Source organism: Leptodactylus fuscus, chromosome 2 (genome assembly GCF_031893055.1).
Source record: "Leptodactylus fuscus isolate aLepFus1 chromosome 2, aLepFus1.hap2, whole genome shotgun sequence".
Lineage (NCBI taxonomy): Eukaryota > Metazoa > Chordata > Amphibia > Anura > Leptodactylidae > Leptodactylus > Leptodactylus fuscus.
Window position 1 is genome coordinate 131,002,620 of NC_134266.1, and position 72,089 is coordinate 131,074,708.

Genomic DNA, 72,089 nt, shown 5'->3' on the forward strand with positions numbered 1-72,089 from the left:
TATATATATATATATATATATATATATCTCATTGCCAGGTTCAGGACTCATTTAGTGAGAGGGTTGTCCAGTAATCTCAGTAGTTTGGCAGGAGGTCAGGGAAGGTGAAATATAAAATAAAATCATACTCTCTTGTCCCTGACTGCTGCTTACTTGTCCACTACCATGGACCAGCGTGCACTGGGGATAGTGCCAGCGGAAGTCCTCACCACGCGTAACTACTGAGGACTTCTGCCATCACCTTAGCCCTAGTGGGATTTTTTTTTTTTTCATGTTTCACCTTTCCGGGCCTCCTGCCCAAGAATTGAGGTTCCTGGACAACCCTTTTCGGATCTATTAAATTTCAGCATTAAACTATTACATGTGACACAGAGCAAATGGCTTCAATTGGAGTTGAGCTGCAGCAACAGCAGCCAGCTATGAATGGCACAGAGCTTTTTGCTTACTGTTCTGAGCAGTGTACAGTACAGGGACCAGATTTACCCCCTGAACAGCTAACCCCTTTGGGGGCCAGCTTTTGCTTCCCTTCCATGTGGATCAGATATTTACGGCTTATCCTAAGGACGGGACTTAAAATAAATGGATAACCCCTTTAAAATTTGACTAGTGAACACAATGAACGTTGCTAATTTGTGTATACCATTCATGTATATACATACCAATTGAACAAAGGTTGCAACAATCGTTACACAAACAGGCCATGGTGCCTAAGGTTCCGTTCACATGGAGTAACGCGCCGCTCATTCTGACACATAAACAAGTGTCAGAGTGAGCACAGCAAAACAGAGTCCTATTGACTTCAATGGGTTCAGTCTTACGCGCGCTACCCATTGAACAACCCATTGATACGCGCACATGACATTCAAAGCAATAGGTAAAAAAGCCTCCCATTGAGTTCAATGTGAAGCGCACGTAAGTCCGAACCCATTGAAGTCAATGAGATTTGTTTTGAAGCGCCTCACTCTGACACGTGTTTACGTGTCAGAATGAGCAGCGCGTTACTCCGTGGGAATGGAGCCTAAGAGGACTCCAAGGCTCCTGCATTTGTATAATATAATTGTAGAGTTATAAATTCTGGGTGAAGGCACAAACTTCCCAACCGTCCTAGATTAAGTTTCAACTCATCTGCGTCCGGAGTTGAATACAATGGTGAAGCAGTCATCCACTCCCTGTTTCACCACTCTGCCCCCTGTGTGCTCCGGGAGCTGTAGGTGCGATTTGATTATGTTACTTACATTGTGCCTGCTGCTCCCTCAAGCTTCGAGGAGAAGGGACTTCACACAGAGTAGCAGCAGAGCAAGGAGAGGTGAGTATCAGGGGTTTTTTTTGTAAACTGTGGGGGTCACTGGATGGAGACATTAAATTTGGGGTAGCTGGAGGGGGACATTAAACTGGGGGCAACTGGAGAAAGACATTAAACTGTGGCAGATGGAGGGGAACATTAAAGCGTGGGATACAGGAGAGGAACATTAAACTGCGGGCAACTAGACAGAGACATTAAATTGTGGGTGCACTAGGAGAGGGTCTTTATACTGTGGGGGTAATTGGAGGGAAGCATTATACTGTGGGGGCATATAATGTAGTAGTTAATAACACATGAAGACTAGGGGGTAAACATGGGTACAGATTTTTTCCTGGGTTCAGAAGCTTCTCTTTTGTTTTTACATAATGATAGTGATCATCTGCTCAGTAAGATTCTCTTCTGAAGACACATCGGATGGCTCTTTAAAGACTCAAATTAACTTTAAAGAGGACTAGAGATGAGCGAACACTAAAATGTTCGAGGTTCGAAATTCGATTCGAACAGCCGCTCACTGTTCGAGTGTTCGAATGGGTTTCGAACCCCATTATAGTCTATGGGGAACATATACTCGTTAAGGGGGAAACCCAAATCCGTCTCTGGAGGGTCACCAAGTCCACTATGACACCCCAGGAAATGATGCCAACACCTCTGGAATACAACTGGGACAGCAGGGGAAGCATGTCTGGGGGCATCTAACACACCAAAGACCCTCTATTACCCCAACATCACAGCCTAACAACTACACACTTTACACATTCAAAAAAACCTCTATCAAAGTGGGAAAATACCTGGAAACCTTCTTTACTCCCCAAATGGATGGACACAAACCCCAATTTAAGCTCAACAAACAGTAACAACCACCCCTTTAAACCATGACAACCACAGATGGAATAGGCAATGGGAAATCCTTTAGTCCTCACCCACAACTGTCATTGTGTGTGTGTGTGTGTGTGTGTGTGTGTGTGTGTGTGTGTGTGTGTGTGTGTGTGTGATGTGGTAAGACCTTCCAAAATTGACTTTTCTAGCCCTTAACATGAGCCCTTCCAAACAAAGTTACAGGACCTTAAGCTGAGCTACCAGTAGAGATTGAGGCCCTTGGCATGAGTAGAGCCTTGCACCAGCAGTGTTTTTGGCCCTTAGGGTGAGTTGAGCCTTGTACCAGCATGTGTCCCTTAACATCAGGCGGGCCCTAAGTTCTGCGCTTTGCACAAAAGTTCAACATTAACTAGGCTGAATGGTACAAACCTTAGTAGGCCCGAGAACCAGGAACAGGTCTTGCAATGGCTGTCGGATAACGCTTAAAGCACATTGTCCACCAGCCAGTCAGCCTCTACCTCCTCTCCTCCTCTTACCCAACAGTCTTGTCCTCCTTCCACCCAAAATTCTCAATCTTCCCAGAACAATAACCCCAACTGTCCCTGCTCCCCAGAGCTGTTCTCCCTTCCTTTGACTGTACCGCAACCTGCCCCTCGATTTCGCGATTCCACGGACCTAACAGACGAGTATCTGTGTCCAGATGCTCAAACACTAGAGTCTCCTCCATCTCCGGTCGATTTGGTGCGGATGACCAGCAACCCACCCTCATCGACGACGATGCGGATGACCAGCAACCCACCCTCACCAGCAACCCACCCTCATCGACGACGATGAGATGCAGTTGCTGTCAGGGCAGCCAGTTGACATGCACATTGTGCAAGAGGAGGAGGCGAGACAGGAGTTGGAAGAGGAGGTGGTGGACGACGAGGACACCGACCCCACCTGGACAAGGCGGATGTCAAGCTGGGAAAGTAGTGTGGATGTTGAGGCAGGTGCAGCACCAAAAAGGGTAGCTAGAGGCAGAGGTCAGCAGCTTCGCCAAAGCCAGGCCAGACCCGGAATGTCTGAAGATGTTCCCTTTTGTACCCAGCCCAGAAAAACTCCCCCATCGAGGGCACGTTTCTCGAAGGTGTAGAGTTTTTTCAAGGAATGCGCCGAGGACAGATATAGTGTCGTCTACACAATTTGCCTCTCGAAATCGAGTAGGGGCCCTGAGAAGAGCAACCTGTCCACCACTTCAATGCACCGTCATTTGGAATCCAAGCACTGGAATCAGTGGCAGGCAGCAACGGCAGGACAAACGTCGCTCGCCGTTCATGCCACTGCCTCTGCTCACAGTGCTGGCGATGCACTCCAGAGGACGAGCCAGGACATCACTTCATCTGCCTCCGCCACTTTGTTGACTTCTCCCTCATCCTCCCCTGTTTCTGTCTTATCTCCTTCTCCGGCAGAAATACACCGCTAAGCACCCACCCACGCAAGCCTTGAATGCCAACATCGCTAAACTGCTGGCCCAGGAGATGTTGGCGTTCCGGCTTGTTGAAACTCCGGCCTTCCCGGACCTGATGGCAACTGTGGCACCTCGCTATGCCGCCCCTAGCCGTCACAACTTCTCCCGGTGTGGCATCCCCGCCTTGCACCAGCACGTGTCACTCAACATCAGGTGGGCCCTTAGTTCCGCGCTTTGCTGCAAGGTCCACTTGACCACCGACACTTGGACAAGCGCCTGTGGTCAGGGATGCTGCTTATCTTTAAGGACAGGCAGGGTGAATGTGGTGGAGTCTGGTCCCGGGGTGCAAACTGAGGTACCCTATCTCCTCTCCCAGGCCAAAATTCATGGCAGGAGTAGACTGAAACCCTACGACGCTGCAACCTCCACCACAGCTACTAGTGGCAAACGCTAAAACACTGGCGTGTTGAGACGTCAGCAGGTGGTGCTGAAGCTCATCAGCTTGGGGGACAGACAGCACAGTGCCTCAGAGGTCAGGGATGCCATCCTGGCTGAGATGGCATTTTTTTTCCCTGCTACACCTGGGGCCTGGCATTTTTACGCCTGTGATAATGGCTGGAACCTGGTAGCGGCTCTGGAGCTTGCCAGCCTCCAACACGTTCCATGTTTGGCCCACGTCTAACTTAGTGGTGCAACGTTTTTTGAAAACATACCCAAATGTACCGAAGCTACTGTTGAAAATGTGGCGCTTGTGCGCCCACTTTTGCAAGTGTACAAGAGTCGCTGCTAGCCTAAAAACACTCTATCCAAGGCCTACATGTATCCAAACACAGGCTGTTGTCCGTCATTCACACACGCTGAAACCCTACAATACCATATCTTGAGCAGGGTGTGTGAGCTGCACAGACCTTTGATGGAGTTCCATCTACAAAACCCAAGGGTTCCTCAAAGTCAGCTCCCAAAGTTTCTGCACCATGAGTTTCCAGGGGTGGCAGAGTTATGGCTAGGGGCAGAGGCATGGATAGGGTGATGTCTAGGGGCAAAAGCAGTGTGGATGTGGAGGCAAGCTAAGCAGAAAAAACTGGGGGTACAAGCAGAGGCATGGACTGGGGTGATATCTAGGGGCAAAAGCAGTGTGGATGTGGAGGCAAGCTAAGCAGCAAAAACTGGGGGTACAAGCTAAGGCATGGACTGGGGTGATGTCTAGGGGCAAAAGCAGTGTGGATGTGGAGGCAAGCTAAGCAGCAAAAACTGGGGGTACAAGCTAAGGCATGGACTGGGGTGATGTCTAGGGGCAAAAGCAGTGTGGATGTGGAGGCAAGCTAAGCAGGGAAAAAGGTGGCTAGAGGCAAAGGGATGTCCAGAGGCAGAAGACAGCTGCATGACAGAAGCTAGACCTGAGCCAGCAAGGCCCAAGATGCCCTCTTTTCTAGCTTCCTTAGAAAAATTCCCCCATCGAGGCCACGTTCCTCGCTGGGGGAGATAATTTCTAAATGTATAGGTCGAGGTGCAATGTGACTCCCCATCTCCCAGGCCTTTCATTCCAGGCTAAAGTACAGCACAACCCACCCACATGCCCAAGGCTTCAACGGCCTCATCTCAAAAATTCTGGCCCAGGAGATGTTGGGGTCCCGGCTTGTGGACACTCTGCCCTTTTTGGGCCTGCTGGCTACTGCGCCACCTCACTGTGCTGTCCACACCAGCACTTTTCCCCAAACATGAGGCGGTCCCTAAGTTCAGCGCTTTGCCCAAAAGTTCCACGTGACCAGCTACGAATGGACAAGTGCATGCGGACAGGGACGCTACCTTTCAATCTTGGCACAGTGGTTGAATGTACTTGAGGCATGGACCGGGTCGCAAAATGTGGTGGACTGACTTGTCTCCCCACACAACATTCCTGGGAGGAGGGCTGAAACACCACCCTCCTTCTCCGCTGTTAGATTGACCCCAGCTACGAGCTGGAAACGCTGCAACACTGGTGTGGGGAGACATCAGCAGGCTGGGCTGAAGCTCATCAGCTTGGGGGACGGACAGCACACTGCCTCTGAGGTCAGGGATGCCATCCTGGATGAGATGGCAATTTGTTTATCCCCGCTGCTCCTGGGGCCAGGCTTTTTTGTCTTGTTGGAGGGCTCTGGAGCTTTCCAGCCTCTAACACGTTCCATGCCTGGCCCACGTGTTCAATGTAGTGGTGCAACGATTTTTAAAAACATACCCCAAATTAGCTGAGCTAAGGGTGAAAGTGCAGCACTTGGACACCCACTTTCCCAAGTCTACAGTACCTGGAGCTAGCCGCAATACACTCCAGCAAGGCCTACATCTGCCTGAAGCACCTACTGTTGTGCGAGGTCACCACACGCTCTAACCCTAGATACCGTATGTTGAGCAGGGTGTGTGAGCAGCAGAGACCTTTGATGGAGTACCAGCTACAAAACCCAAGGGTTCCTCAGAGTCAGCTCCCTCACTTTCTGCACCATGAGTTTCCATGGGTGGCAGACTTATGGCTAGAGGCACAGGCATGGATAGGGGTGATGTGTAGGGGCAAAAGCAGTGTGGATGTGGAGGCAAGCTAAGCAGCAAAAACTGGGGCTACAAGCAGCCGGTGGCATCATCACTGACAAGCACAGCTGTCTGTCAGCTGACAGGCTGACTTTCACCAAAATGAACAGACAATGGATAGACTCATCATATACATGTCAGTTACATGACAAATTCAGTGCAATTTGCAAGTCCAAGATGGGTTGGAGATCTGCAGAGAGGAATCTCACCACCTCTTGCGGGTGCCATCATTTGGAAGGCAAGCCCTGGGCTCAGTGGGTGAGAGCAAGCGCAGGATAATCGTCGTTTGGCCTTGCGGCCACTGCCTCTCCCACTGTTGACAGGGCTGGCGCTGCAGTCCAGACCAGCAGCCAGGACACCTCCACATCTGCCTCTGACACTTTGGGGAGTTCACCCTCATCCTCCCCTTTTCCTGCCACTTCTCCTTTTGCCCGCGCCATCATGCGCCTCTTCCCAGCAACTCCTCATCTCCCAGGCCTTTCATTTCATGCTAAAGTACAGCGCAACCCACCCACATGCCCAAGGCTTCAACGGCCTCATCTCAAGAAATCTGGCCCAGGAGATGTTGGAGTCCCGGCTGGGGGACACTCTGCCCTTTTTGGGCAGAGTGTCTACTGCGCCACCGCACTGTGCCGTCCACACCAGCACTTTCCCCCAAACATGAGGCGGTCCCTAAATTCAGCGCTTAGCCCAAAAGTTCCACGTGACCAGATACGAAAGGACAAGTGCATGTGGACAGGGACGCTACCTTTCAATTTTGGCACAGTGGTTGAATGTAGTTGAGGAGTGGACCGGGTCGCAAAATGTGGTGGCCTGACTTGTCTCCCCACACAACATTCCTGGGAGGAGGGCTGAAACACCACCCTCCTCCGCTGTTAGATTGACCCCAGCTACGAGCTGGAAACGCTGCAACACTGGTGTGGGGAGACGTCAGCAGGCTGTGCTGAAGCTCATCAGCTTGGGGGACGGACAGCACGCTGCCTCTGAGGTCAGGGATGCCATCCTGGATGAGATGGCAATTTTTTTTATCCCCGCTGCCCCTGGGGCCAGGCTTTTTTTGTCTTGTTGGAGGGCTCTGGAGCTTGCCAGCCTCCAACACGTTCCATGCCTGGCCCACGTGTTCAATGTCGTGGTGCAACGATTTTTCAAATCATACCCCAAATTAGCTGAGCTAAGGGTGAAAGTGCGGCGCTTGGACACCCACTTTCACAAGTCTACACTAGCCGCTGCTAGCCTAAAAACACTCTAGCAAGGCCTACATCTGTCCAAACACAGGCTGTTGTCCATCATTCACACACGCTGAAACCCTACAATACCATATCTTGAGCAGGGTGTGTGAGCTGCACAGACCTTTGATGGAGTTCCATCTACAAAACCCAAGGGTTCCTCAAAGTCAGCTCCCAAAGTTTCTGCACCATGAGTTTCCATGGGTGGCAGAGTTATGGCTAGAGGCACAGGCATGGATAGGGGTAATGTGTAGGGGCAAAAGCAGTGTGGATGTGGAGGCAAGCTAAGCATAAAAAACTGGGGGTAAAAGCAGAGGCATGGACTGGGGTGATGTCTAGGGGCAAAAGCAGTGTGCATGTGGAGGGAAGCTAAATCAACAAAAAAAGCTGGGGAAAAGCACAGGCAGAAACTGGGGTGATGTTTAGGGGCGCAAGCATTGTTGATGTGGAGGGAAGCTAAGCATAAAAAACGGTGGGTAAAAGCAGAGGCATGGACTGGGGTGATATCTAGGGGCAAAAGCAGTGTGGATGTGGAGGCAAGCAAAGCAGGGAAAATGGTGGCTAGAGGCAAAGGGATGTCCATAGGCAGCAAGGGCAAAGATGCAAAACTCTCCCGTTTCAAGAATTTTCCTGACTTGTCTCCCCACACAACATTCCTGGGAGGAGGGCTGAAACACCAAACTCCTCCTCCTCCTCCACTGTTAGATTGACCCCAGCTACGAGCTGGAAACGCTGCAACACTGGTGTGGGGAGACGTCAGCGGGCCGTGCTGAAGCTCATCAGCTTGGAGGCCAGACAGCACACTGCCTACAAAGTGAGTCATGCCATCCTCGATGAGACGGCAATGTGGTTTTTGCCACTGCACCTGGGCCCAGGCATGTTGTCATGTGTGATAATGGCCGTAACCTGGGATCGGCTCTGTAGCTTGGCAGCCTGCAACATATTCCATGCCTGGGCCACCTTTTTAACTCATTGCTGCTAATCTTTTTAAAAAGGTACCCCAAAGTTCCTGAGCTACTGGTGAAAGTGTGGCGCTTGTGCGGATAGTTTTTAAAGTCTATAGTTGCTGCTGCTAGCCTCTATGCACTCCTACAACGCCTGTACCTGCTGGAACAACGGCTGTTGTGCGACGTCTCCACACTGCTGGCACTAAACATATCATGTGTTGAGCAGAGTGTGTGAGCAGCACAGACCTTTGATGTAGTTCCAACTCCAAAACCCTCGGGTTCGTCAAAGTCAACTCCCTCAGTTGCTCAACCATGAGTGGCCATGGGTGGCAGACTTATGTGAAATCCCATCCCATCCATTGCACTGGACACGAAACATTAGCATGCGCTCATCACAACTCCGGATATGGCAGCTGCGTAAAGCAGGGTGCAAGGTACAACACAGACCAGGCCCGAGCACCAGGAACAGGTGTTAGAAATACTGCAGCATCCGCCATTTCCTTCCAATTTTGGGGTTTTGGACCCGCCACCGACTTGTCTGGACCTCAGTGGGGATCATGAGACACAGTTGCCATCAGGGCAAGCTGTGGTCATGTGCGGTTTGCAGTAAGAGGGCAGTGCGCAATTGGAAGAGGAGTTGGTGGATGACGAGGCCACTGACCCCACATGGACAGGGGTGATGTCTAGGGGCTAAAGCAGTGTAGATGTAGAGGGAAGCTAAATCAACAAAAAACCTGGGTAGAAGCAAAGGCATAAACTGGGGTGATGTTTAGGGGCGAAAGCAGTGTAGATGTGGAGGGAAGCTAATTCAACAAAAAAACAGGGTAGAAGCAGATGCATAAACTGGGGTGATGTTTAGGGGCGAAAGCAGTGTAGATGTGGAGGGAAGCTAAGCAGCAAAAACAGTGGGTAGAAGCAAAGGCATGCAAAACTCTACCCTGTTGGAAGACTTATTCCTAGGTCTGGAACACGTTAATGGCCCCCCTGGACAAATTACTGCCACTCAGGGGCCTAGTGTCACCAGGAGGGACAAGTATAGGCGCATGTTGTGGGAATACCTAGCTGACACCAGCTCTGTCCTCTCCGATCCCTCTGTGCTCTACAGCCTACACTTATTTTCTCATCTTTTTTTCTGCACTGCACATCTCTTGCCTACTTCCTTTGGGATCTTAGAAGTGGTGGTCCACTTCCACAGATGGTAACTTCAGTGCTGGAGTTGTCAATAGACAGTGTAACGGGAGTAGCTGAGGGATCACTGTCTTAACCACTTTTTGGCACAAAATTAAATTCCAAAGCCAAGTATGGTGCAAGTATATGATGCAAGGACACCTACACACCTATCTCTGACACATTGGGGAGTTCACCCTCATGCGCCCTTTTGGCCTGCACCATCATGTGCCTCTTCCCAGCCACTCCACATCTCCCAAGCTTTTCATTGCAGGCAGATGTACAACACAACCCACCCCCATGCCCAAGCCTTTAACAGCCTCATCGATAAACTGCTGGCCCTGGAGATGTTGGTGTTTGTTTATGCTTCTGGATACCCAGGCCTTCCGTCAGCAGATGGCAGCTGGGGCACCTCCCTATGCTGGGCCTAGCCGTTACTACTTCTCTTGGTGTGCTGTCCCTGCCTTGCGCCTGCATGTGTCCCATAACATCAGTCGGGCCCAGAGCTCTGCGCTTTGCTGCAAGGTCCACTTGACCACCGACACATGGACAAGCGCCTGTGGTCAGGGATGCTGCAGTGCTTATCTTTAATGACAGGCAGGGTGAATGTGGTGGAGTCTGGTCCCCGGGTGCAAACTGGGGTGGCCTATCTCCTCTCCCAGGCCAAAATTCATGGCAGGAGTAGACTGAAACCCTACGACGCTGCAACCTCCACCCCAGCTACTAGCGGCAAACGCTGTAACACTGGCGTGGGGAGATGTCAGCAGGCGGTGCTGAAGCTGATCAGCTTGGGGGACAGACAGCACAGTGCCTCCGAGGTCAGGGATGCCATCCTGGCTGAGATGGCATTTTTTTTTTCCCTGCTACACCTGGGGCCTGGCATTTTTGCGCCTGTGATAATGGCTGGAACCTGGTAGCAGATCTGGAGCTTGCCAGACTCAAACACGGTCCACACATGACCCACATTTTCAACTTATTGGTGCCATGTTTTTCTGAAACCTACACCATTGTGCCTGATATACAGGTCAAAGTGGGGCCATTTTTGTAAGTGAGAACTAGCCTCTGCTAGGCAGAAAACATTCAGAGCACACTCCTCTCATCTTCGCACCGTTGGCTGGTGGAGGAAGACGAGGGGGTTGGAGTGGCATCTGATGTCCCTGTCCCACACAATGCTAGAGGGTGCACTTCAGTGCATCCCATTGCTTCACCACAAATGGTGTGAAGGGGAGTGGAAAATGGAGGAAATGGAGAGTGACCCTTACAGTTGGGGCCAGCAAAGGCATGCCAAGTAACACACTGGCACACATGGCTGACTTCATCTTGGGTTGCTTTTCAAGAGTCTAACGCATATTTCACATCATGGAGAACAAATAATACTGGATTTTTACAAGCCTCGAACCACGGTCTAGGTCTAATGTCTGTTCCTTTCTTATATTAGGGGAGAGGGAAAAAATTACTTCAGTGATGCGTTTAGCGTACATAGACTGACTATTAATGTGTATCCCACTTAGTGTTGTTAGGGTTACACACCGTCACAACCTGGCTAAAGCTTCCATAGCTGTTAATAAAGTCAACATAACTTTACAGTATCCAAAAAGACAGCTGATACCGACAGAGAGCAAAACAAATGCCAACCAAAGCTGTGAGCTCTGAACACCCACAGTGACTTTGGCGTCATCATTATAAGGGAGCGGGTGGTAATAAATAACTTGGCAGTGCCTAAAACCCAACAAGCTAATACAACTATATTTACATTAAGATACACAAATGACACTTCTTAGTAGCATGTCATGAGACAAGCTGATAAGATCTTCCTTTGTGCAGTGCTATTTGAAAGTTAATAGCTGCCTTCATTTTAATTCTGGAGAAGGTGCAGACATTAGATTTAGAACATGTTGTCTTCATTGTCCAAATCCTCTATATAGGTAATGTGTTTTTCGGGCTGAGCTGTCTGGGAACGAGCTAGTGCAGCACTGACAACCTGGGTGAATATGGCAAGAGCCTGAGATGTAGGGTGAATGAATCCCCAAATTATTTGGAGAATTTCCACTCAGAAACTGGCACTATATGGCAGTAGCAAGAAATGAGGGTATTTGTAACCCCAATATATTCTTTGAATTCCCAGTCAGAAACTGGCACTATATGGCAGTAGCAAAAAATGAGGGTATTTGTAACCCCAATATATTCTTTGAATTCCCAGTCAGACAATGGCACTATATGTCAGTGGCAGGACTTGAAGGTATTTGTAACCCCAATATATTCTTTGAATTCCCAGTCAGAAACTGGCACTATATGTCAGTGGCAGGACTTGAAGGTATTTGTAACCCCAATATATTCTTTGAATTCCCAGTCAGAAACTGGCACTATATGTCAGTAGCAAGAAATGAGGGTATTTGTAACCCCAATATATTCTTTGAATTCCCAGTCAGAAACTGGCACTATATGGCAGTGGCAGGACTTGAAGGTATTTGTAACCCCAATATATTCTTTGAATTCCCAGTCAGAAACTGGCACTATATGGCAGTGGCAGGACTTGAAGGTATTTGTAACCCCAATATATTCTTTGAATTCCCAGTCAGAAACTGGCACTATATGGCAGTGGCAGGACTTGAAGGTATTTGTAACCCCAATATATTCTTTGAATTCCCAGTCAGAAACTGGCACTATATGTCAGTAGCAAGAAATGAGGGTATTTGTAACCCCAATATATTCTTTGAATTCCCAGTCAGAAACTGGCACTATATGGCAGTAGCAAAAATAGTGGGTGTATATAGCCCCAATTGTATTGCTAGGGGACTGCCAGTGTATTTCTGGGGTGAAGGTGGGGGGGCACACCGTTGGGATCAGGGGTATATATAGGGTATACGGGAATACACTGTCAGTGTATTCCATTCAGGATCCTGGGAAAGCTGGGTTGCGGCGATTGAGCCCGTCAGTGCCACGTTACACTGACAAGCTTCTCCCTGGAATTGAAGTTATATGTAACCCCAATATATTCTTTGAATTCCCAGTCAGACAATGGCACTATATGGCAGTAGCAAAAATAGTGGGTGTATATAGCCCCAATTGTATTGCTAGGGGACTGCCAGTGTATTTCTGGGGTGAAGGTGAGGGGGCACACCGTTGGAACGGGGATCGGGGGTATATATAGGGTATACGGGAATACACTGTCAGTGTATTCCATTCAGGATCCGGGGAAAGCTGGGTTGCGACGATTGAGCCCGTCAGTGCCACGTTACACTGACAAGCTTCTCCCTGGAATTTAGCTCTTACAAGAGCTGTTGGTTGTCTTCTCCTTCCTATCCTATTCTACCCCTGCCTATCAGAATCTAAGCCCTAGCTAACTGGACGGAAACCTCCGTCCCCGGTGAATTGCAAGCTCAGAATGACGCGAAGCTGGGCGGCGCTGTTCTTTTAAATCAGAGGTCACATGTTTTCGGCAGCCAATGGGTTTTTCCTACTTTTTTCAACGTCACCGGTGTCGTAGTTCCTGTCCCACATACCCTGCGCTGTTATTGGAGCAAAAAAGGCACCAGGGAAGGTGGGAGGGGAATCAAGTAATGGCGCACTTTACCACGCGGTGTTCGATTCGATTCGAACATGCCGAACAGCCTAATATCCGATCGAACATGAGTTCGATAGAACACTGTTCGCTCATCTCTAAAGAGGACCTTTCACCATTTTGCCCACAGGCAGTTCTATATACTGCCGGAAAGCTGACAGTGCGCTGAGTTCAGCACACTGTCGGCTTTCCCGATCTGGGCCCGGGGTGAAGAGCTTACGGTCCCGGTACCGTAGCTCTTCTATAGTCAGAAGGGCGTTTCTGACAGTTAGCCAGAGACGTCCTTCTTCACAGCACAGCCAATCGCGCTGTGCTGTGAGAGCCGGGAGGAACTCCCCCCTCCCTCCCTGATAATGCTCGTCTATGGACGAGTACTGCGAGCAGATGGAGGGGGCGTTCCTCCCGGCTCTCACAGTAAAACATTTGTATAGCTTTGTAGAGCGGGCGATTTCGGACACAGGGATACCTAACATGTATGTGTTTCACAGTATTTAGCTACTTTTATATGTGTTCTAGGGAAATGGGGGGATTTGAATTTGTAATACATTTTATTTATTTATTTATTTTCCTTTTTTTTTGTTTTTGTTTTTGCGCTTATTAGACCGCCTAGGGGTATTGACATGGGTGGGCGGTGTCGCGGATTGTCAGAGCGGTGGGGGTCGGCAAACATGGCTGCTTCGGAGCGTTAAAGAGGTAGCCTCCTGGAGTATCGTTAAGGTGAGGGGCAAAGTGGTAAAGTATATGTATATGTGATTGTGTGGGGTTAAGGGCTAGGCTGTAGAGGGCAATATGAATTTTGGGGCTTGCTATGGTCCAAAGTGTGTGAGATTGCAGAGATGGTGGTGTGAGTTTGGGTTTTGTGGGGGTCCTGGCACAAACGTATGTGTGCTATTGTGACGAAAAGTAGCCTATTGCGTAATCAGGTGTATTAACTATGTTTGTGGAAACTTTCAGCCAAATCGGTCGAGCGGGTTTTGCGTGATTGAGGAACAAACATCCAAACGTCCAAACACACAAACCCACAAACTTACTAATAGGATGGCTACAGAAAGAGGGAACTCCATTGTGAAAGATAAGCAGTCTCCCACACTATAATGCTGCTCCCTTGCTTATGGGAAGACTTTTTACAGGTACCTGTAAAATTCTACTGCACCACAGGCCACTTCTAAGGACCAAAAACAGCAGGAAGCTGCAGTGGAGCCCAGGAAAGGTGAGTACCACTGGTTTTTATATTTGTCACCTCCCCTGGGCCTCCGATCAATATACTCTGCTGTCTGTAAAGACCACAGAGTATAATAATAGTTTGTGTGTGGTGTACCCCAAAAATTTATGGGTCTGCTAAACCCGAAACTTTTGCAATATTTGCAACAAACACTTTTGGGGCCATGATGGGACATACTACTATGTGGAGGTGCCACTATGGGTCATAATTCTGTGTGGAGGTTCCACTATGGGATGTAATATTGTGTGCAGGGGCCACTATGGGACATAATACTGTGTGGAGAGCCCCTAGGGAACTTTATACTGTGTGAATGGGCCACTATGGGACATTCTACTGTGTGCAGGGGCCGCTATAGGACATTACATTATGTAGGGCCAATATGAGACATTATACTGTGAATAGGGGCAATGGCGTAACTAGGAATGTCAGGGCCACGTGGTGAACTTTTGACATGGCCCCGCCCCCCCCCCCCCCCCCCGACACGGACGCTGAAGACCTAGACTGCCCCCCCGCATTCCTGCGCACTCTATTATGCGCCACAGTGGCCTTTGCACACAGCATTATCCCCCATAGTGGCCTCTGCATACAGTACTATGCCCCATAGTGGCCCCAGTACACAGTGTTATGCCCCATTGTGAACACCCATGAACAATTATTATACTCTGGGGTCTTTTCAATCGGAGATTGAGGGGGGATGCAAACATAAAAAACACTGTCACTTACCTATCCCCGACTCCACTGCAGTCCTCGGTGGTGTTGGCCATCTTCAATGACGTTGGGACGTCACATGACTCGTCACATAAGTAGGTCGAAGCCTGTCTGGAGCGTGGAGAGGTAAATACCACAGTTTATTATGTTCTCTTACCTCTCCCAAGCCTCCGATTATTAAACTCGGGGGTGGGAAAAGACCCCCGAGTATAATAAGAGTGTTTGTGATGCCCGTGGCGTCACTTACCGATCCCGGCCCCTGCCAGGATCGGTAAGTAAATAGGGCCCGTTACCGGTTGCAGCAACTCGAGGCCCCTAATGTCCCGAACCCTGTTGCTGCTATCACTGCTACCCCGGTAGTTACGCCACTGAATAGGGGCCACTATGGGACATTACACTGTGTGGAGGACACTCTGTGACATTATAGTGTGTGTAAATGGGGTGTTATACTGTGTGGGGACCAGGAAAGGGGGTATTATGCCATGGGGAGGGGGGGGGGAGTCAAAAGTTCATTTTGGGTCCAGTCAAAAAGTCAGCTCTCCAGTTATACTCTTTTTCCTGATTTCAGAAATGCCCTATATATAGCCTGCGTCTTTAGACTGCAAATACAACAGAAATGAAAGATCACCATGTGCATTTGAGGCCTAATTTTTTTTTCACACTGCATTAGCAGGCAATTGCAGCGGTCCTGAAATTGTATGAAAAAATTGACCCCAGAATATGACTCCAGTTTAGAAACTATCTAATTTTTCAAGGGGGTACAGTGATTATTTTATGTCCAAACACATTTTTTTGCATTATAAGACCAGATCCTGCATTTTTCAGCAGCTTTCCCCTCTTTAGGGAGCCTTCACACAGAGTTTACGCTCCGCTCATTCTGAACGTAAACTCGTTCAGAATGAGCGGCGTTAAAACAGATCCCATTGATTTCTATGGGTGCCGGCATACATGCGCTACCCATTGAAATCAATGGGAGGCTTTTTTCCCTATTGCTTTCAATATGATATGCACAAGAAAAACTACATTTATGACTTTCTTGTGGGCAAAATGACATGTCCATGAATAGCCCTGCGGTCCCTCCATTGTGGGGATCATAAATGGTAATGGGATAGCCCAAAGGAAGGGTAGGAAATGTTTTTTTTGTGTGTATGTGTGGTGTCCTGTTTCAGCATCTGCTGCTTGGTATCACACTTGGTGTTAATACTTTTTATTTGCCTACACATATTATGCAGGGTAAACCACAATATTCTGTCACTCCTGATGATATACTCCTTGAAAGCTGGGGCTAAATGTCAGGTTCTTGGAGACTTCGATACCTTTGTCTTATATTGACTGCCCCTCCAATCTTGAGCTGCTGTTACATGTAGTGGTTGTGATCTGACTCCCTGTTAGTGAGCGGTGGAGCAAAACCAAATGTCTTTCCTGGTAAATTGCTGCAGTTTTGTGGTGGAGTTTTTGGTCGTGTAAGGCTGCATTCACACGGAGTAAACGCTGGCGTTTTTTGTGTGTTTTTTGCACATAGCGCCGCGTTTACGCCGCGTAGCGTCGCGTTAACGCCGCGTATACGCCGCGTTAACGCCGCGCTATTTAGCGGTGGCGTTGCCCGGCGTTAACGCGGCGTATACGCGGTGTTAACGCGGCGCTACGCGGCGTAAACGCGGCGCTATGTGCAAAAAACACACAAAAAACGCCAGCGTTTACTCCGTGTGAATGCAGCCTATAAGTGAAACATTCTCAAACCCTGTGCTCCACCTGTACAGACTGCATGGATGAAAACCATAGGATTGGAAGTAACTTGCTGATTTTTGGGGGACTGAATCCTGGAATCCCCACCGAGCACAAGAATGGAGGTCCTTTATGGAAAGTACTACACACTAAGAGGATAATGTAGTATAGTAGATCTTTAGTAGGAAAATCTTCCGCAAAACAAATAAAATTATATAAAAATAAAAAAATAACTTCAGTAAATCCAGGACACTGACTCGCAGATGGCCATGATGTCCATTTAGTAGAACTTCACCCTATGGATAAGGATTTACATAAAGACCTTTGTTTTATTCACTTTAATCTTCAGGCTTCGTAGATGTCTCCAGTAGAGATCTACAGCCGTTCCGAACAGCACGCTCACAGCACGCTCTCAGCACGCTCTCATAGAAATTAATGGAAGCGGCCGGCACGCGGGGGGTTAAGCAACCGGCCGCCGGCAAAGCGTACGTGCCAGGTGCTTCCATTCATTTCTATGGGAGCGTGACCCTGTTTTGGGTCTAGAAGATTAATTTGAAGATCTTGGACTCCAATGCAAAATCTGTACTGATCCCCCACCTACCATGTGCCTTTTATAATTCCAGTGTCTAACTATGTATCAGAGTGGCCTTTATGCCCTTAAGCCACCAGGGTCTGGTAAGGCGTCTACCTCTGCATACCATATAACTGACCCTTGCTGACATCTTTGGTCCAATTCACATCTGCACATGGTTTTCCATTCGGAAGTCCATTTGGGGACCACCCCAAATGGAAAACTAATTCGCATGAAAAAGCGGTTACCTCAGGAAACCCGCGGACCCCATAGACTATAATAGGGTCCGTGTGGTTTCCGCACAAAAAACTGCGGAGAGAAAGATGATGCTTGCAGGACTTTTCTCTCCACATTTTTCATGCGGGGAGGGGAACAGAATCACCAGAACGCAGACATGAACCGGGGCTTAGGCCGTTTAGCAGATTTTTTTAATGGATGCAAATAAAACAAATTGCCAACCGTTTATATAGAAATCAATATTGAAAAATAAATAAATAAAAAATTGATCCATTTCTGTCCGTTAATTTTGGACAAACACAAAAGTTTGGTTTCCAAGCATTGATGTGAGCGGACGTCATCCCTTTCCATCTATCAATCAGATGTGCCAAACAGATGTAAAAAAACATGATCTGAATGGAACCACACTTAGCCTGAGCCAACCTCAGCGGCCTAAGGAAAGGGACCAAGACGTCCCAGGGCCTTTCTAGCAGTCACGTGATTTCACAAGACTTCCCCAGAAGTCCTGGGGGCACCGTGGAACCGAGCAGCAGCCTGGGACACTGGAGCGTCAGTTACAGATCAGTATGTTTGTTTTATTATTATTTTTCACCTTCTCCAGCCTCCAGGAAAAAACTGTATTTATTGGACAGCCCCTTTAAAATATTGTAGATATTTACTGGACAGCCCCTTTAAGATACTGTAGGTCTCTATGTTCATGAGTCACATGACATATATGCTTTAAAGGGGTATTCCCACGTCGCATACTCACCAGTCTTCACTGCTGTAAAATTTTCTTTCTTCCTGGTTTCTTGCATCATTTGGTGGGCGGGGTTTCACATGCAACCTGTCATTTAGCTCCGCCCCCAAATTAACGTGTAGCTACGCCCACCACATAGCGTGATCCTATGGGGCAGCTGAAGGGCCTGTGATGTCATCAAAGGTCCTCAAACAACACTATATGCAAAATATTGGACTATGAAGTACACGCAGGAGCAACTCCATTCTGTGTTACATACAGAGACTGCCTGTCTCTGCCATAATGAACACAATTGAATTAGCTAGCTTGATAACTGGGAGAACAGAAGACGAGTTCAGAAATGAAAGCAGCTCCTCTCCCCTATCTGAGAGCAAGAGCTAGGTCACGTGGTGTAGACACAGGAATAGCTAGAAACACAGGCTCGCTCCCGTGCACTTAGCCCCTCCTCCCTCCCCCCTAAGAGCAGCAGATACATCACTTGACGTTTTAGCAGATAAGTCAAGGGCTGTGTCAACACTGAATTGAATAAAGTAAGATAGTGGACAAACAAAGCAGTTTTTCTGAAGCAGTGTATTTAGGAAAAGTCTTACATCCACATTAACAAGCAGTATAGATAGGATCCTTGTGATGGAACAACCCCTTTAAGGGCCTCTAACTTAATTTGGAAGGGCTCACATTAAGGGCCAGAAAAGTGATTTTTTTTTTGAAGGTCTCACCACATCACACACACATAAACAATGACAGTTAAGGGTGGGGGCTTTTGGATTTCCCATTGCCTATTCCATCTGTGGTTGTCATGGGCAATGTTATTTAAAGGGGTGCTTGTTAATGTTTCTTTATGTTAATGGATTTCTGTCCATCCATTTGGGGAAGAAAGAAGGTTTCCAGGTATTTTCCCACTTTGATAGAGGTTTTTTTGAGTGTGGAAAGTGTGTAGTTGATAGGCTGTGATGGTAGGGTAAAACTGTGACTTGGGCTTGTTAGATGCCCCCAAACATGCTTCCCCTGCTGTCCCAGTTGCATTGCAGAGGTGTTGGCATCATTTGCTGAGGTGTCATAGTGGACTTGGTGACCCTCCAGAGTCGAATGGTGGGTTCACCTGAAACATAGCATTTTTTCCCCATAGACTATAATAGGGTTCGATATTTGATCGAATAGGCGAATATTGAGCGGCTATTCGAAACGAATAACGAATATCGGATATTTTACTGTTCGTTCATCTCTAGTTACCATATTTTTGTAAGTTTTTCATCTTTTGTTTATTGTATCTGGTGTTTTTTATGGACACATATACTTTTGATTAAAAGTTAAGTTTTACTGCAAGTGGAGCTGTCTCATTGTGCTGGATTTTTTCTATATATAAACTTGTGTGTTCTCACAAATACCTTTAGAACAAGTCTATTCAGGGATAACTGAAAAGAACCAGTATTAAAAATCCCTTTAAAAAGCCCCCCCAAAATCGGACATATAAATACACCCATAATCTCTTAATCTTTTTTAAAATGGACATCACATGGCTGTTTTTCACTGTCTTGTGTAAGTGTCTGCAGCATATACACCCTGTGTGACCACACCCTGAAAGAGAACAGATATATCTATAGCTCAGATACTGAGTAACCGCATGCAATATGTAAATGAGAAGCCTCTCTAACTGCAGTGAATTTGTAATTTCACTGATCCTCCCATCAATGAACTTTTGAGTGTCCAGTCTGAGACCAGGCAAGTATATAGGTAGATGCATGTGTGATTGATATCCAAAATATCTAATTAGGATATTAATTATATTTGTTATTTGCTGAACCTTCAAACAGCTGATGCTAGGTTCACATTAGTGTTCGCGTCCGCTTGGGGACCCAAAACTGGAAACCATATTCACTTAAAAATCTTACCTTCGAAACCCGTGGACCCCGTAAACTATAATAGGGTCCGCTGGATTTCTGACCAAAATTGATGGAGAGAAAAGTCCTGCTCATTATATTTTAAGCAAAATGTGGGACAGAGTCCCTGATCACACAACGCTAGCATGATCACAGCCTTAAATATACTATAAGGGTAAGTTCACATGGGGTTTTTTGGATTGGAACCTGAGGCGGAGGCCTCATGTTCACCCTGTGTTTTCTTTGGTTCCCCCCACTCTCCAAAGACCTACTAACATTGTAATCTCTATATGGGACAGTGACTGACAATGCCTGTAAAGCACTGCCAAATACACTCACCGGCCACTTTATTAGGTACACCTGTCCAACTGCTCGTTAACACTTAATTTCTAATCAGCCAATCACATGGCGGCAACTCAGTGCATTTAGGCATGTAGACATGGTCAAGACAATCTCCTGCAGTTCAAACCGAGCATCAGTATGGGGAAGAAAGGTGATTTGAGTGCCTTTGAACGTGGCATGGTTGTTGGTGCCAGAAGGGCTGGTCTGAGTATTTCAGAAACTGCTGATCTACTGGGATTTTCACGCACAACCATCTCTAGGGTTTACAGAGAATGGTCCGAAAAAGAAAAAAACATCCAGTGACCGGCAGTTCTGTGGGCGAAAATGCGTTGTTGATGCCAGAGGTCAGAGGAGAATGGCCAGACTGGTTCGAGCTGATAGAAAGGCAACAGTGACTCAAATAGCCACCCGTTACAACCAAGGTAGCCAGAAGAGCATCTCTGAACGCACAGTACGTCGAACTTTGAAGCAGATGGGCTACAGCAGCAGAAGACCACACCGGGTGCCACTCCTTTCAGCTAAGAACAGGAAACTGAGGCTACAATTTGCACAAGCTCATCAAAATTGGACAATTGAAGATTGGAAAAACATTGCCTGGTCTGATGAGTCTCGATTTATGCTGCGACATTCGGATGGTAGGGTCAGAATTTGGCGTCAACAACATGAAAGCATGGATCCATCCTGCCTTGTATCAACGGTTCAGGCTGGTGGTGGTGGTGTCATGGTGTGGGGAATATTTTCTTGGCACTCTTTGGGCCCCTTGGTACCAATTGAGCATCGTTGCAACGCCAAAGCCTACCTGAGTATTGTTGCTGACCATGTCCATCCCTTTATGACCACAATGTACCCAACATCTGATGGCTACTTTCAGCAGGATAATGCGCCATGTCATAAAGCTGGAATCATCTCAGACTGGTTTCTTGAACATGACAATGAGTTCACTGTACTCCAATGGCCTCCACAGTCACCAGATCTCAATCCAATAGAGCATCTTTGGGATGTGGTGGAACGGGAGATTCGCATCATGGATGTGCAGCCGACAAATCTGCGGCAACTGTGTGATGCCATCATGTCAATATGGACCAAAATCTCTGAGGAATGCTTCCAGCACCTTGTTGAATCTATGCCATGAAGAATTGAGGCAGTTCTGAAGGCAAAAGGGGGTCCAACCCGTTACTAGCATGGTGTACCTAATAAAGTGGCTGGTGAGTGTATATTGACATTATACAGAAGAAATAAATAGTTGTGTTTCTATTGTGGATTTGTGGTCTCCATCTGGTAAAATTAAGCTGAAGAACAGACTAAAATACAGTAAGTAAACTAGTACAGTAGGTCCTGTTTTACTGGCTAAATATTTCCTATCATTGATTTTTCCAATTTTGAGTCGACATGGAGTGCCAGCAGATAACCACTTGGTGGCGACATAATCCAGTGAAGAGTTATAAAACACTTGCTGTAATGGTGATATGAGCATGCCCAGAAAGTGAGCCCAGTGAGGCCAGGAAGTGTAAGGCTGTAGATAACTTATTGCTGAAGTTTAGACTGCAATATTTCCTGGAATCCTACCCGGTGACAGGTAAAGTCGCCATCGCTCTGGTTTTAAATAACATGTCTCAAATATATATGTATTATTGCATTGTGCATATGAGCTGCTGTCCTAGTATGTTATCTATGTTTGCTAACTGTCCCCTCCTGGCTTTTGAATGTAATTTCGCCTGTCATTCATTTATTCATAGGGTGGCAGGATGCCTGAACATGAGTGAAAGTAGTTCCAAATGTATCATTCTGCACCCTTTTTCTTATTAATATGGTGTGAAAGTCTTGTGGGCCCCAGTACAAACTTTTGTCCCCCTAGCTCATCCCTCCAGCAAATTCCTAATAGTGATGATAAGGGTGTTAAGGAGTTTAATCAACCTTAGTGTGGTTAGGCCTGTGATGGCAAACCTATGGCATGCATGCCAGAGAGGGAACGCAGAGCCCTCTCTGCTGGCACGCCTACTGTCACCCAGATAGATCACTAACGGGGAATCTGGAATACCGTGGGGGGGCTACTGTGGAGTGTATAATACTCTGTGGGGGCTACTATGGAGCGTATAATACTGCGTGGGGGGCATACTGTGGATCATAATACTGTGGGGGGGGAGTACTGTGGAGCATATAATACTTTGTGGGAAGGCGTACTGTGGAATATATAATACTGTGTGGGGGACTACTGTGGATCATAATACTGTGGGGGGGAGTACTGTGGAGCATATAATACTTTGTGGGAAGGCATACTGTGGAATATATAATACTATGTGGGGGACTACTGTGAAGCATATAATACCATGTAGGGGGCCTACTGTGGAGCGTATAATACCATGGGGGGGCCTACTGTGGAGCATATAAAACTGTCTGGGCCAACTTGAAGCATATAATACTGTGTGGGGGCCTACTGTGGAGCATATAATAGTGTCTGGGGCCACTGTGGAACATATAATACTGTCTGGGGGCCAAGGGAGCATATAATACGGTCTGAGGGCCACTGTAGGGCAGATTGTACTGTGTTCTGTGTTAGGGGCTCCTTCACTATTTATATCACACAGTATCTGTTTTATAGCAGATGTGATATGTGATATTAGTACAGGCTATAATAAAATTGCATGGTCACTATTAAACAAATTCTGTGTGATGTAAATAGTGAACATTAATTGTTCAAAAGTACCAAATGCAGAAACGTTTACCTTTCAGTACAAGATCTGTAAAACCCCATTCACAAAACTGTAATTTGTGGGTCCACAACTATCTTCAATTGTGGATCCACACAGTTTTATGGTTAAATTGCAGTTTGCGATGATTAGGTGGGTTTTGGATTGCAGTTTGGGCACTCTGTCTCTAAAAGGTACTCCATCACTGAGTTAGGGTAATCTGTGGTTCTCCTTAGTTTATGGGCCAGATGGAAGCTGCAATCTCAATACTGATGTCAGTGCTTATGGGCCCCCTAAGGTTTCTGGGCCCTGGTGCGACTGCTCCCTCTGCACCGCCCCAAGCTACACCCCTATCCATAATATCAAAGCTGATGTGTATATACACCAATTTTTTAGTCTAGTTTAGTTTAGTCAATTATTTTATTATCACTCTTAGGCTGGTTTTCCACATTCCAGCAACAGCACACGAAACTGTGTGGTTGGAAACCCAGGCTTACCAGCACTCCTTTTCTAGATATTTTCTCCCGGCTCTCATCTCTCCCTGTGTACACATATCACACAGTGCTCAGTGAACTTCCACAGTGCACCCGAGGCTAATTAGCATATCAACAAAAGCGGGCTAATTAAAAAACGGCTGAGAGGATTAACAAATTAAAGGTATGTGTGGAATAGCGTGTCTAAAGGCTATTCAAATAAAAGCTTGATAGAATCCCTTTAACCCCTTCTCGACATCCGCCGTAATACTACAGCGGACGCCAGGTGTTTAACTATGGCGGCCGCTCGGGGGCAGCCACCATAGCTGCCGGGTGTCTACTGTTTTACACAGTAGACACCCAGCGCTGATGCCCCAGGTCAGTGCCCGCACTGATCGGAGGCATTAAGCCCCTCCGGCGCTGACTGAGGTGACATTTTCCCGGCGCCGCATGGGCGCCGCCATTTTGCCGGTGATCGCTGGCGCCTGGAGCATGCTCCAGGGCCAACGTCACGTTGGCATGAGAGCTGGGAGCCTTGTAAAGGCTCCCTGGCCAGTCCGCAATGATTTTCTTTTGCAGGCTGCTCTATGCAGCCTGCAAAAGAAATGAGAATTTTTTGCAATGTATTACAATGTATTAACATTGTAATGCATTGCATTAGTGATCAGACCCCTGGGGTTCAAGACCCCTAGGGGGCTAATAAATGCAATTAAATAAATAAATAAAAATAATTAAAAAGTATTAAAAATTCAACTCAACCCCCTTTCCCTAGAACACATATAAAAGTACTTAAATACAGTGAAACACATACATGTTAGGTATCCCTGTGTCCAAAATCGCCTGCTCTACAAATCTATAAAAATATTTTTCCTGTACGGTAAACACCGTAGTGGGAAAAAAAGTCAAAAGTGCCAAACCGCTTTTCACTGTTTTGCCTCTGATAAAAATTTGAATAAAAAATGATCAAAGCAATAGCAATTCCCCAAAATAGTATAACTAAAAAGTACACCCGGCCCCGCAAAAAAAAGACACCCTATACATCCCCATACACGGAAGTATAAAAAAGTTGCGAGTGTTAGAATATGGCAACTTTTAGAAAAAAAAATTTTGGCACAGTTTTGGATTTTTGTTAAGGGGTATATATAAATATATATAAATATATAATAATATAATAATATAATAATAATAAATATTATAATTATAATAATAATATAAATAAAACCATATAAATTTGGTATTCCTTGGAATCGTAACGAAACACAAAACAGAGGACATGTCATTTTGGCTGCACAGTGAACGCCATAAAAATGAAGCCCATAAGAAAATCGCACAAATGCATTTTTTCTTCAACCCCCCCATTCTGAATTTTTTTCCAGCTTCCTAGTACATTGTACAGAAATTGACGGCATCATGAAGAAAAATTTGTCCCGCAAAGATTAAGACCTCATATGCCTCTGAGAGCGGAGAAATAAAAAGTTATGGGGTTTGGAAGGAGGGGAGTCCAAAAAGAAAAACAAAAATCAAACTATGCCGTCGGCGGGAAGGGGTTAAGGGTGCAGTGCCATTACCAATTTTGTGTTGTTTTTGACTTCAGTGACATAGATCCTATTGTATTCAAAGTCATGAATGCAGTTGTGAGCCTACATGCCATCTTTTCCACGTTTTGTGTAATTCGGTAACAGTACAGAGATCTGCTGTGTATAACTACAGCCTTTTAATATTTTATTTTCTTGTCAGATTCATATGTACTCTGACTGGAATAAAATCTGCATATGTCTTACATGAAATTGGAAGTATATAGAGGTACACTAGTAATGAAACTGTAATAGAGCTGTGTGTAAGAGCCCTGTTTGCCTAGATAAGAATCAAAGGTGAGTTCTATGTTACTGTCCTCAATAAAGTAATGTTATTGCCTGTCGTTGAAAGGTGAAGGATTTCCACATCTGTTATCTTATTTCATCTAGGTTTTCTAATGTGGTATTCATAGTTAGTTGTACTTCTATGGGGAAAATAGAGCATAAGTGTTACTAAAACTTATCAACAACTCCTGGTAGTATTTAATACATTTTGTAAATAAAAATGAACAAATTTTAACTTTTTTTGAAATCCTGCATTTTATTTTTGTTTTAATTTTCTCATTTTTCCTCTGTTGATAGCTTAACTCCATACATGGCTTCTCACTACAGTACGGGTGTGTACAGGCCCATTAAGCTCTTCAACCTATTCCAGACATATCACCAGATGAAAACACAGTTGGAATTGGGAACATCTGCAGCTGCTTATAAATATTCCAATCCCAACTATCTGTTCAACTGGATATACCTCTGGAAATTTCACAACTAGAACTGTGATCTTGGGAATGTATGAAAGCTGATTATTAGAGATGAGCGAGTACTGTTCGGATCAGCCGATCCGAACAGCACGCTCCATAGAAATAAATGGATGCACCTGGTACTTCCGCTTTGACGGCGGCCGGCCACTTAACCCCCCCGCGTGCCGGCTACGTCCATTCATTTCTATGCGAGCGTGCTGTTCGGATCGACTGATCCAAACAGTACTCGCTCATCTCTACTGATTATCTTTTTCGTCAGTTTCCCTACATTACACAAGAGCCTGTACACCTCTATAGTCCAGTAGTGAGTAGTGTACTGTATAGCTCTCAATAGAGAAGCAATGAAAAGAATAATTAAATGTATTTTTGCGGAAAGGAACCAAAATAAATTTATAAACTATATTACAAAATGTATTATTAATACAAATATTGACTGAACATTAAAAGCTGTTTGAACGTTTAGATATGCTTTTAAGCTAACTTTCGCTCTCATATCAGGTATATCATTGATAAAGGGATTAGCAACCCCGTTTTAGGAGAAGGTCTCATGTAGCGAGCAGCAGCGCTTTCCACAGAAAACTCTGCGGCCTTTCTGCTTCATTTATACCTATAGGGAAATCTCTGGCGTTTCCATAGGTATAATTGACATGCTGTGATTTCCAAAATCACAACAGTTTTGGAAATGTGTGTCCGCAGTGTGTCTGCTTGGCATATTTTTCCCACGATGTGTGTATTGGCATATTTATTCAATAATGGGCAGCCCTATAATTTCAGTTTGCATACTATGAGCGGCATTATAAAGGTACTGAACATTTTGATGTCTGGTTCCGCCACAGATTGTGATGGTGAACGATCTAGCAACATTCCCCCTAATTAAAAAACAAAGCGATATTCCTGTCATCTATTAAGAGGATGACAGGAATGAGCTGATTGTAAAGAAAGGCCGGACTACGAGGCCCTGCCATAGGAGGTAGGTCTCATGACAGGGCTGACTGTAGTGAACAGGAGATGAAAGGGTTAAGAGCTACAGCCGTTACAGGAGAAAGAAAAGGGGAGGGGGACTAAAGAGGGGGAGTATAAAAAGGAAGAGCGGGAAAGTGCTCGCCAGTCAGGAGAGAGACAGGGAGAGAGCGACAGCCCCCACCCACCCTCCCCAAAAATTTTATAAAGGAATTTATGCAGGGAATATTGTCACAGTGGCTAGGCGGGGGGGGGAGGGGGGTTCCTCGAAGTTGGCAGTGTGTGGTAAATGGTTGGGATGGGGGGGGGCCCCGTGGGAGGGGATGGACTCCCTATAGCCATTAGGAAATTGAGACAGATTGTGGAATTAGTTGGAGGCTCAGCATCAAAGAGATATCAAATAGTGCCCCCGAGCTAGTGGAACGGCTGGGGGTAATACTCACTGGTGCTATGGAATTTGATGTTGGTCATTGGGACCACAAGGAATTTTAGGCTTCGAGGACCTCCTTCGTCAATTAGGTTTACAGGGTATCTGGTTAAGGGGATAGACGCATGTGGCATCTGTGAGAATGTTATAGGTTGGTTTAGGTTGGCAATTTTATGTTATAAAGTTTATTTTGTTAAATTTATTTTAATAAAGTGGCTGCTGTGGCCGATTTAATCCACTTTTGTCTCCTGTCTTTAAAAAGAGAACGACTAGGCATGGCCCTTGTCATGTTTTTGGAAGAAGTAGCTGTAAGTGGCTAGCAGAAACTTGACATTTTTATCTGAGACTGATAATAATGATCTATCCTTAGGATAGGTCATTACTTTAAAATCAGTGGGGGACACATTCCCTGCCCCATTACCTGTTTTTAGAACAGTTTGCAGTGCTCAGCTGTGCCATTGCAGCTTAGCTTCGAATCAGATGAATGGGAGCTGCAGTAGCAATGCTAGGCCACTGCCCTGTTTTGAAGGCCTCTGCTTCTGACTCTGTACACACTGCTAAAACAGCTGATCAGCAAGGAGTCCTGAATATCAGACTTCTGCTATCTAATGTTAATTGTCAGTCTTAGACAGCCCTTATCAGAGGGGATCGGGAAGGAAAATGGCGAAATTTTAATAAAATCACAACACAATATCCTGATATGTCATGATAGACCAAAACATTTGCCAATGTGACTAAGAATTTGCAAATGGCATCTAGACTATTTAGTCTTGTCCTAATTGGCGGCTAGCGCTGCCACCACTTTTGGACTCTTTAAGGGCTAGTTCACACAGGGGCAAAGAGGCTGATTTTGATGGCGGATTTCGCCTCAAAATCAGCCTCCATACAATGGTGGTCTATGTAGACTACTAGTTTTTTTTTTTTCTGCTAGCAAAAAAAAAGAAGCGACATGACTTTTCTTCAGGCGTTTTCCACCTGAAGAAAGCAATAGTAGTGAATGGGAGGCGAAAAACGCGCATTTGCAAAAAAACGTGCGGGAAAAAAATGTGACACGTTTTTTGCAGCCCATTCACTTTATGGGAGGAGAAAACCGCCTTTTTGAAGCGGTTTTTACAAAAAAAAGATGAAGACGAAGTTGCGGGCAAAGACACATAGACAAACAATATACAAAATACTCAAGTGCAAAACTGGACAATTCTTATAGGTCTACACAAACAAAAAATGAAATATACCCATGCGAAGCTGGGTCCTCCTGTTAGTAATGTATATTTCTTACAATCATGTATTAAATTAAATGGCCATTAGCTTTTCAACTAGCATATAAAAATATTAAATGCCCCTTGTCAGGAATCTGCCTTGCAACTTTTGTGTCTCTGTAATATGTGCTGGTTAAAATATATTTATACATATTACATCATCCTGATGCAAGACATGTTGTGTAATATCCTTTCTCAGAAAAACCAGCACAATATTTATGATTGAGGAAGGTAAAAGTTGCTTGTGTAGAGTTGTTAAGATGTCTAGATACAAAGATATCAGGCTCGGAGCCACAAGTGAGTTAAGCTAGCAAAGGTGATTGATGGTTTTAAGATTAGGGCTCTGTGTAGGACAATCAAATTCTTCAACCCCAAACTTCCCCAATCATGCCTTTATGGACCTTTCTTTGTGTAGTGGGGCACAGACATGGTGGAACCGAAATGGGCCTTCCTTAAACTGTTCACCCAAAGTTAGATGCCAACATCACGTACACAGAGAAAGACACAATACAAATTGGTTACTGCATGGCAGACAGACTTCAGTTTGAACCTAACATCATGGTATGCAGCAGCCTACAATGTAAGAGTTTCATTGTCTTGTGGGTGGGTGAGTGAAATATACTGTAAACCCTTGCAGCTATGTTTAAGTCTAAGGCCCCATGGGATGTGCCGCAGCAATAAAGCGCTGCAGTAAAAACCGCGACTGAAACACATCGCAGTTCTTCCTGCTGCACTTTAAACAGAAAATATGCAGATGTTTCCTCTGCGGACTTTCTGTTTCATTTATACCTATGAAGAAACCGCTGGTGTTTCCGTAGGTATAATTGACATGCTGTGATTTCCAAAACCGCAAATTAGGCATGGGATTTGCTAGAATCCCATCCACTTTGCCCGTACTGTAAAACACCGCAATTTTCCTGCCAATCGCGGCATTTCCATCCCGTGGGGCCCCAGCCTAAAAGTTGAGTGAAAAGTCTTCAAAAAGGATACTCAAAGAATATTTTTTGCTTTGATGTTAAAATGTTCACATACATGACAATATAGAGCATAAAACTGTAAATGCTATTATAATCTATTTGTAATATATTCGCTTTTCAAAGTTATGACATCATTACATGATGATTATGTGGTGTCCATAGTGACATCACGTGATGTAACTTCAGCAGTGATTGGTGTCATTATGAGAAAAAATGTTATCATGGTTGCCGTCTGTCATGTGACACCACTTTACTGCTCTGAACAGTTATAATGTGAACAGGGTGCACATACTTGAGTGTGGGGAAATATTAAATACTGTAGAATATTGTAGTGAATATAACTGTAGTTATAATCCGGGTGCGGTGCGTGTAGTTTAGTCTGGGGAATTTAAAATCCTTTAGAAGTGAGTATGCTACCAGCTTTATAATTTTTGAGTAGGGGACATCTTTATTGGATTTTCTCTATTATTGTAAAACCCATTTTGATTAGAGATGAGCGAATGGAAGCACCTGCGATGCTGACTTTGCCGGCGGCCGGCCGGTGTCACAGGTGCTTGCATTCATTTCTATGGGAGCGTGCTGTTCGGATCGGCTGATCCGAACAGTGTTCGCTCATCTCTAAAAAATTTTGATGTCTTTCTTGGCTAATAGAGCTGATCTATGTTTTTTTTATTTTAATTTTAAGAACCAAAACCGGTATGATGCATACCTACAAAAACATTAGATCTCCACATACCACTGTTATATTCATATAGCAATGACTTTAGCCAATGGTGGGAGGGCTGGCTAGACATTTCATGAGCAGTCGTTTGTTTGGTAATTTTAACCACAAAGAGGAAGAATAACTGGAATAACATCAGTATTACTTAACTATCAGTAATCTGTAAGAAGAATGTTTTTAGGAACTAGAAACCGTATTGAAATATGAAGCAATTTTTAAAGTTAGAAAGGTTGTTCCTTAACACCCCTTAAAGAGGACCTTTCATGTCCTCGGTCACATGCGGTTTTATATACTTCTAGAAAGTGGTTCAGCTTTCCGGTTATGTGGCCCGGTGGAAGAGATATTGGTGCGTTACCTAGAGCTCTTCACTGTCAGAAGGGCGTTTCTGACAGTCTAACTGGGAATGCCCCTCCTGACAGTATTGTATGTAGCGCTATACTGTGAGGGGGCGTTCTTTACCACCCAGCGTTGATGTCATGGCTGGGCGGTAAGGAAGCCCCCTAACAGTATAGCACTGTACACCAGGCATGTCAAACATGCGGCCCGCAAAAGTCTCAAACTTTGTCCCTAAACTTTAGAGACAAAGTTTGAGACTTTTGTGCAGGCCGCAGATGTACAAGGAAAGTGAGCGGTGGATTGGGGCGGCCCTGCTGGTCACAGCGCTGCTCCAGCGGCCGCCCCTCACCCTTCGCAGAGAGCAGGTCTCCCTGCCTGCTCTCTGCCTGCTCCGCTCCGCCCCCTCCTCCCTCCACTCCGCCCCCTCCACCCTCCGCCCCGCCCCCTGGTGGGGGGTTGGGCTTTTTGATGTCTGTCTGGCCCTTCCTTGGGCTTGAGGACTGTTTTTTTTCCCACCCACCTTGTAATTCTTTCACTTGGGGGTTAATTGGAGCATTACAGTCTGTAGTGCTCCTATTAACCCCCAAGTGCAAGAATTGCAAGTCCTCACGCCCAAGGAAGGGCCAAACATCCAGAAGCCCCCCTCCCCCAGCCCCCCCTTCCCCAGCACTCCAACCCTTCCCCAGCACTCCAACACAATAATGGTGTCTCCCAGTTTTAACTGAGGTGCCATTTTACCGGCAATTGCAGGCACCCGGAGCAAGATTCGGAGCCTGCGTGCATTTTTATGGCAGCCGGGAGCCTTGTGAGGCTCCAGCCTGTCATTCTATACTTTCTATTGTAGGCTACTCTATGTAGCCTGCAATAGAAATGCCGGATTTTTGCAATGCATGGTATTAGTGATCAGTCCCCTAGGCCCTAGCCATTAGCTGCTGTGTGCGGCCCTCGCAACAACCTCTTGTTACTCATGTGGCCCTCGGGGTACCCTGAGTTTGACATGCCTGCTGTACACAGTACTGTCAGGAGGGGCGTTCATAGTTAGACTGACAATGAAGAGCTCTTGGTAATGGCACCGATAACTCTTCCACATAATGGAAAAGCTGAAAGCGAAAGCTGTTATGTTGCACAAATTGACATCATAACCATGAACAGTATACATTCTAGGCATCTAATTGAAATTGTTGTTCCATCTAGTTGTACAGCTGTTAGTTGTTTATGGCAGTTTTTTTTTCAATATGGTTACTTATTTGTTGTTTTGTTTCAGTCAGGATGCTGCCCATAGTGGACCACCTGCTAGATATGCTACATTTGGAGCGCACACCCTTCAGAGTTTATACAGTCACTGCTTTACTTGTGCTCTTTGCCAGCGTCATTGTCCGTGCTCTCCTGAAGATGGCGCTCTACATCCAGGCATATGCAACAAATGCCAGAAGACTTCGATGTTTTCCAGAGCCTCCAAGGCGCAGCTGGATTTTTGGACACTTGGGAATGGTAAGCTAATAGGGTAAAAAGGTATAACTAAGAAGACAACTGCAGTAAAGTAAACCTATATATATAGTGTGTGTGTGTGTGTGTGTGTGTGTGTGTGTGTGTGTGTGTGTGTGTGTGTGTGTGTGTGTGTGTGTGTGTGTAAATTGGCTTCTCTTGTGGTTGTCAGCATGATTTAGCACCAGATACAGTAAAACATAATTTCCCGTACTGACCACAATAAAAAGGCGTATTGGTGATTATCTAAGGGCGACATCTCAGCACAATTTATAGCTTCTTCATAGATTCACTGGGGCAAATGTGACTGATAAGTCAGGAATTCATTACAAGGTTTATTGTATTATAACTTTGTTGTTGTAAATTAAGGATTTATCTATTCTAATGTGTAATGTGCTCACAATGTGTATACTAATGATTTTGCATCATGTTTTCTTACATGCAGTTCTGAATGGTGATTGTAATTGTGTAACAAATACCTTACCTGCTGTGAACTTTGTCAAGTTTAGAAATACCAGTGTTAGTTTCTGCTACCACCTTTGGTAAATTTGCATACATAGCAGGGAGTGACAAGCCTGACATGTACCACAGGCCATCAAAGAACTTTTTTCTGTAATATTAAACCTAGCGATAATAGAATAGAATAGAATAAAATGGATGACCTGTCTGCACTCAGTATGGCAGCAATGAAATGAACCAGTGCTTTTAAAATGCAGTCAGTCCAAACTTACGGTAACTTCTAGTGCTGCTTTTCCAGATAAGAACAGTATGCTTTTTTAACTGTAATAAGCTAGTGGCCACCAAATTGAAAACATCTGGTTTACTGGCATAGTGCGCTACTAACTGTTAGAAAAAAAAAAAAAGTATGTCGTTTTTGTTTTAACCCTGTCTCCTATAGATGATATCACAGAGAAAGGGTATTTTGTACATTCAGTCATCTAGTTTTGATCTGTGATTTCTTGAGCATATATACTATTTGTGACTCCTATCCGCATGCAAGCAGCACTTTTCTCTCTGCATTTTTCGTGCGAAACCATACGGACACTATTATAGTCTATGGGGTCCGTGTGTTTCTTTAGGTAACCGCTTTTTTATGCAGATTAGGTTTCCATTCGGGGGTCCCCAAACAAATGAGAACCGTGCCTAATATTCCCCTATGAATTACAAACCTGTTAGTGCTCAGAATATCCATGTATTCATACAAGTCCTTTAGGCATTACACATATGTTGTGGTACCCATGACTACATACCTCCTATTTTAAATGTTTTGGGGTTATTCTGCATGTAAAAAGCATTTGCCTAATGCTGAAATTGCTGTTCTACTTTCTATTAACACTCCTCTCTAAAACAGCAGTGTGCTTCTCTTAGGGCCCTTTCACACAGCGTACCGTAAGCACGCCGCTCATTTAGACCCGTACACGCGAGCGCTTCAAAACACATCCCATTCACTTCAATGGGAGCACACGTAAAGCCGGCTTTACACGTGCTCCCATTGAAGTGAATGGGATGTGTTTTGAAGCGCTCACGTGTACGGGTCTAAATGAGCGGCGCGCTTACGCCGTGTGAAGGAGCCCTTAGGGTCAGTGCACTCTGAGTTTTTTGGCACTGATTTTGACGCTGAATCCGCCTCAAAATCAGCCTCTAAAAAAGCCTCCCAATAGAACTCTTTTGGGAGGCTTTTTTGGAGGCTAATTTTGAGACAGATTCAGCGTCAAAATCAGTGCTAAAAAACTCAGCGTGCACTGACCCTCAATAAGACAGTAAGCGCAATATACAAGCCTTATTAACTATATGTTTGTGCTGCATAAATGTACTAATAATTAGAGGTGAGCAAAACATTTTGTAATGAACTGGATTGGCCCGAGTATTCCAAATTGTACAGTTTTTAATGACTTGGGATTCATCTTGCATGAACTAAAATATCCACTGCAAGTAGATGATACTGGGAACACTGACAGGAATGGGACTTGAACCGGTCATACCCAAAATGAATCCTGAGGGGTTCACCCATCTTTACTAATACAGCATTTCTCCCAAAATAATAGCTCATATGTGCTCATATACGGATATTTTCTGATACTCTACAAAATATTTTACTTGTTCAATCAGTAGTTTTTGCAAACCTAGTCAGCCATATTAAATACTTCAGAAAATTGTGTTTGGTCTTGACAATTGGTCAATTGAACTACAATAAGAAAGAACCTGCGACATGACAGGGAATGCTATAATACAGTGTCCAATAGACTGTTCTTGCTCAGGAGCTACAAATTTGTAGTTTGTCACTTTTAATATCTTTCTGTCCTAACTTCTTCCTGCTTGTTGCTTCAGTGTAACCTTGCATTATGCCTATCATTGCTTGTAGTTTCTTCCAAATGAAGAAGGACTCCAGGAAGTAAGCAAGCGGGTCGGCACTTTTACTCACTATCTCAAGACCTGGATGGGACCAACCATCCCTTTAATATCACTCATTCATCCGGATTCTCTCAAACCTGTTGTTGCTGCTTCAGGTATTGTATTTGGGTTCTTCCTAGAAACATCCAGTCTTCTTCAGTAGCTAATGGTTTAAACAGTGTTGTTCTCCTAATTACATTAATAATGTTTTAGTAAGTAAGGAAAAATTTGCCAATCATAAATCAATAAAATTAATATTTGATATACTGAGCTTAAAGGGGATATCCACTTTCAGATCAATATTGAGAGACAAATTTTATTGACTGTATCATAAAAAGTTGTACAGTTTTCCGTTATACTTTCTGTATCAATTCCTCAAAGTTTTCTAGATCTCTGCCTGCTGTCATTCATTTTGCTTACCTCTAGAGCAGGGGTCCTCAAACTTTACAAACAGGGGGCCAGTTCACTGTCCCTCAAACCACTGGAGGGCCGAAATCTAGTTTAAAAAAATTTAAGATTATATGCTCCACAGTAGCTCCCCCACAGTATTATACGCTCCACAGTATGCCCCCCCACACACACACAGTATTATATGCTGCTCAGTACGCCCCCTCACTCACAATATTATATGCCCCTCAGTACGACCCCCACACACACACAGTATTATCTGCTCCTTAGTACGCCCCCCACACAGTATAATCTGCTCCTTAGTACGCCCCCAAACACAGTATAATCTGCTCTTCAGTACACCCCCACACGGTATTATATGCTCCTCAGTATGCCCCCCCACACGCTATTATATGTTCCTCAGTACACCCCCACTGTATTATTTGCTCCACAGTACGCCCAACACCCCACTGTATTATATACTCCTCAGTATGCCCCCCCACTCACTATTATATGCTCTTCAGTACGCCCCTACTGTATTATTTGCCCACCCCTCTGTATTATATGCTCCTTAGTACACCCCACACCCACACTATTATATGCTCCTCAGTACACCCCCCATTGTATTATTTGCTCCACAGTATGCCCCCCACATGCTATTATTTGCTCCTCAGTACGCCCTCACCCCACTGTATTATATGCTCCTCAGTACACCCCCCACCCCACTGTATTATATGCTTCTCAGTATGCCCCCCCACACTATTATATGCTTCTCAGTACGCCCCCACCCCACTGTATTATATGCTCCACAGCACGCCCCCACACTTTATGATATGGTCCTCAGTACACCCCCACTGTGTTATATGGTCCTCAGTACGCTTCCCCCCCAAACTTTATCATATGCTCCCCAGTACATATGTACCCCCTGCCTTACAAACACACTCACTCTATCAAACTTACCCACGAAGAGCCGCCCATGCGTCCTCCTTCAGACTGCAGGCGTAATGACTAACGTCATTGCGCCTGCGTAAGGACAGAGGACACTCTCTGCCGTCATTGTAGGCCGCGCGACCGCGGCCTACACTGACAGCTTTCAGTTGTATGTGCATTTGCACATACAAATGAAGGCAGCGATCCACTCACTAACGGGGAATCCTGGATTCCCCATTAGTGAACAATCCAGACGACGGCGCGCGGGCTACGTGCGGTGGGCCGAACAAATGTCCTCGGCAGGCCGCATGTAGCCCGCGGGCTGTAGTTTGAGGACCCCTGCTCTAGTGGATGAAATTCTTACCATGGTCATGTGATAGACACAGGTGCACAGCTGTTATAGTCACAGCTCATTATAGTAATAAGACATCTGCCCGGTAACAAGCTGTGCACCTGTGTATATGACGTGACCATGGACCTTAAATCACATGACCATGGTCAGAATTTTATCCACTAGAGGTAAGTAGAATGAATGACAGCAAATGGAGATCTAGAAAACTGTGAGGAATTGATACAGAAAGTGTATTGGAAAACTTGTATAACTTATTGGATAAATTGTATAACTTTTTATTATATTGGTGTGAAAGTGGCCAACCCTTTTTTTTATTCTGCTAACCGTTTTATAATGAAGATGTATACAAGATGGCTTATACTGGTTGTACGGTATGTGAAGTGGAAACAGTGCCAGCGTCGACAAACCAGGCAAGCGCCGAGGCTCCTGCCGCTGGTATTTTTCAGTCTTCGTTTTTGACTCCCCATCTTCCAAACCCCATAACTTTATTTTATTATTAAAATAATTAATAATAAATTTTATTAATTAATGTTTACAAGGCTAAGGGTGGGTTCACACCTTCGCCCGATCTCCGCTTTCAGGTTTCTGTCTTCTGCCGAGAGAAACTGGACTTTGACGGAAACCTGGCATTCAGTTTTCAAACCCAATCACTTGAATGGGTTTGCAAAGTGACCGCTGTGAGCATCTTCCGCCTCTCTGTGGCAAAACCGTGTTTTTTTAAACCGGATACAAAGTTGTTTTTGTTTTGTTTTGTTTTTTTGCTTTTACACTTTTTTGTTGGTTATATAATCTGAATCCATGTCATGTCTTATTTTATATTGAAGGGTCATGTGACCCTTATGGGATGTGGGAATTGGTATTTATTTGTGTAAAGTGTGAAGCTAGTCTGCTACTGTCCAATAAACTGCTAGCTTTACTATACAGGGGCTTATCCCTAACTGGTAATACCCACATGGCTAACTACTACACTTCCAGAAGGAGTAACAGAGGAACTGCAAAACACAGCTACCTCAGAATTTTTTTTATTTCTTAGTGAATGCAGGTATTTACAAAAAAAACAGACATGTCAGGTGGTGTACAAGGCATGATGAATCAGCCTCTTGTGATCTATGTATTGTCAAGGAAAGCACAGAATACCATATAGGCAGGAGTCAGACTAAATTTTTTTTTCAATAAAGTAAATGGATATCCCTGAGATTCCATAGACTTGAACAGAAAGCAATCTAGAAAGTTAAGCATCAGCATCAAATTTTAGATGCATTGGCTACCTGGCTCTTTTTGTTTTTCTGTAAGACTAGTATCACATATCCATCACAGTGACAAAAACACAGAAAGTAAGCTGGACACTGATTCAGTACAAGACAGATCCCAAAGGAGCCAAACAGATCCCAGTGACTAAAATACTAAAATTGGTGTGCCAGGTACTTGTTATATTGCAAGATGACAGCCTGCAGCTTGCATCCCTTTTTCATTCAGGATTTTTGACCGAATCTGTGATGGAGACTCCTACCTAACCTTTGATACAGATGTGAACCTAGCCTAACTTACTACAGTTCTTTGAAAATCCAGCATTGAGGATCTATTTTATTTTTTTTATCTTATGTCTTAGTGGATGAGAATAAGGTAATGAATGATGGAATGGCTAAATGTTTTTATGTTTTTTTTTACATAATCAGTGCTAGTTATTGCTCATACAGACCTTCTTACATCATGGAAAATGTTGCAGTTAAGCCATTTCTTCCTTGTATTAAAGGGACTGCTCAGAATTAGAAAAGAATGGCTACTTTCTTCTAAAAACTCTGCCAAACCTGTCTACAGGCTGTGTGTATTCTGAGGGTGAGTTCACACGGAGTAAAGCGCCGCGTGATGTATACGCCGCGTGATGTATACGCCGCGCTATTTTGCGGCCGTGATTTTGCGGCCGCAAAATAACGCCGCGTCTACGATCCTCACTCCCATTGAAATGAATGGGAGCTTTTGTGGAGCGCAATCTGCCGACACGTGTATACGTGCCAGATTGCGCTCCACTTTCCTCCGTGTGAACTCACCCTTACAGTGCATCTTTATTATTCTACTAGAATTTGGCAGCCTTGCTGTTCCAATATTGTACAAATGTGTACAGTAAGTAAATAACATAGAGAGCTACCCATGATGGCTTCTATCTACAAATATGGCCCTCCTTAGAAAGTAAAAAGCTGGTGATATTTAGTTACTCTGGATCCTGTAGTGTAAATTTGTAGCCTGGTTCCTAGAATCTACATGACCTTACACTATTAGGGTGCATGCACACTACGTAACGCCGGGCGTGTATGAGAGCCGTACACGCCGGCGTTACAGCAGGGCTGCCGAACACTTCCCATTCACTTCAATGGGAGCGCTCGTAAACGCCGCTGTTACGAGCGCTCCCATTGAAGTGAATGGGAAGTGTTCGGCAGTCTGCTGTAATGCCGGCGTGTACGGCTCTCATACACGCCCGGCGTTACGTAGTGTGCATGCACCCTTAGTTGATTATATTTCTGTTATAATTGCTCTCATGAAAACCTCTTAAAATGATTTATATAATATCTGCATTATATCTTAAATAATAATAATATGTATTACGGTATATATATTTCAGTTACATCTAGGATTTATATCTTATCTTTGGCTTTCAAATCATTATCAGATATGGGATTTGTTGTCTGTATTGCTTGTTCCTTTTTTACTTGGTAATCTAAAAGAGTAAGGTATAACAAATATGTTAGGAATTGACACTGTCCGTCATTCTGCAGCTTTTTCTAAGGAACTTGATGGCCTTAACACATTCCCATCAATAATTCCATTTATTTCAGATTTCTTACTACTTTTGACTTTCTGGTTTATAAAATCCAGACAAGAAATCCCATATCTGTTCATCCTAATTCCTTGCTGCCAACAATCTGATTGTAACTTCCCATCACTCTAGATTAGGAGTACAGAAGAAGGATTGCAGGTGGCGAACAAATTGGTGAAGCGTTACATCTATGGCTGCTCCTGGTGGTTTAGTCTTTATTATCCCATCGTCAGACTTTTCCATCCTAATTACATTAAGCCTGTGCTTCAGGTTCCAGGTAGTCAATCCTCTCTGTAGTTTCTGTTCTCTGCTTCAATAGCGTGTACTTTGCTTTGCACCTGCCAATAAAACCGAGAAGCTGCTTTTTCGCAAACAATGCAGCTTTTCCACGTATAAACTTACAGTTTTAGTTACCGGGCATTGAAATATCTTTTGGGATATTTATCCAGTATTTCCTGGTGAATTCTGCCTATGCTTTAAGGTGGAGAACACACAAGAATTCTCTAGGTCAGTCGTCTATTTGTGTCGTGGCTATATTACATCTTCCATATGCCATAAGACATTGCTAAAACTAGTTAGGCTGTATTCTCAGACCCTATTCACATCTGTGATCACAACCTGCGAACTCCATAGACTATAATGGGGTCTGTGTGGATTCCACTCAGTTTCTGCACAAAACATGCTAGAGAAAAGTCCTCCAAGCAGCAAGTTTTTCTCCACATGATTTGTGCGGAAACCAAGTGGAAACCAAACAGATCTCTTTAAAGTCTATGGGGTCCGTAGATTTCCCAGGTAACCACTTTTTAATGTGTATAGGTTTCCTTTCAGGGGGTCCCCAAGCGGACTTCCCAAATGGAAACCCAAATGCAAAGGTGAACCGGGCCTCATCCACTTCAGTGGACCTGTTCAACAAATGAGAACCCACTAAATATATCCATAGACTCAAGTGATAAAAACCGACCTTTGGAACTCCACCAGGCAGGTATTCATCATTATACCATTTTCTTTACCATAGGAAAGCATCTGCTGCCTACTCATATACTGGGCATCTACAAAAAAAGAGTATACCACGTTGTCTGATTTCTGCCTAGCAAAGTCATCTTTCATTCTTTCATTATTAGTTCTTGCGTCAACATACAGATATTTCACTGATCTGTGAGATTTAGTTTCTCAATGACAGATCTGTACCGCAAAAATCAGGGTTTCCTACTGAATACAATACACTTTAACCTTATTTTTGCTAGTGTCTAATAGACAATGCTATCTTTGTTTTTCATATACAGTGAGTAAAGGAGATGGGCAACCAGAGGTAGGACCAGTTACACTGCTTGGTGTATATATCATTTAGGGCCTCTAATTCTTAGCAGAAGAGACAAGATGGTGATCTAGGAGCACAATTTGGTTTGTGCTGTGAAGTTTTATTTGCCCACTTAAAACACCATCAGGCACTGAGCCAGGGGCTACTTTATTCCATCATATGTCTATCACATTTCTTCCCACCTGTAGGCAGATGGATGTGAGGCAAACTTTTACTGTGATAGCTTGTTATGTTGCTTTGTGAGATTACTGGCTTTCAGAAAAATAAACCATCTCTTCAGCTATAGCTGTTTATGCTGCCTGGCTTTTTGTTGTTAAAGGCTAAGACCACACATAACAAAACGGTGGGAAAAAAATTGGAGTGAAACCACAGCAGAAGAAAAAATGCACCAAAAACAATTTCAGGGAAAATGATGTAGACGTAAAATTTTTGAAAACACTGGGGCATATTTATCAATACTGCCAAACTTTAGCATGGTCATAGGCTGCTTTCACACGGCCAGTGATTTTGTTCAGTGATTGTGAGCCAAAATCAGGAGAGGAGACTACAAAGAGATCAGGTATAATAGAAATATTTGTACCTGTTCTGTACAGTCTCCACTCCTAGTTTTGGCTAACAATCACTGATGAAAATCACTGACCAAACACTGACTGTGTGAAAGCAGCCTAAAACTGTGAATCCCGTTAATATTTTTAGACATATTTACAAATCTGTTGTACGGAGCTTCATAAATCTGTCTTACCTTCCAACATACCAAAATTTAGTCTCACTCTTTGATTCAACAAAATTCTGGCTATTTTTTCCCAACAAACCAAAAATTTGTCTCCATTGCCTGTAGAATAAGATTCTGTCTCAAATGAATCTTCAGCTTAAACGTAGTCTACTTTGCAAATGCGCCATATTCGTACTTTTCTGTTTTATAAATGTGTTGTAACATTAGACACTTTTAAACCGTGCTCATTCTGGTTCACATTTTTCAAACATGTCGAGTCAGTTGTATTTTTCTGTTCATTCTGGTGCACATCGTTCATAAATATGTCGGAAATTATTTGCACCATAGTTTTTGGCGCAACTGTAGTTATAAAAGTGTTCTATTGATAAATATGCTCCACTGCATTTTTGCGACGTGTGGCCTCAGTCTAAAACTGTATTTGTCTCTTTTTTTTCTTCTGTGTGTCTATAGCCACTACATGACGTATGCAATGTACTGTTACTCTATTATAGGGGTTGTCCAGGCAAAATTTGACAACCCCTTTAACTTTCAAGTCAGCTAGGGACAGTGAAAAAATAAAACAAATTCATACTCACCTGTCCCCATTGCTCCGGTGTCCTTCCTGCACAGTGTGGTCCTTCTGCTCCAGCATTTTCTCAAAGTCAAACTGCTCTCTGGTTGTGACGTCACGGATCCCTTCCACTGAGGTTGCTGATTGGTCTCAGGGGTCACATAACCGCTGAGGCCAATCAGTGGCTTCAGCAGGTCTCAGGAAGAGACCTGTGATGTCACAGGTAGTGACATTGCATGTGACTACTGAGGCCAATCAGCAACTACAGCATAACTCAGGAAGAGACCTGTTTAGCAGAAGGACTGGAACGCGTCAGCAGGACATCGGGGGAGTTGAGTATAATATTTTTTTTTATTTTTTCACCACCCTGGCTGATATAAAAGTTAAAGGTGTTGTCCATTTATGCGTGGACAACCCCTTTAATGCTATAGTATACACACATAAGTACGTATATCTGGTTTCTAGCATCAATCGGACAGCGCTGCAATACCTGCACTTGCTGCTACAGTTTGTACAGCTTGCAGTACTGGTGATATGTGGGAGTCCCAGATGTTAGGCCATCAATGTTAGAAATTGGATAAACTATTTTAATTATTTTTTTCTTTATATCTTAATCTGAGATGTCTTTTATTCTACACATGCAAGAAATGAAAGTATTGTACATTTATGAATGCAGTTACAGTGCTAGATTCACACATATCATTAGATATTCTAAACACTATTGTATTTTCCATTCAGTTTTTTTTAACTTCATCATTCTTCACATGTATGCTTATAACATAATAATTATAGTAGTATATAGTATAAGAATTATACGATATCATTTGAACTTTATAATGATTGCCCTCAATACTTTTTTTGTCTGTTCACAGCTGCCATTGCACCTAAGGATGAATTATTCTATGGCTTTCTAAGACCTTGGTTGGGTAAGTTTGGTTTAGTTTGCTTGCAGGAGTTAGTCAGCAGGTAGCGAGGGAGACAGCAAAGTGGCAACTACAATTTACAGTTTCTGAATTTTCAACAACTTTCCGACAGACATTTCTGTCACTTGATTTTATAATGAAACAAAACGTTATATACTATACATATATCATTGCTCATGTACTTCTAGATACTGGCAGCTAGGTGGCGACAATACACCTCATTCTACAAAACCACCTTATTGTACAGTGGATTCGGAGAAAGTCTGTGATACATTTTTCACTTGGGTTTAAACCATGAAAATGCAAAAATGCTTTTTTTTTTCTCTGATGCACAGTTTATCTGTACTTGCAAGTACTGTATATACTCGAGTATAAGCCGAATTTTTCAGCACAGTTTTAGCAATAGTAATGTATAGAATCTCCCATAAAATAGTGAAAAAAAAAGCTTTAAAAATAATTTAATAAAAAAATAAAGTAAATAAAAGTTCTAAATCACTCCTTTCCCTCGAATACATATAAAAGTAGAAAATGACTGTGAAACACAAACACATTAGGTATCCCTGTGTCTGAAAGTGCCCGGTCTACTGAATATAGGGTATCTGCAGTGCTCCTGTTCCGTCGGGAAAGGGTTAATAGGAGCACTGCAGATACCTTATATTCAGCCAGGCTGAATTCCAAGTGGGGGGAAAAAAACTTAGTCCTCAAGCTCAGGGAAGGGGCAGACAGACAACCAAAACACCCCCTACCCTTCCCCAGCACCCAGCATCTACTGCACCCAAAAACTCCAACCATTTTAATTTTTGAAATTTTCCAGTATATGCTGCATTTCCCCCCTAGGCTTATACTTGAGTCAATAAGTTTTCCCAGTTTTTTGTGGTAAAATTAGGGGCCTCGGCTTATATTCGGGTCAGCTTATACTCGAGTATATACAGTAATAGCTTTACTTGTGTATTGACTTGGATTTATTTGTATATATACTGCAGTAGAAAATCTGTACATTCACCACATTGTTAGGTTGGGTCCTTGTGCTAAAAATAAATAAAGAAAAATCCTCATATCATTCTTTACTCAATAATGCATACTAAAAAAGTGAAAGCAGAATGTTAGAAAACTTTACTAATATATTGAAAATGAAGAACTAAAATTTTGAATTGACATAAATATTCAGACCCTTCACTCAGGCCCGGTTCACATCAGCGTTTGGTATTCTGTTTGGGTAGTCTGCTTGGGGACCCCCCAAATGGAAACCTTTACACATTAAAAAGCGGCTAGCTAAGAAACTACTCAAATCCCATAGACTATAATGGGGTCCGTGTGGTTTCCGCTAGGTGTCCCCACAAATCATGCAGAGAGAAAAGTACTGCAAGCACACACATAACTTTTTTGCACTTTGCATCAGATTCTTGGTCACCTCACTTACCAAAGCTCTTCTCTCCTGATTACTTACGGTAGTCTTTCTCATTTATAATAGATAGGTAGATAATATATGTGTGTGTGTGTGTTTGTGTGACTTTCCTTCAATGATTATAAGCCACGACTCTGCCGTCAACTTCTGCTAGGAGAAAACTTTACAGGAAGTTTCTTTAATACGAAACAAAAAAAAAGCTAGATAAATAGTAAAAAAAATTGCTCAATGAATTGTCTGAACCCCTAGGAATATCCATACATATATCATTTAATCCAAATTAAAGCTTAAAGTCATACGACTGGTGAAAGGTTATATTATTAGGTGAAAAATGTAATTAAAAAAAAACTGATAAAAAAAAATCATAAAATATATGGAATTTAACGAAAATAAATATATAATTCTAATGGTAATTTCTACCATGTTAAAAAAAAACTAAAAATTAAAAACATTGAAGCCATTAAGTATGTGTTTATGGGGTTAATGGTAATCATGTAAGTTGTAATATCAATAGTCTTTATTGTTTAGGAGATGGCCTTTTACTAAGCCGTGGAGAGAAGTGGGCCCGACACCGACGTCTTTTGACACCTGCTTTTCACTTTGATATTTTAAAACATTATGTGAAGATTTTTAACCAGAGCACAGACATCATGCATGTGAGTTTATGCTATATATGGTACATATTTCATTCACTGGATTGTCCAGCACTATACAATATGTTACATGCTAGTAATGAATGTAAGATAAATACAGCCCCGGGAATTATATGTTCTCTCAATGATTCATAATAGTTACATCAGATAAAATTCTGTCTTGGTTATGTGATAAATGTCCACTAAGTATATGTGGAGATAAATGTCCAGTTCAATTATCCCTATACTATATTATTTTCATTTTATTAGCGTAGGGGCCACTTTGGGACATTATACTTCATGGAAGGGCTACTGTGGGACATTTTACTGTGTGGAGGGGCCACTATGGGACATTATACTGTAGAGGGCCACTATTGAATGTTTTACTGTGTGAAGAGATGCTACAGAACATTTCATTGGCATGCATGGGGGAAGGGCCACGCTTTGAACAGCCCAGGACCCATGGTACCGTTAATCCACCTCCTACCTACAAGCCATTGTGGCTGGTTTGCTAATCTTTTAGTAACAGACTCCCTGTAATGTAATTACCATGTACAGCTGTGAGAAAGCCAATTGTAATCCAAATGATCATCAGCAATATAGAAAATCCATTATTAGGGACCGACCAATAGGTTGTAAATACAATTAAATCTTTTATACTTTGATACATTTAATACATAACTAACTTTTCAAGAAACTGCATAAATCAGTAATATATTCTGTGAACATGAGGAGTAACATTATATTTAGCCATTATTATTTATTTTGCAATATTTGGCTGTTTCCATGGGCATATTTATAGGGGTGCAGTCAAAACCAGACCTTTGACCTTGCAGAGCCCCAAAGGTCCCTTTGCAACATAAAATGTAGCAATATACTAATTGACACAGGGTAGATAGAAAACCCCCTTACAGATTTTGCATTGGGATCCAGGATATTAAAATTCCACCTCCTTCAATGCTATATCTGTAACTTGCACTCCTGTCTGAGCAGGTGGATGGAAACTAGTTGCCATACACTGCACACAGTTAGTAGTGGAGAGTCTGCTGGCCCTATTTAGAAATGTACTAATGTGTATATACTGTTTTAGTTGTGATAGACTTCTATGCTGCTCCACCATCACTCTAAGCTTTTTGTTATCTCTTGCAATTCCTGCTCACCTCTCCCCCTCCCCTCTCCATAGACTAGTATAAATATGAATCATGTGACCTGTAGTCAGTCTAGAAATGGATATAGCAATGCATTGGAGAGGATTGACATAATCATCCTAACTGGTTTTGGGCAATGTAATGCATTAACTAAAGAAATGTCAAAATTATTTCGTAACTTACTGTATATATGAAGACTAGAATAGAAAATGCAAAGAGGTGAGGGTTACAGCAGTATAATACAGTTACAGTATATATACTACAGTATGTGAATGTCCGAGGGACACCCTGTAGGCAATGTAAGAGCTGTTATCCCTCAAATACAGTAGCTCAAAGAAGCGTCACAAAATAAGATGATTTAGTTTTTACATTTTCAGGGACTTATTTTTAGAGCCATGTTATTCAATGCTCACATGTGTGTGTATGTTTTCACAGGCTAAATGGCGCACGTTGTCTGTACAAGGTCCTGTCTCGTTGGATATGTTTGAACACATCAGCCTAATGACATTGGACAGCTTGCTAAAATGTACATTTAGCTATGACAGCGGCTGCCAAGAGTATGTACACTGCTTTAAAATGCCTTTTTTTATCGGACAAGTTGAGTACAGATTCAAGAGACATGCTATGATATTAAATGACCATGAACTGCATTACTAGACCAGCCCATGATTCAGGAAAAATACAGACCCTTTCCTCAAATGTCTGATATATCCATTAGGCTAAGGCCCCACATAGCTGGCCGCAGCAAAAAGGCACTGCGGAAAAAATCAGAACGGAAACCTATTTTTCCCACAGTGTTTTCTGCTTCAATGATACTTTTAGGGGAACCGTGATGTTTCCATAGATATCATTGACATGATGTGATTTCTAAAAATGTGACATTTTTGGAAATCGCAGCATTTCTGCTGTGCGTATTTTTCTGCAGTGTGTGGAAGGGATTTGCTAAAATTTTGAAAGGCTGTAAAACATTGCGTTTTTGCTGCGTTGCAAATGCCACTTGGGCCCCTGCCTTAAATGATAATATGCTCAATCAGGCAATTGTTAATTTTATTATTTGTTCCATACAAACTAAGCTAAATTTAAGAATAAAGAAGGAAGATCAGACCAAAGTGGCACTGAAAAGCCAAAAGGGGGGCATGTAGACTAAGGCATTGAAAAAGTTATTCATGCAACATTTACAGGGGAGACATTTCTGAAGACTGGCTTAGGTAAGAGCTGACATAAATTTTAGTTATTATTTATACCAGTTTTAGTAAATTTGCCAGGCCATCCCCCACTGTAGATAATACCCTGCCCACTTTTTGGAAAAGTTGTAAGGGGGATACTGAACACTAAAAGTCACGAGGTGGAACTACAAATATTTCCAATAGTCATATATCAGGAAAACAAACCAGGTAGTTTACAGGGTCAGACTCACCCAAATGTACTTGGAGAATGTAAGTGTCTGAGTAACACAACTCTTTGTGAAGTGATAGTTGACAGTTGTTGTTTAGGTTTTGAATACTTACATACTGTTGTCATTGCAGAAAGCCCAGTGACTATATCGCTGCAATTTACGAACTGAGCACCTTGATTGTGGAACGTGAACACTACCTTCCTCATCACTTTGATTTCATCTACCGCCTTTCCTCCAACGGAAGAAAATTCCAACAGGCGTGCAAAATTGTGCATGAGTTTACTGCAAATGTAGTACACCTGAGAAAGAAGGCCTTGCAGGAGAAGGGGGTAGAAAACTGGGTCAAGTCCAAGCAAGGAAAGACAAAGGATTTCATTGACATACTATTACTATCAAAGGTCAGATCAAATGTCATCTATATATGTGAATCATGTTAATGTGGAACAAAGAATGGCTTGAAAAAAACATGCCTAAATCTTCTCACCCACATATTTACACGTTGGTTCTTGTATTGTGGTCAACAGACATATGACCATAAATATGATTAACAGAGATATGTGGCTCATCTATTCAGTTCTAAATTGGCCTTCTTATGCTTTGGAAAATAGTTGGTGAAAACTAATATTTTGTATAGTTGTAAAGACACCCATGCACATTATACTTTGAAATAGGGGGATTCCACTAGACAGTCACAGACTTCTCTCAGACAACAGTTTAAAGGGATTCTACCATTAAAGCTCAATTTTTCCTCACTAACACGTCGGAATAGCCTTAAGAAACTAGGTAGTTTACAGGGTCGAGCTCTCTTCGCGTCCTCTTCCGGCAGTGACTTCAAACTTTTAGGCCTGGGGCAGCCGACTGCTCGTGGCTAGAGATGAGCGAACACTAAAATGTTCGAGGTTCGAAATTCGATTCGAACAGCCGCTCACTGTTCGAGTGTTCGAATGGGTTTCGAACCCCATTATAGTCTATGGGGAACATAAACTCGTTAAGGGGGAAACCCAAATTCGTGTCTGGAGGGTCACCAAGTCCACTATGACACCCCAGGAAATGATACCAACACCCTGGAATGACACTGGGACAGCAGCGGAAGCATGTCTGGGGGCATAAAAGTCACTTTATTTCATGGAAATCCCTGTCAGTTTGCGATTTTCGCAAGCTAACTTTTCCCCATAGAAATGCATTGGCCAGTGCTGATTGGCCAGAGTACGGAACTCGACCAATCAGCGCTGGCTCTGCTGGAGGAGGCGGAGTCTAAGATAGCTCCACACCAGTCTCCATTCAGGTCCGACCTTAGACTCCGCCTCCTCCGGCAGAGCCAGCGCTGATTGGCCGAAGGCTGGCCAATGCATTCCTATGCGAATGCAGACTTAGCAGTGCTGAGTCAGTTTTGCTCAACTACACATCTGATGCACACTCGGCACTGCTACATCAGATGTAGCAATCTGATGTAGCAGAGCCGAGGGTGCACTAGAACCCCTGTGCAAACTCAGTTCACGCTAATAGAATGCATTGGCCAGCGCTGATTGGCCAATGCATTCTATTAGCCCGATGAAGTAGAGCTGAATGTGTGTGCTAAGCACACACATTCAGCACTGCTTCATCAAGCCAATACAATGCATTAGCCAGTGCTGATTGGCCAGAGTACGGAATTCGGCCAATCAGCGCTGGCTCTGCTGGAGGAGGCGGAGTCTAAGATCGCTCCACACCAGTCTCCATTCAGGTCCGACCTTAGACTCCGCCTCCTCCGGCAGAGCCAGCGCTGATTGGCCGAAGGCTGGCCAATGCATTCCTATGCGAATGCAGACTTAGCAGTGCTGAGTCAGTTTTGCTCAACTACACATCTGATGCACACTCGGCACTGCTACATCAGATGTAGCAATCTGATGTAGCAGAGCCGAGGGTGCACTAGAACCCCTGTGCAAACTCAGTTCACGCTAATAGAATGCATTGGCCAGCGCTGATTGGCCAATGCATTCTATTAGCCCGATGAAGTAGAGCTGAATGTGTGTGCTAAGCACACACATTCAGCACTGCTTCATCAAGCCAATACAATGCATTAGCCAGTGCTGATTGGCCAGAGTACGGAATTCGGCCAATCAGCGCTGGCCAATGCATTCTATTAGCCCGATGAAGTAGAGCTGAATGTGTGTGCTAAGCACACACATTCAGCACTGCTTCATCAAGCCAATACAATGCATTAGCCAGTGCTGATTGGCCAGAGTACGGAATTCGGCCAATCAGCGCTGGCCAATGCATTCTATTAGCCCGATGAAGTAGAGCTGAATGTGTGTGCTAAGCACACACATTCAGCACTGCTTCATCAAGCCAATACAATGCATTAGCCAGTGCTGATTGGCCAGAGTACGGAATTCGGCCAATCAGCGCTGGCTCTGCCGGAGGAGGCGGAGTCTAAGGTCGGACCTGAATGGAGACTGGTGTGGAGCGATCTTAGACTCCGCCTCCTCCAGCAGAGCCAGCGCTGATTGGTCGAGTTCCGTACTCTGGCCAATCAGCGCTGGCCAATGCATTCTATTAGCCCGATGAAGTAGAGCTGAATGTGTGTGCTTAGCACACACATTCAGCTCTACTTCATCAGGCTAATAGAATACATTGGCCAATCAGCGCTGGCCAATGCATTCTATTAGCTTGATGAAGCAGAGTGTGCACAAGGGTTCAAGCGCACCCTCGGCTCTGATGTAGCAGAGCTGAGGGTGCACAAGGGTTCAAGTGCACCCTCGGCTCTCCTACATCAGAGCCGAGGGTGCGCTTGAACCCTTGTGCAGCCTCGGCTCTGCTACATCAGAGCCGAGGGTGCGCTTGAACCCTTGTGCACACTCTGCTTCATCAAGCTAATAGAATGCATTGGCCAGCACTGATTGGCCAGAGTACGGAATTCGGCCAATCAGCGCTGGCCAATGCATCCCTATGGGAAAAAGTTTATCTCACAAAAATCACAATTACACACCCGATAGAGCCCCAAAAAGTTATTTTTAATAACATTCCCCCCTAAATAAAGGTTATCCCTAGCTATCCCTGCCTGTACAGCTATCCCTGTCTCATAGTCACAAAGTTCACATTCTCATATGACCCGGATTTGAAATCCACTATTCGTCTAAAATGGAGGTCACCTGATTTCGGCAGCCAATGACTTTTTCCAATTTTTTTCAATGCCCCCAGTGTCGTAGTTCCTGTCCCACCTCCCCTGCGCTGTTATTGGTGCAAAAAAGGCGCCAGGGAAGGTGGGAGGGGAATCGAATTTTGGCGCACTTTACCACGTGGTGTTCGATTCGATTCGAACATGGCGAACACCCTGATATCCGATCGAACATGTGTTCGATAGAACACTGTTCGCTCATCTCTACTCGTGGCCAGTGGGGCAACACGGTGGCTCAGTGGTTAGCACTGCAGCCTTGCAGCGCTGGAGTCCTGGAATCAAATCCCACCAAGAACGACGTCTGCAAGGAGTTTGTATGTTCTCCACGTGTTTGTGTGGATTTCCTCACATTCTGCAAAAAACATACTTAAATGAAAAAACAAAAAAATGTACATTGTGATCCCTATATGGGGCTCATGATCTACATTTTAAAAACAAAAAAAGGCCACTTACACAGTATTGTAAGCGGCCATTTTCTTGTGGCCGGCGGGCATGCGCAGTTGGCTGCCCGAGGCCTAGAAGTTCGAAGCCAACACCGGAAGAAGACGCAAAGAGAGCCCGTTCCTAAAGAAGATGGAGGTGGCACTGGAGAGTTCGATCGCAACATTGGGGATGCCCCCAGTACTGTTTGAGCACTGGGGCCTGCCCCCTGTGCTACGAGAGAACACATTTGCATATCGACGAAAACCGGGATTTCTACAGAATGGCGGCACAGAGAAGACGTCTAAAGGTAGGAGAAGAATAGCCTTTCTTAAGTCTATTCCTACGTGTTAGGGACAAAAAATTTAAATGTAATGATAGGATCTCTTTAATTAACTGAACCGTGGATTATTTTCATGCATATCCAAAAAAGTGCAACAGAAATGACAGAAGTCATAAATATTTCACTTATATTTAAGATAAACTTGGCAGAGGATGACTTAGACAACAGGGGGCTTTGTTCAGAACTGTATGTGGCCCTTTGATCTCCAATAGCCATTTAAGTAAGAGTTAAGTACTAATTTTTTTTTGGGGGGGGGGTTGATAAACCTGGGTGACCTCCTTGCAGAACAGGAACAAAGCACCACCAATCTTCTAGTTATCCCCTATCCTATACCCCTCTAAATCTCTTTACCCCTCTAAATTCTTTACAGGATGAAGATGGCAGTATATTATCAGATGAAGAGATAAGAGCTGAGGTGGACACATTTATGTTCGAAGGTATGTTCATGGAAAAAAACTCATAAGCACTCAAACCATAAATTAATACAAATTACATTGGAACTCTAGTCACTTTAACATCATTTTTATTGGACAGCGACACAGATCTTGGAGCAAATAGGTTTGTGTACAAAAACACAGCAAAATAAGTAAACCTTGACTTGATGCACAAAAAATGAGCAAAATAAAATACATCCTTAACTTCAGCAAAACAGCAAGAAACAAAATCCTGCTCTTCTGAGCTACTAACTAAACAGTAATAATAAACTAACTATACGTGTGGCTTACTAACAGCCTTATTGAGAAACAAACAAGCAAGAGTTTCACTGGACTCAGAGTGTCAGCACAGACCCAGATGCCTCCTCTCACTCCCTGAATCTGCCCTGAAGTACAGGCTCTGCAGCCTTTTCTGGCCCAGTAATGAGCCTAGGACTCACATCTGGGGCTGAGGCCTACTCAAGACCCGCACTGGACCACACATAAGTTAAAACACTGGTGGAGATATTGCGTAATTCCAGCACTCTGCCTGTCACCTTCTCACAATATATACAAAACAAATATACATAGATAGACATGCAGTATATGCTCACACACATACATTCATATACAATATACACTCGTACATATACTGTATATATTCACACATATACATTCATATAGTGTATATAGTCACAGATGTACTCACATATACTTGTATACAAAGATACAATATTCACATACAATATTTTTCCTTTCTTTTCATATACAATATTCACACAATATATTAGATACATATACTGTAAATAAATGTACACATATATACCAATACATATTTTCCCTCAAAAGACTCACATTTGGCAGAGAAAACTCAGCAGCTTTAAAGTATGGCAGTATCGAAAGCTGTTAATAGCAGCAGATTACCTCCCTCACGCTCCAATCTTATTGATGATGAGTCACTGCTTATGAAGAGAAGGGTATGGGGTATGTTAAGGTGACCCAGGCAGGTTTTCATAAGGTGGCATTAGCAAGAAGCATAAGCAGACTCATTTGTGGCAATTGAGCCCTTAAAGGGGTTGTCCCACGTCGCATACTCACCAGTCTTCGTTGTTGAAAAATCTTCTGTCTTCCGGCTTTGTTGCGTCATTGGTGGACGGGGTCACATATGCAAAGCCAAGCGGCGAGATGCCGCTGGCCCTGCGTGCGTGCTCATAGACCAGTCTAGCCTTCACAATGCGAATAGAGACCCGACATCCGCCTCTCTCTATTACAGCAGGTGTCAGGTCTCTATTCGCATTGTGAAAGCTAGACTGGTCTATGAGTGTGCACGCAGGTCCAGCGGCATCTCGCCGCTGGCTGTGCATATGTGAATATGTGACCCGGCATCCGCTGTAATAGAGAGGCGGATGCCGGGGAGAGTTAGACGCTGGCACAGATGCACAGACGCCAGCACAGGTGCCTGCAACATCGCTATGCTTCTGCCCTGCATGAAGCCAGCAGCGGCAGAAGCGATGCTGTTATTCCGCTCCTCCGCCCCCCGGAATAGCAGCATCGCTCCTGCCGCTGCTGGCTTCATGCAGGGCAGAAACATAGCGATGTTGCAGGCACCTGTGCCGGCGTCTGTGCATCTGTGCCGGCGTCTAATTGGCAGCCCCTTCCCCCCAAAGGGTAAACTACCCCCCCCCAGGCTCGCTCCCGTGCACTTAGCCCCTCCCCCCTCAGAGCAGCAGATACATCAATTGACTTATGAGCAGATAAGTCAAGGGATGTGTCCCAAAAAAATGAATAAAGTAATATAGCGGCCAAACAAAGCAGTTTTGCTGAAGCAATGTATTTAGGAAAAGTCTTACATTCACATTAACAAACAGTATAGATAGGGTCCTTGTGATGGGACAACCCCTTTAAGCTAGTTACAGGCATCTGGGGTGACTTCTTCATAAATGGCATATGACTATGTGACACGGTACTTATGAAGTGGTCACTGTTGATGTGATCTCACTGTTGATGTCAGCTAGGGTCTTGAAAGATACCTGAGGTGAGTAGGGTTTTTTTTTTTTAAGTTTTAATGACCCCATCAGCAACAGAACTAAATGTTTTTATAAAAGAGTTGAACAACCCTTTTAACTTGGTTTTATAATGCAATAGACATCCCCATATGCACCATCAATCTGAATATATTTACAGTTAATTAAACAGTAAACTTGCACTTCATTCATGTATTGTTTTCTCCACCAAGGACATGACACCACAGCCAGTGGACTCTCCTGGATCTTATATAACTTGGCCTCTCACCCCGAATATCAAGACAAATGCAGAGAGGAAATAAAACAGCTATTAAAAGGAGAAGCTGTACACTTGGAATGGTGAGTACTTGCCACGTTATTATAAATTGATCTGTTATTGTATCATCTGTAGCAGAAATGAGAAGTTTAATATTTATACACAATCTTCAGATAGTGTGCTAGTAAGTGGATCTTAGTCTTGTTGATGCTAATAAGGAAGAATTTCAGAAGATAACATCAAACTCTACACTAAAATGAACAAAAACTTTATATCACTATTTGATAAATATTTAAACATGGTTATATCGGACATTGTTAGCTGTTTCTTGATTAACCATATAAATATAGAAAAAAAGAAATGCATTCCAATTTTATTTGTGGCTTTCTTAAGTGGTTTCCTAGGTTAATTGTGCCATCAATTTTGTGCTGCAGGGATGACTTGTCTCAGCTGCCATTTACCACCATGTGCATTAAGGAGAGCCTCCGATTACATCCCCCAGTAACAGCCGTGTCTAGACGATGTACTGAGGATATTACTATGCCTGATGGGAAAGTCATTCCAAAAGGTAAAATAAAAAAATTAAATTCAAACATTGACATCTGAAATTTTGATACGACAAAGCCATAAGGATTTCCTGCTGGCTTGAATGCTTTATGAACATAAATACATGGGCATGGAAAGGACAGGAAAATTACAAAGTATAAGCAGATGTAGCGTCAATGAGAAAAAGAGGTACTATTCCGTTATCGGGCCAGCAGCAGCGCAGTTCAGCAGCAGCTTTCGGGACAGCAGTTCAGCAGCGGGAATTACAATGACATCCGAGGACTGCTGGCCCGATGCTTGTGCCCAGTAACCAGTACATCGATGACCCCCCTCCCCCATCCTTCTCCTCCTGCCAGTGCTGCCCCCCAGCTCTCCTTACATCTTCCCCGTACCCTCTCCCCGCCACACGACTAGGCCTCACCTCAGCGCTAGTACCGAGACCGAAAGGAAAGACACCGGGGCTCAATCCAGGCCCTGACAAGAAACACGCCGACTATAGGAACGGTGAGCTACAGCGAGCCGGAGGGACAAACTTTCTGCAGCGTCCGGCGGCTATCTAGTAGCATTCATTGCTCAAGATTTACGGTGAGGCCTATTACAGGGAGAGGGTACGGGGCAGATGTAAGAAGAGCTGGGGGGCAGCACTGGAAGGAAGAGGAGGATGAGGGCATCGATCGATGTACTGCCTACTACACACAAGCACGGCCTCTATCATCGGGCCAGCATCGGCTTAGTCATGTGGCGGGGAGAGGGTACGGGGTAGATGTAAGGAGAGCTGGGGGGCAGCACTGGAAGGAGGAGGAGATGGAGGGGGGGTCATTGATGTACTGGCTACTGGGCACAAGCATCGGGCCAGCAGTCCTCGGATGTCATTGTAATTCCCGCTGCTGAACTGAACTGCTGTCCCGAAAGCTGGTGCTGAAATGCGCTGCTGCTGGCCCGATAACGGAATAGTACCGAAAAAGATTATCTTTTCACACGTGTAATAGGGAAAATCATTGTCAAAAAGATCTAATTTACACTATGTTCACATTTGCATCTGGTTGTTCATGTTTTCTGATTGGTGCCTGATGGAACCCACTGATTGTATTGAGAACCATCAAGTGTCTCTAGTTCTAAACTGAAAAGGCCAGATGAAATAGCACTTTTTTTGTTCAGCGATTTTCTGCAATTACCGTGAATCACTTCCGACAGAGACAGAAATTGATTTAACCCCTCATTGACATCTGCGTTAGTATTCCAACCGGGGGAGTCCGCATGAGGACCCCCGAGCGGAATACCGAACGCAACTGCAAGTGGTGAGCAGTGAAAGCACACGGATCCACATTGACTATAACGGGGTCCGTGTGCTTACCGCCAGATTTCCGCAGGAATCATGTGGACAAGAAAGTACTTTACAATCTACTTTCCTGTACGCATGATTCGTGCGGGCAGCATCTGGTAAGCATACGGACCCCATTATAGTCTATGGGGTCCCTGTGCTTTTACTGCTCAGCTCTTGCAATTATGTTTGGTATTCTGTTCGGGGGGGGGGGGGGGGGGGTCCCTGTGCGGACACCTCTGGACAGAATACCAACGCAGATGTGAACGAGGGGTAAGTCCTTAAATACACTGCTAAAAACCACCTTAGGCTAAGGCCCCACTGAATGATCCGCAGCTCTAAAGCGCTGCGGGAAAAAACGCTGGGGGGAACGCATCGCGGTTCTTCCCGAAGCGCTTTAAACAGAAAGTTCACTGATTTTTTTTTCCACAGACTTTCTGTTACAATATACGAGGAAGCTGCCGGCGTTTCCATAGATATAATTGACATGCTGCAATTTCCAAAACTGTGCTGATTTTTTTTTGTGTGTTTTTACACTTATTTATTTAGTTTGTTTGTTTGTTTTTATATGTAATCTAGGAAAAGGGGAGATTCAATTTCTTTTCTTTTAGTTTTAATGTATAATTTTTTATTTTATTTTTTTTCTAGATCTCGTAGGTTGTTTGAACCCACAAGTGTATTGCAGTGTATTGTAAGGTTCATGCTCTATTATATGCTGTTTGTGGCAGACTGTAATGGACAATCACTGACAACAAGCCTGGGAGCCTTGCTGTTATTGCAACAGATTGCCACCCACAAATGATGTTGTGAGGGGTGGTGATCCAATCCAGTATGGTGGCATCCATGAGCCACCACTGTACCATCTGTAGATTAGATCAGAAGCCATTTTTAGGCTGCCATTAGATCCTAGGAGCATCATATAGTTGCATCCCTAAAGGCTGATGGTGTGACAAACCTCTTAGACACGCCGATTGCTTCTCTCACCCCATTTGCTATCGGCAGGTGGGTCTGTACATGAACTGGGTTGTGAATGGGGTAAGAGGGGGTAATGTTATTGTATGAGGCCGCCTTTTCACTTCCTAATGTTAAGCAACACAGCAATTAGTAATCATTAAGGTACAGGAAGAGATTAATCTCCAACCCGAGTAGCGGTAAATGCTAAATATGTATTTTATAACACAATATTATACAGCCATTCATAATTATAGACTTTTTTTTAATTTCACTAACTACGTGATAATACTTATCTTATACAGGAAACATCAGTCTGATAAGTATCTATGGAACCCACCACAACCCCATTATTTGGCCAAATCCCGAGGTACAAATATTGTGGATTTTATTAATATTTATATATAGTTTCTACCTTTTGCTAAAACATTTACTAGAACTATGGCCTCTGATTCTGTAGGTCTATGATCCCTATCGATTTGATCCAGATTCCACACAGGAGAGATCCTCCCATGCATTTGTACCTTTCTCTGCCGGACCTAGGTAAGGGTTATATATTGTGTAATAATTTTTCATTCCTATCATTTTGGCGTGGAGCCATACAATTGGACATGCTAGACAACTCTTTCCACCATACACCAAGGCTCAACCAATATTCCACCTCTGATTGCACCAGCAAAGGAAACAACATTATAGACTTTGCAAAAACAACGGTTACACGTCATATCTGCACAACAGTCACATTTTTACGTAACCTCAAATAGGAACTGTTACTCAGGGAATACTAACCCGTCTTTGGTGGGGATGCTAAAGTATAAAACTAAACAAAGGATGGTAACATTACACATCCGTGTCACTGTATCCATCAATACTATTTCCAACCCACAGTGTCAATACTGTTTTGTATTAAAAATTGTTTTATTAATTTATCAAAAATCATGCAACATCTGATAATTGTGTCACAAATTAAAACAATGCAGACTACAGCAACACTGACTTAAATAGTTTCTCCCATATTCTGTTTTATTCCACCTTTAACACCATATAACATATGTATTTCATTTTTAGGAATTGTATTGGACAGAACTTTGCCATGGCTGAAATGAAAGTCGTGCTCGCTCTTACTCTTCTGAACTTCAAGGTGACCTTGGATCCCAATAAGTCAGTCCGCAGGAAGCCTGAATTGATCTTGAGAGCAGAGGGTGGGCTGTGGCTTCAAGTGGAAGCTCTAAAACCTTAAGTTTACATTAGAAGATGGAAACCCCTAGAGCAGGCATTTATACTGTAACTACAATTTTAAAGGGAGTCTACCACAAGATTTGTCTTGTCCCCACCTCGGTGCACCATTTCATTCATTTGCATACAAAATATGAATAATATTTCTGCAAATTGACATATTGTTGAATCACAGGAAAGGTATGCTCAAATCTTGGACATGGACAAATCTGTTGGTTTACATTACAGTCAACGACAAATTGTTTATTGCTTAACTCTGCCAGATATCCACTTATAAAGGTGACAGATGATTGTAATATAAAGAGTCAATCTTTTCACGTCCTCATCGCTGTGTGGTATTATATACTGCTAGAAAGTTCCCTTTCTACTGCTATAACGTTCCCTACTGGGCTTTCCCAGTATGAGCCCCAGTGCAGGAGATTTCAGTACATTTTTTTTCAGCACTGATATCTCCCCACCTTCAGAAGGACGGGTCTTACAACCTAACACCTATCATCACTGGGCTGTGAGGAACACCCTTCCCCCAACAGTACTTTCAAGTCTATGGAAGAGTACTGTCTGTGTGGACATACCTCACAGCTTAGCGATGACGCTAGTCTGTAAGGTCCACCCTTATGACAGTGCGGAGAAATCGGTGCTAAAATTAATAGCACTGATATCTACTGCATCAGGGCGCATACCAGATTCAGCGTTCTGTCAGCTTTCTAGCAGTATATAATACCACACATCGATGAGGACATGACAGGTTCTCTTGAATAAGTCCACATATCCCTTTAATATGGTGCTATTATTAATCTATATGTAGTCTCCCTGAAGTGTAACTTGAAGCTCCTGAGCCTGAATGCAAAATATGTAATGGGCTCCTTCCTACCTTTTGCCATTTAGAAAAGTGACATATTTTATATAGCAGAATGAACTTTCAGGCCTCCTCTAGGTCCAGGGCCCAGAAGTGACTGCTGCCACTGCACCCCTTATAGGTACACCCCTGCTTCTTCTATATGTAATATATGTATGTGTCTTATTATAACCTCTTACATTTTTTTATTCTAAGATTCTACACAACATCTAAAGTTATGTCACATTTGCTATGTTGCTATTGGATAGTAAATGGGCAGACGATAATTACTGTGCAGAGAAAGGATGCATGGTGGCCACTGGTGGGAACAGTCACAATGTTCCAAGATTTCTCCAATTATAAAAACAATATTTCATAAAGGAAAAGTACAATTGAATATAAGAAATATTGTAATATATCTTATTAAAGAAAATTGCTTAATTCTTCATTTATCAGACTGAGTTACTTCTAAGGCATTCATGATTCTGTGATTATATCATTGTAACCACAACTCCACTGGTGCACTGCACAGATCAGTACCATAGATCAGATCCAACATAATAAAGTAATCCAGTACTTGGAATTACAAGGAACAGTTCAAACCTTTTCAGCATAATTAGGTTTTATTCAGTGATGATACTAGCAGTTACCTGCGACTTCGTCCGGGGGTTGACGATGGCACTGAACCGCTTATATTTCTTGTTCTCCCATGTCTGGCCCCAGTTTCTTGTTACCCCTATCTCTGCCTCCAGTTTCTTGTCCCCCCATCTCTGCCCCCAGTTTGTTGGCCCCCCTATCTCTGCTTCCAGTTTGTTGTCCCCCCCTATCTCTGCCCCCAGTTTGTTGTCCCCCCATCTCTACCTCCAGGTGCTTGTCCCCCCTTCATCTGCCCCCAGTTTCTTGTCCCCCCATCTCTGCTCCCAGCCTCATGCCCCCATCCACCCCCCCACATCGTCCCCAGTGTAGTTGGACTCACCCTGCCACGCTCCACCACTGCTCTCTCTGCACGCTTGCTGCACGTCAGTGTCGGGCGGCTGGCTGCGTGTGGTGTATAGGAAGCAGAGCGAGGGCGTCAGGTTGCTATGACAGCCGGAGCCTCGCTCTGCCTCCCTGGCCTGTCAGGCGTGCGCTTGTATTGCAGCCTAGGCAGGTAGACTGCAATCCAGGCGCCGGTATCATACAGTGCAATGCCAAATACCGGCGCCTGTATTGCAGGGTACCTGCCATACGCAGCCAGCCGCTGGACACCTATGTGCAGCGAGCGAGTGGAGAGAGCGTCGGGGGAGCGTGGCAAGGTGAGTCCAACTACACTGGGGCCAATGAAGGGGGGGGGGCATGAAGCTGGGGAATGTGGTTGCCCCCCCTCCCCGGGACACCCCCTCCCCGGGACACCCCAACCCCCTGTACCCGCAGTACTTACCTGTGGTGTGTCAGGTGCAGCAGGCTCCTCCGTCCGCGAGCTGTGTATGCGGGCTGGGACAGCTGCGGCGCCGGGACCATGTGGGCTGATGATGTGGGCTGTCGCCATCTTCCTCATTGTTTCCCTGCTGAATCGGCATGCCCACCTTCAGCCCCAACCTATGGTGCCGCAGAATGCCAGCTGCTAAAGCCGAGCCGGAGGATTGTTTGGAGGGTCATGGTGGCGATTTGGGGTGAGTGACCCACTTTTAAAGTAGCCTACTACCTTTTCCTGGCAAATATGTGTGTTTGTGTGAAATTTCCCCAAAATCCATTCAGCCGTTTGGCTGTGATTGAGTAACAAACATCCAAACACACAAACCCACAAACATCCAAACTCATAAACTTTCACCTTTATAATATTAATAGGATTGGAATATAAACATATGTTATCCCTACTAGAGGCAGCTAATACAGTAACAAGGAATTTATGTATAAGCCATTTTGGATATCACATACAGACACGGTCCCAGACCTGCTCCAATTCACTATTGAAAGAACCTTGGTTCTTCAGTATCAGATAGCAACAACTGGAAAATCCCTAACACAAGGTTCAGAACAAAGCCTTTGATTTCTTTGTCTACATGACATGTCTGTAAATGATAGTCTGTCATCTGTTGGACTATCATAGGTACGGTATGATGATGCTTAACAAAATGTCCAGTACAATACACAGTTGGTTTGATGTTCCTGGTGATACTCACTTTAAATGGAAGCTTCAGTTACTGGTTGACCTCAGTGCCTTGTCTCATAAAAGTGAATAAAGTATTAATATACTAACCATAAGTGTAGTTCTAGAAGGATCTACTGCATGAGACCCAAATGTTAATTGAATAAAAAATGTTGGATGTGTTATGTCTAATGATAAGGAATAAAGACTCATTTTATACTGTTATTTTTATTGTATTAGTTGTTTTAGTTATCAGACTAGTGGTAGTAGTAATGATGACATTCTTGTGACAGACAGCATTCTCTCTCACTACAGTCGGATTGCTTGCACTTACTGTAGCAATGGCATTATCCCTGACTACTAGTCAGCTAGTTCACTTTGAAGATCAATACATTTTGAGCTAACTCATTTAGTTCACATTTCTGGCTAAAATTAGCTCATCAGGACCTAGAGCAAGAGGAATGGATGGGAGAGGCAAGTGATACAGCACAGCAGCCACATCAGCTTCCCCCCTCACAATATAATGTCATGTTATTGCCTCCACCCACAGTAGTAGAGGGATGCAAAGATGGAGATGATGAATAGGTGTGATCGTAGGGTCCCAACCCAAAATTTCAGCAAAGATGGAACGTCACATGTCGGATGTGCAAAGTGTAGATTTTTATAGCGTAGAGCAAAACATTTTTTCGGTAATCAAGGGTACCTTCATCAGGCTCTACATATGAAATCAAAAATACAAACATTACAATAGAAAAAACTCAGATATTACAATAGAAAAGTAAAATAAAATAAACAGTGCACAATCAAATTATATACAAATATATGCATCAGCCATGCAAAGTACGGTAGGTATATGGCGATTTCCGATTCCAATAAAGATCAACGGATCAAGGTACAACACAGTAAAGAGGTGCAAAACTGAAGGAAGAAAATGGATACTGATAAATTTGAAGCATGGATGAAGATGACGGAAGGAACATGGATGGAGGTTAAGGTAAGTAGCAGGGAGATAGTCAAGGTTACTTAAACTGGAGAGATAAAAAGAAACCTAGCACATAAGAGGGAAAAACTAAATATAGTTTTGAGACACATAGTATGTTCCCAAAGTAGGGTCCTACATTCAAAATCGTGTCTATACCACAAACTAATAGACAAAACAAAGAAATAGGTATACAGACACTCAAAATAGTGAGGTCAAAAATAGACCAAAACTCGTAATAAGAATATACAAACTTTAATAGTATCACATTAAAAAGTTATACAAAATAGATGATGCGAGTAACACACAGATAAATGTACAAAAAAGAGCCCAGCAAAGAGTCCAATACTGCCCAGGATAGTTATTAAATGTAGTTAAACGTGAGTGGTAAACAGTATATATATATATATATATATATATATATATATATATATATATATATACAGTCCTATGAAAAAGTTTGGGCACCCCTATTAATCTTAATCATTTTTAGTTCTAAATATTTTGGTGTTTGCAACAGCTATTTCAGTTTGATATATCTAATAACTGATGGACACAGTAATATTTCAGGATTGAAATGAGGTTTATTGTACTAACAGAAAATGCGCAATATGCATTAAACCAAAATTTGACTGGTGCAAAAATATGGGCACCTCAACAGAAAAGTGACATTAATATTTAGTACATCCTCCTTTTGCCTCTAGTCGCTTCCTGTAGCTTTTAATCAGTTCCTGGATCCTGGATGAAGGGATTTTGGACCATTTCTTTCTACAAAACAATTCAAGTTCAGTTAAGTTTGATGGTCGCCGAACATGGACAGCCCGCTCTCAAATGATCTGAAAACAAAGATTGTTCAACATAGTTGTTCAGGGGAAGGATACAAAACGTTGTCTCAGAGATTTAACCTGTCAGTTTCCACTGTGAGGAACATAGTAAGGAAATGGAAGACCACAGGGACAGTTCTTGTTAAGCCCAGTGGCAGGCCAAGAAAAATATCAGAAAGGCAGAGAAGAAGAATGGTGAGAACAGTCAAGGACAATCCACAGACCACCTCCAAAGAGCTGCAGCATCATCTTGCTGCAGATGGTGTCACTGTGCATCGGTAACAATACAGCGCACTTTGCACAAGGAGAAGCTGTATGGGAGAGTGATGAGAAAGAAGCCGTTTCTGCACGTACGCCACAAATAGAGTTGCCTGAGGTATGCAAAAGCACATTTGGAGAAGCCAACTTCATTTTGGAAACAAAGATTGAGTTGTTTGGTTATAAAAAAAGGCGTTATGCACGGCGTCCAAAAAGAAACAGTATTCCAAGAAAAACACTTGCTACCCACTGTAAAATTTGGCGGAGGTTCCATCATGCTTTGGGGCTGTGTGGCCAATGCCGGCACCGGGAATCTTGTTAAAGTTGAGGGTCGCATGGATTCCACTCAGTATCAGCAGATTCTTGAGAATAATGTTCAAGAATCAGTGACGAAGTTGAAGTTACGCCGGGGATGGATATTTCAGCAAGACAATGATCCAAAACACCGCTCCAAATCGACTTAGGCATTCATGCAGAGGAACAATTACAATGTTCTGGAATGGCCATCCCAGTCCCCAGACCTGAATATCATTGAACATCTGTGGGATAATTTGAAGCGGGCTGTCCATGCTCGGCGACCATCTAACTTAACTGAACTTGAATTGTTTGTCCAAAATACCTTTATCCAGGATCCAGGAACTGATTAAAAGCTACAGGAAGCGACTAGAGGCTGTTATCTTTGCAAAAGGAGGATCTACTAAATATTAATGTCACTTTTCTGTTGAGGTGCCCATACTTTTGCACCGGTCAAATTTTGGTTTAATGCATATTGCACATTTTCTGTTAGTACAATAAACCTCATTTCAATCCTGAAATATTACTGTGTCCATCAGTTATTAGATATATCAAACTGAAATGGCTGTTGCAAATACCAAAATATTTAGAACTAAAAATGATTAAGATTAATAGGGGTGCCCAAACTTTTTCATAGGACTGTATATATATATATACTGTATACCACATGGACCAGCAAGGTAAGCTAAAGCATAAGGCCAGATTATACATATGCTACCAGAAGGAGCCAAATGTATCCTAAAGTATATATAGTGCAAAGTGCAATAAGGCAAACACACAATTAAGCTAAAAGTAAAATAATATAACAACATGTAAGCATTGAGTACTTTTAGACAAGAAAAAATAGCCACAAAGTAGATTGTAAAAGACTTAATAAACGGCAGCAGAGGTTACACAGCAGGTCTATCATATTAATGAATGGAAGTACAGCTTACCCATGATATAAACCACATAAGTAGAAGTAAAGGGGCAATAGAGGAAACCGCCGGCTCGCACCCGACACGCATGTTTCGGCACGCCTGCCTTCGTCTGGCAATTTTATTTTATTTTTTTATATTTACTTTTTTCATTTTCCTTTGTCTTAATTTTTTGAATTTGATCATGTTCCATTTTTCAATTTTCAATTTTTTATTTTTTAAATTTTTTATTTTCTTATACGTATTTTTTCAACTTTTCTAACTCCTGCTTATCAGTTAGCTTATATACACACAATCACAATCTCCTTTATCCTATGTAACTCTGTATATTATCACTCAGGTCTTTACCTATACAGCCTCTTGTGCACGCGTGACGGCTGCTTACGAACCGTCCCGTCATTTGACCTCACTAGGCATGCGCGGCAGCTTCTGCTGCCGTCAGTAATTTTTCCCTCTATACGGCCGCATGGCGCATGCTCTGCGGAGGCCACATGATTGGCCTAGAGCTCTTTTTAATCCCGAACACTGACTGAGGCCATTGCGCGCCTTCAGCGTTTCACAGTGCTGCCTTTTCAAACCGGTTACCGGCACCAACCTTCTTTTCATTCCCCCAGCAGACCCTGCGGGTGTTCAGAGCGGAGATAAGTTACCCCTTCACAAGGAGCCTTCAGTTGTTTATCAGTGAATATGGTTTTTGCATACAAGTGAGACTCTGCAAACATAGGGTGTTTCCCTGCTTTATTATATTGGACACCTGTGTTTATTTTGTTTATTATGTTACCATTACTCTATGCTAGCTTGAAAGCTTTATTATGTAACAACTTTTGTATCTTATCATGCTACCTATTTGTTGTATGATACAACAAATGTATACCTATCTATACCAAAGTACTTTAAAGCAACATTCTATTGAATTATGGCACTTATTTGCTGCACATCTGCTTTCCATGTATCTTACTTATCTAATTGTGCTTTACAAAGCACCGCCTTTCGCCACTTTGGAAGTTATTGGGATAACCCCTGTGTTTTTTGCTGTTTAGATTTGTACCAAGGTATAGTGTCTATTCTTAAATCATTTGCATTACACTCTCCAGTTTAAGTAACCTTGACTATCTCCCTGCTACTTACCTTAACCTCCATCCATGTTCCTTCCGTCATCTTCATCCATGCTTCAAATTTATCAGTATCCATTTTCTTCCTTCGGTTTTGCACCTCTTTACTGTGTCGTACCTTGTTCCGTTGATCTTTATCGCCATATACGTACCGTACTTTGCATGGCTGATGTATATAATTTGATTGTGCACTGTTTATTTTATTTTACTTTTGTATTGTAATATCTGAGTTTTTTGTATTGTAATGTTTGTATTTTTGATTTCATATGTAGAGCCTGATGAAGGTACCCTTGATTACCGAAAAACGTTTTGCTCTACGCAATAAAAATCTACACTTTGCACATCTGACGTGTGACGTTCCATCTTTGCTGCCTCCACCCACAGTAACATTTCAGACACAGTTTTTCAGTCGATTGGTGAAGCTCTGACCATCTTTGCTTATTATTATTATTATTATTGTTTATATAGCACCATTGATTCCAGGGTGCTTTACATTTGGGGGTTACATACAGTACACAAAATATACAGGCAGATATAATACTAACAGTGACCGACTGGCACAGTGGGGGAGAGGGCCCTGCCCGCGAGGGCTTACAATCTATGAGGGAAGGGGGTAGAGACAGAAGGAGAGGGGGAGACTGTACAGATGGTGGCGCGGTGATAGCGTTATTGGAGGTTGTAGGCCTTCCTTAATAGGTGAGTCTTCAGGGCCTTCTTGAAGCCTGTGATTGTGGGGGTCAGTCTTATGTGTCTTGGTAAGGAGTTCCAGAGTATGGGGGATGCACGGGAGAAACCTTGGAGACGGTTGTGTGAGGAGCGGATGAGAGCAGAGCGGAGTAGGAGGTCATTGGAGGATCTGAGGTTACGTGTGGGCAGGTAGTGGGAGATATATGGAGGGGACAGGTTGTGGATTGCTTTGAATGTTAACGTTAGTATCTTGAACGCAATTCGCTGGGCTATGGGTAGCCAGTGGAGGGACTGGCAGAGGGGAGCGGCTGATGAAGATCGGGGGTGAGGTGGATTAAACGAGCAGCGCAGTTTAAGGTGGACTGGAGGGGGCGAGGGTGTTAGCTGGCAATTCATGGAGAAGGGTGTTGCAGTTATCTAAGTGGGAGATTATGAGGGCCTGGATGAGTATCTTAGTGTTTTCAGGGGTGAGGAAGGAGTGAATTTGATGGATGTTCTTGAGTTGGAGGTGACCGGAAGTGTTGAGGGTTTGACCGTGTGACTTGAAGGTTAGGTCGGAGTCCAGGGTTACCCCAAAGCAATGGGCTCGTAGGACAGGGGTAATTGTGGTTCCGTTAACTTTGATAGATGGGTCAGGTGGAGGGGCCATACGGGGTGGGGTGAAGATCATGAATTCTCTTTTCTCCATGACAGGCTTATGAGAGACTCTGCTTATCTAGTGTGCTTCAGCTGTTCTTTATTAGTACCTCTTACTTTTACATCCTTTTCTTAGCCCCGCCCAAACATTTTTGAGATGTGCTTCTGCAATCAATTTCTAAATGAATTGATTTTTTATTCTTGTTGAGCCACAGGTTCCATATGTAAGCATTATTAGATTAATGTAATCTCCACCATCTGAAAGGAGTGGTTTTGCCATCCACTGTGCCATTATGTGAATCTTAGTGACTTGAAAGATGTAAGGGAGAACAGTCTAGGGAAGATCAACGAGAGTCAACCACTTGATATTCCCACCAAATATGTTTGTCACCCCACACGGTGCATCTTCCGAAGCATCGATCAGAGAGTTTTGAAGGGCCTTGACAATGTCAGGTGGAAAACTAAATCAAGTTAGCACTGTGAATAGATATGGCTATAAAACAAACTCAAATGCCTTTTTGATATCTAAGGCTAAGAGGGGTTTATTATGGGTGTTAGTTACCTGAATAATGTCTAGGGCTCTTCTACTATTGTCTATTGGGAATAAACCCCATCTAGTCCCTATGTATTAGGAAGTGTAAGAGTTTATTAATACACCTTGCTATTATAGAAGTTTAAATCTTTAAAACTAGGACTATAGGGAGATGGTTTTTAACATCCGCTTCGGCATTGCTTTAACCGTTACCTGAGCAGACTAGAATTCTGGGGGCATCTGTTCACCTTGTAACAAGGCATTAAATATAATAGGTGCTAATATGCAGGATCATACAGGTAGGAAGGCTTTATAGTAGGCTAAGACCAGGCAGGCCATGTGGGCATGATGCCTTGTCATCCTTAAGATTTTTATTCACAAGTTCAATCTCATCTTTAGTAATGGGTCTCGGTAAGAGTTGAGGAAAATAGAGGAGAATAGTAGTAGCATCTTGGGCTGAAAAAATTGTGTTTAAAGAGTGTCTAGCCTGTAATTTTTTGTAAGACTCTTGCTCATTTTATTAGCAAAGATAAAGGCTGAGGCCCCATGTTGCGGAAACTCAGTTTATTTTGTTGAAGATTTTGCTGCGTTTTTTTGAACCAAACCTAGGAGTGACTACAAAAGAAATGGAAAATATATAGGAAATTCTTATACTTCTACCTTCTGCTCAATCCACTTCTGACTTTGGCTCAAAAAAATGCAACAAAATCTGCAACAAAAAAAAAGCTGCATTTCTGCAACGTAGGACCTCAGCCGTAGGGTTGGGTCCACTGTAGGACCCTCTCCGTTCTGTTAGTAAGAATAGTTTTGAGTTGTAATTTAACATCTCTAATACTCCTGATTAGAAAAAAAGATGGTTGTAATTGGTTAGCTAAGCCAGTTTCTTTTCCAGTTCAACCTGGTACTTAGTTCTAATCTCTCTTTCACTGAAATGCAATATGAATGAATGAATGAACCTGTTATATATTTTTTATGAGCCATCCATTTGACACCATGAGAGGTATCATCGGAAGAGTTAATCTGAAAATATAGGTGAAGATCTAGGTAAAATGAGGACTCGTTTAAGCGACAGCAAGCTGTAGATGTAGTTGTGCAGGTAAATTGAGAGACAGAGAGGATTCCATCATGGTCGGACCAGGATGAGCGACAGGGGCGGATCCAGGGCCAGGCGAGCCGGGCAACCGCCCAGGGCCCCGCGCCTAGCGGGGCCCCGCGCCATACGAGGCACGACACAGGCTGGAGCCGGCCTTCATGAGATCCGGGCCCAAGCCGGCCCTGAAGCGCCCTGCACCTCCGCAGCCCGAGGCCCCGCGGAATCAGACACTGACAGTGACAGACTCACCTGCAGATGCCCACTGTCCGCCCGCTCCAAGTATGTGATGCGCAGCGATACCTAGAGAGGGGGGAGGTGGTACAGGGGGAGTACAATGATCGGGGCCCCCTGCTGGTGGAATACTTTCCACCAACAGGGGGCTCCGAAGCTGCAGCAACGGCTGACACACAGGAGCTGCAGCTCTGGCTCCTGTCAGCGCTTCAGGACGCTTCCCCTCTCTCCCCCCTCCCTTTCTCTGCCTGTCCTCTGCCCACCAATGAGAGGGCTGAGGAGAGCCCAGGAGGCGGGGCTTATCCCTGCGAGCTCCTGCCGTCCTGCAAGAGAAGAAGAGGAAGAAGAAAGGAAGAAGCTGATCCAGGAAAATGAAACTGAAGAAAGAAAACAGGTCCACAGGTACATTCTGGGGTTACTTATTAATATCAGGCATTTGGGGTGATTACTTGTGTTTTAGTAACTCCATGTGCCTCATATTAATAGCAGTTAACCCTATCATGTCCCTCATATTAACCCCTGTGGGCTTCACCATAAGAGTTACTGATATGTGAGACATATGGGGGTAATAGTAATGAAGATACTTTATTATTACCTCCATGTCTCTCACATATCAGTAACTCTTATGTGAGGTACACAAGGCTTAATGTGAGGGACATGATGGGGTTAACTGCTATTAATATGAGGCACGTGGAGTTACTAAATTGTAATGCACATGACCAGATTTTTTATCCACAATTGTCCTGGTATAGCGGTCAGCGGGTGACATGACAGTATTTAGTCCTGTAGGGGCCATAAGGGACATAATACTGTGTGCAGGGGCCACTGTGGGGTATAATACTATGTGCAGGGACCACTATGGGACATAATACTGTGTGCAGGGGCCACTATAGGGCATAATACTGTGTGCAGGGGCCACTATGGGGCATAATACTGTGTGCAGGGGCCACTATGGGACATAATACTGTGTGCAGGGGCCACTATAGGGCATAATACTGTGTGCAGGGGCCACTGTGGGGCATAATACTGTGTGCAGGGGCCACTATGGGGTATAATACGGTGTGCAGGGGCCACTATGGGGTATAATACGGTGTGCAGGGGTCACTGTGGGACATAATACTGTGTGCAGGGGTCACTGTGGGACATAATACTGTGTGCAGGGGCCACTATGGGACATAATACTGTGTGCAGGGGCCACTATGGGACATAATACTGTGTGCAGGGGCCACTATGGGACATAATAGAGCGCGCAGGAATGCGTAGGAGAGACTCGGTCGAGATCTTCGGTGTCGGGGGGCCCCCATGTCAAAAGTTCGCCACGGGGCCCCGCCATTCCTAGTTACGCCACTGTGTGGATCGCTCACTAAATAACAGGGAATCCGATTCGATTCCCTGATAGTGAGCGGATGGCTGCTGTGCTTTCAGTTCTATGCACAGACATAGAACTGAAAGCTGTCAGTGTAGCCAGGCCGACGCAGGCGCAATGACGTCATCGCTCCAGTCCTGCAGTGCAGTCTGAAGGAGGACGACGCTCGGCTGTGGCCTGTGGCTCTTCACATGGGTAAGTCAGTGTATGACAGTATGATGTGTTTGTTGTACTGAGGACTGGAGTATATAATACACTGGGGGGTACTGAGGAGTATATAATACAGTAAAGGGGTACTGAGGAGTATATAATACAGTGAGGGGGTACTGAGGCGTATATAATACAGTGGGGGGGGGTACTGAGGTGCATATAATACAGTGGGGGGGGGAGTACTGAGGTGCATATAATACAGTGGGGTGGGGGTACCGTACTGAGGCGTATATAATACAGTGGGGGGGGGTACTGAGGTGCATATAATACAGTGGGGGGGGGGTACTGAGGTGCATATAATACAGTGGGGGGGGGTACTGAGGTGCATATAATACAGTGGGGTGGGGGTACCGTACTGAGGAGTATATAATACAGTGGGGGGTACTGAGGAGCATATAATAAAGTAAAGGGGTACTGAGGAGTATATAATACAGTGGGGGGTACTGAGGTGCATATAATACAGTGGGGTGGGGGTAAAAAAGCCTCAAAAACACATTTTTAGGGCTAATTTTTTTAAAAAAAAATCCTGGGGGAGGACCCCCAGACCCCCCCTTTGCCCTGGGAGGTATATACCCCCCAAACCCCCCGGTAACTAGGGCCCCGCAAAAGTCAATTGCCCAGGGCCCCCCAAAGCCTGGATCCGCCACTGATGAGCGAACATGCCTAAAATATAGCAAGAACAGGAGGGCAGCTGAGTTAGCTAGGATAAGGTCTATTCAGGAGTAGGATTGATGTATAAGAGAGAAATCTAAGAATCCCCATGTCAGCCCATGAGAGTCCTCCATGTGTCTGACCTGAGGAGTTCCTTAATACACTGACGATCCCTATTTTATCTGACCAATGGAGTCGCATGAGTTGCATTAACTCCATGACCCATTGATCTAGCATTATGACATTAGATCACCTAATTAGACGTCAGCAGTAACCCTCAAGGTACGTGATGTCACAAGAGGTTGGAAGAGGCCTGAAAAGGATGCCAGAACATGGGCCCACTGCTGAAAGCTGCACAGTGTTCTGCTACAGATACAACTGCTTATCTTTATCAGCATCCTAATTTCTACTGAGAGCTTGTGACCCCTTGGCAGTCTTCACACGACCCCTGGGATGTTGTGACCCACAGTTAAGGAACCACTCACCTAGGGAATATTTGGCTGCTATTCAAATTCATTGGATTCCATGGAAATCTGATTGAGAGACAGCAGGTTTTAATATGAAGTGATCTGATTGATTGCCAGGGAAACCTCCAAGTGTAAGCATGGAGTAAGTATTGAATTATATTGTATTTCGGTTTTATGGTGGTAGTCCAGCAATAGTAGTCTGTGGTGTTCAACAGTATGAAAGTCAATTTCAAGTGAATTCCAAATAAGAATATGAAATAACCTACAGCATTCACCATGCCATTCAATATCACTTTTTATTCACAAGGATAAGTGGCTGGCCTATGGCAGTTTCATGTACAAAGACTCTTTTACAAGTTCTCATGTAAATAGAATGGTAAATACCACAGATTGTTTGGAATATTGTTATTATTATTCTGACTAATAAAAATGCCATGTTGGTCATGGGGTGTGGCAGATTATTATTTGACCTGGCAAATATGCACAACATGACATGAACAGGTGCTCAAGATGTCAGGAGAGCTAACAAAGGTGTGTTCAAGTATGTAGTGACCTTTCATGCCCTCATGCATATGCGGTTTTATATACCACTAGAATGTCAACAGTGTGCTAAATTCAATGCATTGTCGGCTTTCCCGATATATATGTGCCCCATGGCTGCAAATATTGTTGCCGATAATTTGAGCACTGATCTCTCCCCACTATCAGAAGGGCATTCCTGACAGTTTAGCGTCATTGTTGAGCTGTGAGGAATGTCCCCCCAAACAGTACTCATCCATAGACTTGTACTGAGGAAGGGGTTAAGAATCTTCAGAGCTCAGTGTCTTTGCCGGGGCTAAGGAATGCCCACTTTGACAGTACAAGGCTATGTTAGAGTACTGTCGGGGAAACGAGGGAGGGGGGGTGTTCCTCATAGCACATTGATGATGCTAGACTGTCAAGAACACCCTTCTGACAGTGGGGAGAGATCGGTGCCGAAATTAATGGCACCGATATCTTCAGTCCCAGGGCACATAATGGGAAAGCTGACAGTGCGCTGAATTCGTGAAACATGAAAGGTCCCCTTTAAGGCCAAGGCCCCATGTAGCATCCCGCAGTGTTTTTCACAGAAAGTGCTTTT

At 43.8% G+C, this 72,089-nt stretch overlaps 1 protein-coding gene across 1 annotated transcript; it reads left to right on the forward strand.

The window, feature by feature from the left end:
- The first annotated feature begins 21,962 nt into the window (after positions 1-21,962).
- Positions 21,963-58,213, forward strand: CYP4F22 (cytochrome P450 family 4 subfamily F member 22). Its single transcript, XM_075264624.1, has 13 exons — positions 21,963-22,027; positions 31,885-32,111; positions 34,468-34,612; positions 42,451-42,504; positions 44,435-44,562; positions 46,122-46,243; positions 47,213-47,480; positions 51,373-51,439; positions 53,652-53,778; positions 54,130-54,263; positions 56,819-56,883; positions 56,974-57,056; positions 57,582-58,213. The coding sequence occupies exons 2-13, from the start codon at positions 31,890-31,892 to the stop codon at positions 57,751-57,753; spliced, it is 1,587 nt and encodes a 528-aa protein (XP_075120725.1). The 5' UTR covers positions 21,963-22,027; positions 31,885-31,889; the 3' UTR covers positions 57,754-58,213.
- Positions 58,214-72,089: the final 13,876 nt, after the last annotated feature.

Bases quoted from the DNA above. Each gene is read 5' to 3' on its own strand.
- CYP4F22 (XM_075264624.1), top strand. From the start codon at position 31,890: ATGCTGCCCATAGTGGACCACCTGCTAGATATGCTACATTTGGAGCGC. The intron at 34,613-42,450 runs GTATTGTATTTG...GTCTGTTCACAG, and splicing joins ACCTGTTGTTGCTGCTTCAG to CTGCCATTGCACCTAAGGAT. The intron at 42,505-44,434 runs GTAAGTTTGGTT...TTTATTGTTTAG, and splicing joins CTTTCTAAGACCTTGGTTGG to GAGATGGCCTTTTACTAAGC.